General features: G+C 39.3%; 3 protein-coding genes and 1 long non-coding RNA gene across 4 annotated transcripts; 3 read left to right on the top strand and 1 right to left on the bottom strand.

Moving 5' to 3' along the window:
* The first annotated feature begins 26,809 nt into the window (after positions 1-26,809).
* Positions 26,810-27,241, top strand: LOC138890436 (uncharacterized). Its single transcript, XM_070173820.1, has one exon. The coding sequence runs from the start codon at positions 26,810-26,812 to the stop codon at positions 27,239-27,241; it is 432 nt and encodes a 143-aa protein (XP_070029921.1).
* A 9,848-nt stretch (positions 27,242-37,089) lies between these two features.
* On the top strand, positions 37,090-40,694 carry LOC138890435 (uncharacterized). The gene is made up of 3 exons (XM_070173819.1): positions 37,090-37,608; positions 40,293-40,484; positions 40,599-40,694. Exons 1-3 carry the CDS (start codon positions 37,090-37,092, stop codon positions 40,692-40,694), a joined length of 807 nt encoding a protein of 268 aa, XP_070029920.1.
* Positions 40,695-62,722: 22,028 nt separating this feature from the next.
* On the top strand, positions 62,723-63,763 carry LOC104240662 (uncharacterized). Its single transcript, XR_714507.2, has 2 exons — positions 62,723-62,810; positions 63,258-63,763. It is a non-coding gene; the product is annotated as an uncharacterized lncRNA (long non-coding RNA).
* Positions 63,764-65,161: 1,398 nt separating this feature from the next.
* On the bottom strand, positions 65,162-67,041 carry LOC104240663 (probable carboxylesterase 2). Its single transcript, XM_009795532.2, has 2 exons — positions 66,464-67,041; positions 65,162-65,791 (listed from the first exon to the last, which is right to left on the bottom strand). Exons 1-2 carry the CDS (start codon positions 66,957-66,959, stop codon positions 65,328-65,330), a joined length of 960 nt encoding a protein of 319 aa, XP_009793834.1. The 5' UTR covers positions 66,960-67,041; the 3' UTR covers positions 65,162-65,327.
* Positions 67,042-72,089: the final 5,048 nt, after the last annotated feature.

The raw sequence follows: 72,089 nt of genomic DNA, 5'->3' as shown, positions 1-72,089 counted from the left end.
TTTGGTGCCGTCTGTGGGGAGGTTTTAGTTGAAATTTTAGTTCCTTCTAGATCATAAAAAAGACAGCCTTCTCTTCTTCGTTTGTACAAACTAATGATGGCAGGAAAAGGAGAGGCAAGACAGAAAGCAATAGCAGGTGTCACCACTAATATTTTGAACACCATCAACGAGGATGACAGGGAAAATAACGAGAATGTGAAACAGGGCGCTACGCTCAGGCGGAGTGACACACCTCCTCCTCATGAAAGTGTAACCGCTTCACACGAGAGAAGAGCGTCAACGTCCATGGTTGAAGAAGCACCGCTAGCAGTGAGAAAATTATTGGAAGAATGGCTGACGAGTACTCTGAACAACATACTCTACAAACCCATTCAAAGGGAGAATAGAAACATTGCACAAGCAGACATCACAACGATCACTGGCGAACAGTCCATCCCCCAAACAGGTAATACGTACACCACTATTGATGCAAGTAATGACGCACTGACAACCAATTTGAAGAAAATGGAAGAAATGAAAAACAAAAACAAGGCGCTTCGCGAACATATGAGGGAGCATCAAGAAAGGGTTGACAAGATACCGGGTGCCCCAAAGTTGCTACCAAAACGAGACATTGATCAATTATATGGCAAGGAAGCGGCTCCACATGCCATTCCCAAGACCTTCAAAATGCCACCGTACTTGAAGATATACGATTGTACTACAGACTCGAAGATCACATCATCTATTACGTCACAGCCGTGAAGGGAAATGACCTTTCGAAGGAGCAAGTACCATCAGTGTTACTAAAAAATTTCGGCAAAACCCTAATGGGGGGAGCCTTAACCTGGTATTCACAACTGCCGACACGGTCAATAACAACGTTTGAGGAAATGGCCGACAAGTTCATTACCGCCCATGTTGGGGCTAAAAAGGTGGAGGCCAAAGTAAACAATATATTCGCCGTTAGGCAATCGCCTGGAGAGGGGCTCAGGGACTTCCTCGTTTAACATGATGAAAATAAGCCTACCCAATATATCAGAAGGGATGGAGGTAGCAGCTTTCAAGAACGGGTTGAACTGGCTCTGGTCGAGAGCAACCAAAAAGTTAGTAAGCAGGCTCATGAAATACCCTCCCTCCATTTGGGAAGAAATCCACAATGCCTATAGTGCCGAGATGAAAGCCGACAAGGATGACCTTAACAGTCTGACCCAACGGTTGACGTCAGTTCAAACGGAGTCAAGAAAAGATCGTCGTAACGACGGTCGAAGAGATCAGTCAGGCTCCCATCTCAACCGAGAAAAATACCAACCCTACGTCAGAGCAGCCATCCCATCGTCCCCTCGACATGCGGAAGGGTCGTCCAAGGCACATACAGGGACTCAGCACAACGAAAGAGATATGCCTCCACTCTTATCTGCTCACAATTTGTGTTTCCCCTTCAAAAATAGTGTACGCACTAGAGAAGCTTGGCACAAAGTTGAAGTGGCCGCAAAAGATAAATTCCGACCCCAGCACCCGAAAGTTAAACATCCTTTATGAATTTCATCAGGAGCGGGGTCATAAAACCGAGGACTGCATAGCTCTACGGCAAGAGCTAGTGAACATGCTAAACCAAAGACACCTCAGGGAGCTAATGAGCGACTATGGACAAGGTAACTTCGTTCGCGGACATGAACAACACCGGGGACCTCCAAAGCCACCATCCCCTGCCCGTACCATCCAAATGATCATCAGCGAAGGTGATGAAGCAGCGATCAACCATGTGAATTCTCCATCACACACAAATTGAATCGATCGATCACCCACGAACGGTACAATGACCTCGAAGACAGTATCATCTTCGATAAGTCAGATACCAAAGGTTTGGCTTTCCCTCATTTCAATGCTCTTGTTATTATTTTACGTATTTCAAATACTGATATGAAAAGAATAATGGTAGACGACGTAAGCGGCGTGTGTATTATCCACCCTCGAGTTCTCACACAAATGAGACTCGAAGAAAGATAGTATCACGCTGCATAACACTAACAGGTTTTAACAATGTAGTTGAGCGAACCTCTGGGGAGATAACGCTACCCGTTCTGGATGGGGGCATCACCCTAGAAACAACGTTCCATGTCATGAACCAAGACACGACTTACAATGCCATTATATGGCAGCCCTAGATACACGCCATAAGGGCCATCCCATCAAGTTTGTATCAAGTGATCAAGTTCCCTACTCCATGGGGAATATTCAACATCCGAGGTGAACAATGCACCGCCCAAGAATGCTATCGTATCGCCCAGGATTGCACATACACTCAATAGCTAAAGGGAACAGACTCAAAAGTATATCAATTACCAAAGTCGGGGACCGAACTCCATGCACAAATAGACGTTACCAGGGACCCCGACATCGTGGAAGTTGCTGAGTCGACGGTAGAAGACCTCAATCCAATCCAATTGGACAACAGTGACAGTAACAAAAAGTCTTACATCGGATATAAACTTTTAGAACCAGATATATTACATAAGCTTTTAATTGACAATGCTGATTTGTTCACCTTCTCCCATGCAGATATACCTACTAGTGCGGTAAATAAGAAGAAACTTCAATGCCGCAATCAACGAGGCCGTCAGTGATGAAGTAGTTAAGCTACTTGCTAACGGTTCCATCCGGGAATCAAAATACCCCCAATGGGTCGCCAATGTGGTCATGGTAAAAAGAAAAACGAGAAATGGCGGATGTGCGTGGATTTCACAGACCTAAACAAAGCCTGCCCAAAAGACTCCTTCCCATTGCCTCACATCGACCAGCTCATCAACGCAACCGCAGGACACGAATTGTTAAGCTTCTTGGATGCCTACTCAGGTTACAACCAAATCCTCGTGGAGGAGGAGGACCAAGAAAAAACTTCCTTCATCACCCATCAGGGGACATACTATTACAGAGTCATGCCATTCGGGTTGAAGAACGCAGGGGCAACATATCAGAGGTTGGTCACCAAGATGTTCAAGGATCAACTCAGAAAAACAAGGAAAGTTTACATCGACGACTCATTGGTCAAATAAAAAAGGAAAGAAGACCACATCGACCACTTGAAAGAAGCCTTTAGTATATTAAGGCAGTACGACATGAAACTGAACCCCAAAAAATGTGCCTTAGGCGTAACCTCGGGCAAATTCCTCGATTTCTTAGTGTCACAAAGAGACATCAAAGTCAATCCAGATCAAATCAGAGCCATGATGGGATACCTGAAGTGTTAACCAGCAGGAAACAGGTGCAAAAACTGATTGGCCATATAGCCATCTTATCGAGGTTCATCTCACAGTCATCCAACAGGTGCCACAAATTCTTCAACGTGTTGAAAAAAGATAATAGGCTCCAGTGGAATTCAGAATGCATAAAGGCCTTGAGGGAACTAAAATGGGCAACCGAGGTGAGAAAATAACGGTAGCATAGGTCCAAAGGTAGATGTAAAGAATATTCCTTTGGATATTCTTTATGTTGTACTTTTTAGGGTTTTTGGGCCTTATAAATAGGAAGAGACAGAAAAAAGGGGATCTTCTTCACTCTCTTTGATAAGAACACATTGTAAAGGCTGGCAAAAGAGAATATCCAAAAGTTGTCTTATTCGTTGATAATATTATTGAAGCACACGTTGTTCAACCTTTATCCATAGATCCAAAGATTTCACACCCCTCCTAACTTCTCACTTTTCCACGTCGCTGACAGAGAAAAGGAACATCTCAATCATATAATAATTGAATGGTGGATCTTTTCTTATTACATTCATTGTCATTATTTGTATTTATTACATATTCATGCTATCATATTTATTGTTAATCATAGAGTATAAATCCATTATTTATTGCTCTTGAGTACTACTCTTCTCACGAGTATTCCATTTTATTTCATTTTATTTGGTCTAGAATTTATTAAGTTCGGCTAAGATTCGCCCTTTAATTCATCGTTAATTGGTATAATAAAAAAGTGTCGCACTTTTTTGCTCAAACAAGGAGTATAATAGTTAAACAAAACATGAATTTAACCAAGTGAGAGGGATGATAACAACTTAGGTAATTGGTGTAATATAGCTTCAGACTATAAATAGCATTCCAACTCAATCATACGTGCTAGCTAAATGCAACTTCATAATTGAAGGATTTAAAATTTGTACATGCATACATAATTTTTTACACTATCAGATCACACAAACATATATATGAGTAATACTCCATATAGGTTAAATGGGTCTTAAGTTTTTGGATTCAAAAGTGTATAATATGACATGCTACTTAAGACGTGCAAAAATTTCAATCGAATATATACATTTCTATTGTGAGTGGATTTTTAAAAAAAAAAAACTAATCAAATTAAAGTTGAAACAAAATAATCATGGATTTGTGAATGATCTTACATTTAATTAAAATTTTAAAATGTGTATGGGTATGGGGATAGTTCGACTTAGAAAATGTAAATTTAAGCATGGAGTATTGAATAATTTTGGTAGTTTAACCTCTACATCATTAGTATCAAAATTAGCAGTTCATTTTTATTCTGCATAAAAATAATACATAAATTCTTTGAAAATTATGCAAATTAATATATGTTATTAAGAAAAGAAATATAATAAATAACAAGGTGAAAAACGACATAACCAACCAGATAATGTTGAATTAATAATTCAATTTTTTTTATGCGTGTAGTGCTCCTCTATATTTTGCATATTGGAGTAGTATTTCTTTTACTTCTCCATACAAAATTTGCCTCAACAGTTTTCTTCAAGAGTAAGATGGTGTATTCACATGTCTTGTCTTAAGCATCCTATGCGTATTGCTTGCTATTTAGACTCGTGCAACAAGCAAATTGATCTTTTGATTACCCCCAGTGTCCTACTTGTAGATGAGACGTTTTTGATATGCTGATATTTCTCATGAGATCATTTCAATCACCCACCAGCTTCAGTTGACAGTCACGCTGCGGTGTCTTCACACTGGCATGTGCATGCTATTAACCAGTTGTGGTCCAACTGTTGTGACTATTAGTTGCGTGACAGTGGTGAGGTTGATGTGGTTAGACTCCCCAACCACCTAATATGCGCAAGGTGCTATCTATAACTGAAATTGAAGGATTTTGAAGTTCTTTAAATTTGGTTTGGAGTAGGTTTTGGTGATATGCATAGAGTACTTTTTGCAACCATTTTAGCGCACTTCTTTTAGGAAAATGTTCGATAGGTTAGGGAATAATGTAAGGGTGACGATTTTTTATTTTTTTTTGAAGCATTGAGGCTTGTGGAGATTTTAATGTCAAAATGAATCTCAAGGTGTTTTTAAATCTCGTAATGAAAATTTCATCAATTACTTTTGTCATGCATCTTTTAGTGCTGAAACTCAGCTTTGAAAGGTAATCATTACTATTTGGTTGCTAATTTTTGTTTTTCTAATAATATGGGAATTTAATGAGATATAATATGTATAATGCAGTATAATCTTGATAAATTGAGATCCAGTTTTAATCATCATGAGAGTGCATATTTGGGACAAAATGCTTATACAGAGGAATAATTTGTGGAATTCAAATCAATGGTGCACCTATTATTAATGACGGCTAAATAAAATTAGTAGCTTAAAGTCACATTTAAATAAAATTTTTTTACTTGTTATGTATTTTTTATTTATACTGCCGTACTATTACAAGATATATGCCTTTAAAATCACAACAAACATATGATAGTAATATTAAATTTATATTGTGAAGGATTAATTCAAGTTAGTAAGATATTAACCATTTGTTTGCAATATGTTACCTTGGATCTTGTTATAATAAATATTACAAACTGAAATTGACGGAAAGGTTTTTTCCTTGTTATGTATTTTTTATTTATACTGCAGTAGTTTTACAAGATATAAGCCTTTGAAATCACAACAAACATATGATAGTAATATTAAATTTATATTGTGAAGGATTAATTCAAGTAAGTAAGATATTAGCCATTTGTTTGCAATATGTTACCTTGAACCTTGTTATAATAAATATTACCAATAAGAAGATTTTAGTAATTTAATTTAGAGTTCTAAAATATTTCTATTGTTACAAAGTAGATAGTCTTTCTATCTTTCTAAATAAAGATTTTAAACTGATATTTTTTACAAAATTCTAATAGCTAAGCCAAAACAACATTAAAAATGTATTAAATATTTTTGGGTCCTCAAAAGTTGGGTTGGGGTGGGGGGCTAAAATCCTCCCCTTTAGCCTCCCTGCATAGAGTACTTTTTGCAACCATTTTAGAGCACTTCGTTTGGAAAAATATTTGATAGGATAGTGAATAATGTAAGGGTGACAAATTTTTTTTTTTTTGAAGCATTGAGGTTAGTGGAGATTTTAATGTCAAAATGAATCTCAAGTTGTTTTCAAATTTCGTAATGAACACTTCATCAATTACTTTTGTCATGCATCTCTTAGTGCTGAAACTCTGGTTTGAAAGCTAATCATCACTATTTGTGTCACGATCTAATTTCATTATAGGTCATGATGGCGCCCAACACTGTTGTCAGGCAAGCCAACCCGAAGATATTAGTGAGTTCTCATTTATTTTACCAAAACAATTCTAGCATTTTCTTTTCCTTAACTTGAATTTAAAACAAGTGATAATTAGCAACTCATAATAATAGACAGAACCCAAAAGAATAGTCTACCATTGTGTGTGCCAGGAACTAGTGTCACAAGTATTAGGGCGACTAGTAGAATGTACAAAATATTACTATTGTACTGCCTGAAACAGGATACACAGTACATAAATATAACAAAAGAAGAGAGCTCCGGTGTGCTGCTGAACGGCTTAGAAGGGGGCAGCTCACCGTGAGATCTCGACCAGGAATCACGAACGCGTGCTGGAGGGGTAACTAGATGCACCTGCCTCAGGTCCTGTACAATTAAGTACAGAAGCGTAGTATGAGTACATAAATAATATGTACCCAGCAAGTATCCAGTCTAACCTTGAAGAAACAGTGACGAGGGGTCGACTTGATAATTACTAAGGTCAATATCAATAATAATTAAAGAATATACTAAGCATGGATGACATGGACATAATGGCAAGCTCAGAATTTAAAGATTACAGTATATCAGTTTCAGTCATGTCTTATAATAGTTGCACTCCAAGGAATTTAACAGAGTAAGTCATAGATAAGATTTCACATAAATATTATGTGCACATTATGCCGAGGTCGTACGACCCGGTCCAACATAAAAGAAAATATGCAATGCCAGAGGGTCGAAAGGCGCGAACCATAGATGCATCTATTTCTATCGAGGCGATCGGCCCAATCCACAAATATCAATTATTATCAAGAAGCCACATAAAGGCGCATTCATAGTCAAATAAATTCATACAAGTTCTCAAGTAAGTGCATACATTCGTTTATATTTATTTTCAATCCCTAACATGTCCAATGTGATCTCATTAGTATGTAAGAATATAAGCATTAGCAAGCATGGCATGATACATGTCCTAAACTATCCGGACAATTAGCATAATAGTAGCTACGCACAGACTCTCATCACCACGTACGTACGTAGACCTCCACAGACCATCATATACATTTATTAGATTCACTTAGGAGTTTATTTCCCTCTTACGAGGTTAGAAAGGAGACTCACCACGCTCCAAAGCTTACTTCCAATATCAAAAGCGTGCTCAAACTCTCAATTTAGAGCCGAACGATCCAAAACTAATTAAACAAGGTAAGAACTAGTCAATACAAGCTCAAGAGTTCATATTCTAACAGTTAAAGTAATTCCCCAACCCTAAGCACAAGTTTCCTAAAATCCATCCCTGGGCCCACGTGCCCAGATTCCGGATATTTTTGAAGGAAGTTGTTACCCATAACCTAAGGATCAAGAATATATGATTTCTACTTTATTTCATAACAAATTTCGTGGTTAAATCTTGTTTTAATCAAAACCCTAAGTTTTACTCTAATCCCATGATTTTTCACTAATCTTTATGTGTTAATCTACCCAAAACCCAAGTATTAAATTCACATTAAGTAGAAATAACTTACTTCACAATACTAGGTTGAAATCCCCTCTTTGGAAGCTCCCAAATCGCCCAAACAATGATGTAAATATGTCAAAAATGACACACTCCCGTAGTAAATGAAGGCACTGCCTTCAGCGATTTCCGCACCTGCGGTTAGGGGACCGCATCTGCAGTCTCGCTTCTGCGAGGGAAAGTCCACATTTGCGGAGTTGGGCTGGGCTGGCTAGGACCACTTCTGCAGTCTGGGAGCCGCTCCTGCGGGTCTGCTTCTGCGGAAAGGGAGCCGCATTTACGGTTCCTGGGCTCCTCCCCCTTGGCCGCACCTGCGAGGGCTCGACCGCTTTTGCGGTCTCGCACTTACGGCTACCACCTGCAGGTGCGGTTATGACATATACCTGGAGCTTCAGCTCCTTCTAAAATTTTCGAACTTCACTCGAGCCTCATCCAATTGACGCTCGGGGCTCCCGGCCCCTCCCCCCCCCCCCCCCGAATATACCGACAAGTTTGAAATCATAAAACGGACTCTCTTGAACCCTCAGAACGCCCGAAACACCGCTAAATCTAAGAATCACCCCTAAACCCAACTGAATCAAACTTATGAACTTCAAGTTCTTCAATTTACTTCCAATGCGACGAAACACGCTTACACTATTCAGATTGACACCAAATTTTGTGTTCAAGTCTTAAATGGAAATATGGAACTATTCTCGATCTTGGAACTCCATTCGGACCTTGATAACACAAAAACCCGCTCCAAACAAAATATTTAAGAACTTTAAAATTTTTATGGAATTAACTTTCACTATTAGACGCCAAAATGTTCCCAGGTTATCCAAAACCCGATCCGAATATACGCCCAAGTCCAAAATCATCATACAAACCTGTGGGAATCTTCAAATCCGGATTCTGAGGTCATTCACTCAAAATGTTGACCGAAGTCAAACTTGGCATTTTAAGCCGACCTTAAGGAACCAAGTATTCCGATTTCAACCGAAACTCTTCCAAGTCCCGAACCAACCATTCCTGCAAGTCATAAATAAGTAAAAGCAAGTACGGGAAGTCTTATATAGGGGAACATGGTTCTAAAAAGTAAAATGACCAGTCTGGTCGTTACATTCTCCACCTCTTAAACAAACATTCATCCTCGAACGAGTTTAGATTCATACCTAAAATGCTGAATAAGCATGGATATCTGCTCCGCATGTCCTCCTCGGAAACCCAGGTCGCCTCCTCGACTGGTTGGCCCCTTCACTGGACCTTCACCACAGAAATCCTCTTGGATCTCAACTGGTGATCCTGCCTGTCAATAATGCCAACTAGCTCCTCCTCATAACCCAAACTCTCATCTAGCTGAATAGTACTGAATTATAACACATGGGACAAGTCGGCGTGATACTTTCGCAGCATAGATAAGTGAAAAACTGGATGAACTCCCGATAAGCTGGGAGTAAAGCAAGCTCGTAAGCAACCTCCCCAACTCGCCTCAACACCTCAAATGTGCCAATAAACCTTGGGCTCAACTTGCCCTTCTTCTCGAATCTCATAACACCCTTCATTGGCGAGACTTTCAAGAGAACCTTCTCGTCGACCATGAATGATACATCACGCGCCTTCTGATCCGCGTAACTCTTCTGTCTGGACTAAGCTGTGCGGAGCCTTTCATGAATCAACTTTAACTTTTCTAAGGCATCTTTCACCAAATTTGTACCATACAACTTAGCTTCACCAGGCTCAAACCACTCGATAGGAGAACAATATCGCCGGCCGTATAAGGCCTCAAATGGAGCCATCTTGATGTTGGACTGATAACTGTTATTGTAAGCAAATTCGGCCAAAGGCAAGAACTGATCCCACTGTCCTCCAAAGTCAATAACACATGCTCTAAGCATATCATCCAAGATCTGAATTGTCCGCTCTGACTGTTCGTCGGTCTGAGGACGGAATGTTGTGCTAAGCTCCACACTGGTGCCCAACTCACTCTGAACAGCTCTCCAGAAATGAGAAGTGAACTGAGGGCCTCTATCTAATATGATGGAAACGGGCACAGTATGCAACCGAACTCTCTCCCGAATGTAGATCTGTGCCAGCCTCTCTGAAGAATAGGTAGTCACCACTAGAATAAAGTGGGCTGACTTGGTCAACCTGTCAACAATGACCCAAGTCGCATCAAACTTCCGCAATGTCCATGGCAACCCGACCACGAAGTCCATAGTATGCGCTCCTACTTCCACTCAGGTATAGGCATCTGATGCAATAGTCCACCTGACCTCTGGTGCTCATACTTAACCTGCTAACAATTCAAACACCGAGCCACATACTCAACTATGTCTTTCTTTATCCGTCGCCACCAATAATGTTATTTTAGGTCGCGATACATCTTCGTAGCACCTGGATGAATGGAATACCGTGAACTATGTGCCTCCTCTATAATCCTCTCCCTTAGGTTATCAATATTAGGAACACATAGACGACCCTGAGTCGCAGAACACCATCCTTGCCAATAGAAACCTCATTGGCACTACCCTGTAGCACCGTCTCTCTAAGAACTTCCAAATGCGGATCATCGAACTGCCGAGCCTTGATCTGCCCCAAAAGTGAAGACTAAGCAACAACACACGCAAGAACTCGGCTAGGCTCTGAGATGTCCAACCTCACAAGTCTGTTAGCCAAGGATTGAATGTCCAAAGCTAGTGGCCTCCCCTCCGCTAAAATGAATGCCAAGCTACACATACTCTCTGTTTTCATAATTAAGACATTTGCGACCACATTTGCCTTGCCCGGATGATAAAGAATGGTGATGTTATAATCCTTTAGTAACTCAAGCCATCTATGCTGCCTCAAATTAAGGTCCCTCTGCTTGAACAAATGCTGCATGTTGTGATGATCAGTGTAAACCTTACAGGACACTCCATACAAATAATGCCTCCATATCTTAAGAGTATGAACAATCACTGCTAGCTCCAAGTCGTGCACAGGGTAGTTTTTCTCATGAATCTTTAGCTGACACGAAGCATATGCAATAACTCACCCATTTTGCATCAACACACATCCCAAGCCGACGCGTGAAGCACCACAATATACCATATACATCCCCGAGCCGGAAGGCAATGCAAGAACTAGTGTTGTAGTCAAAGTCGTCTTGAGCTTCTAAAAGCTCGTATCACAATCATCGGACCAACGGAAAGGAGCACCATTCTAGGTCAATCTAGTTAGAGGTGATGCAATATATGAAAATCCCTGCACAAATCGACGGTAATAACCTGCTAACCCCAGGAAACTCCTGATCTCGGTCACTGAAGTAGGACGCGTCCAACTCTGAATTGTCTTAATCTTCTTGGGATCCACCTTAGTACCCTCTCCCGACACAATATGCTCCAAGAATTCCACTGACTCTAACCAAAACTCACACTTGGAGAACTTAGCGTATAGCTTCTGCTCTCGCAAGGTCTGAAGCACTACTCTCAAATGTTGCTCGTGCTCTCCCATGCTACGTGAGTCTATTAAGATGTCGTCAATAAAGGCGATGATAAAGGAATCAATATAAGGTCTAAACACCCTGTTCATCAAGTCCATAAACGTTGCTGGGGCATTTGTCAAGCCAAAGGACATTACCAGAAACTCATAATGACCGTATCTAGTACGAAAAGCAATATTTAGAACATCTGAGTCCCGAATCTTCAACTGATGGTACCCTGATCTCAAGTCGATCTTAGAGAAAACCCTAGCACCCTATAACTGGTGAAACAAATCATTAATGTGCGGCAACAGGTACTTGTTCTTGATGGCAGCCTTGTTCAACTGGCGGTAATCAATGCACATCCGCATGGTCCCATCCTTCTTCTTTACAAACAATACTGGTGCACCCCAAGGTGACACACTTGGTCTAACAAACCCATTTGCTAACAACTCCTCAAGCTGCTCCTTTAACTCTTTCAACTCTTTCGGGGCCATACAGTACGGTGGAATAGATATAGTCTAGGTACCTGGAGCCAAATCAATGCAGAAATCAATATCATGATCCGGTGGCATGCCAGGAATGTCAGAAGGAAACACATTGGTGAACTCTCGGACTACTAGAACTGAATCAATCGTTGGACACTCTGCGGTGGTGTCCCGAACATAGACTAGATAAGCCAAGTAGCCCTTCTCGACCATATGTCGAGCCTTCAGAAAATAGATGACCCGACTAGATGTATTAACTAAGGAACCCTTCCACTCCAACCTTGGCAACTCTGGCATTGCTAATGCAACAGTCTTGGCATGGCAATCTAGGACGGCGTGATATGGGGATAACCAATTCATGCCCATGATGACCTTAAAGTCGGTCATATCAAGTAACAAGAGATCTGCTCTAGTCTTGAAACCACAGAATGTGACCACACAAGACTGGTAGATCTAATCCACAACCACAGAATCGCCCACAGGAGTGGACACATGAACGGCAGTAACCAAGGGCTCATAAGGGATATCCAAGAAATGAGCAAACAGGCATGACACATATGAATAGGTGGACCCTAGACAAATAGCACTGAATCATCCCTACTGCAGATGGAAATAATACATGTGATAATGGCATCTGAGGCCAATGCATCTGGTCTGGCCGGAATGGCATAGAATCTGGCTAGAACGCCAGCTGGCTGGCCTCCACCTGTTTGAGCAGTAGCTGGCTGACCTTTCCCTGTCTAGCCTCCACCTCTAGGACAACCCCTGTCGGCTTGTCCCACTCCTCTAGGCGGCTGGGCAATCGATGTTGTAATCATGGGTTGCTAACCCTGCTGTATTGCCTTGCCCCGAAGCCTGGAGTAGTATCTCCTCATATGACCAAGGTCTCCGCACTCAAAATAACCCCGTGGTGCGGCGACCTGATGCCCTGATGGTTGATCCTGATGGCTGGCCCTGATGGCCTGTAGACCCACCAAAATAAGCCTGAATAGCCGGTGGATAGTATGAACTCTTCGGCATAGCACTGAAATAGGAACCAGAAGAATCTTCGGGACCTGAATACCTACTGGAGGAACCCTAAATAGTTGGCGGGCGGTAGGAACTCTCTGGTATGGCGCTGAAATAGGGGCGCGCTGGAGCACCTCGAGGGGGTGGTGGTACTAAATATAGGGGCCTACTAGACTGACCCCTACCAAACTGAGCTGTGCCCCTAACCGGGGCACCTCTGAACTCTCAGGAAAATCTAGCTCTCTTGTCCTGCTGCATTTGCTCCCTACCTCTCAGACGGTAGCCCTCAATCCTCCTTGCAATCTCCACCACTAGCTGATAAGGAGTCCCCATCTCCACCTCTCGGGCCATGTTAGCCCTAATGCCAGAATGCAGCCCTGCAACGAACCTCCGCACCCTCTCTGCGTTAGTAGGAAGTATCATCAGTGCATGGAGGGATAACTCAGAAAACTTCGCCTCATAGTCGGTCACTGACATCTGACCCTGATCAAGCTGCTCAAAATGATACCGTAGCTTTTCCCTCTCAGAGGGTGGGATATACCTGTCCAGGAATAACTGTGTGAACTGACCCCAAATGATGGGAGGAGAACTTGCTGGCCTGCCAAGAACATAAGACTACCACCATCTACGGGCCCTACCCTTCAGCTGGAAAGTAGTGAAGTCAACCCCATGTGACTCCAATATCCTCATGTTGTGCAGTCTGTCTCTATACCTATCAATGAAATCCTGGGAATTCTCATGACGCTCACCCCCAAAGACAGGAGGGTGTAGCCTAGTCCATCTGTCCAATAACTTATGCAGATCACCATCCACAACTGGTCTGGGCTCGGGCACCACTGTAGCAACTGGCTAAGCCCCATCCACGGGTAGTGCACCCGGAGTTTGATACACTGCAATTGCATGACCAGGAGCCTGAGAAGTAGGAGTCTGTGCTCCCCCTCCCTCCTGGGATGTAGTTGGATCCGCTGGAAAAAAAACAGCCTGAGTCATGGTGTCCATGAACCGCAACATACGGCCCATGACCTCCTAGAAACCTGGTGTTGTCATGAAGTCCGCTGTGGTAGGCTCAGCTACGGTCACCTCTCCCTGCTCCTCAATGGTAGGATCTCCCGCAAGATCCGCTAGTGGTGCTACTAGAACAACTCTGGGATGCCCTCGTCCCCTACCTCGGGCCTATCATGACCCGGCTTTTCCACCCTCGGGAGTCGTGATGGCGCCTACTAATACGAGCTAGGCAAGCCAATCAATTGCACAATATACATTTTTACCCATTTTATATTCATAAACAATTTCGAAATAATAACAGTTAAACAACAGAATTTAACATAAGCAGAAGAAAGAAACAATGAGCTATCTGAACATGAATATCCAATAAAACTGTTTGGGTCTCGACTACCCAGAACTGGTGTCACAGTTTCACAGACAGTCTAAGAATACCACAAATAAAGGGCCTGAAAGCAAGAAATAAATACAACACTATCTCTAGAAATGCATGAAAGAAACAGGAATAGTATATAGAAGGAGACACCAAGTCCTGCGGACGCCTGCAGGACTACCTCGGATCGTCTGATGATCAAGAATCTGCAATCTCACTGCGGTCCGAAGTCCACAACACTGGGGTTTGCACAAAAGAGTGCAGAGTGTAGTATCAGCACAACCGACCCCATGTGCTGGTGAGTGTCTAGCCAAACCTCGACGAAGTAGTGACGAGGCTAGGACCAGTTAAAAACTTAGGTTCTACCCAAAACACTCAATTTCCTCCATGAAAATAATTGATTTTGAGTTGAAATCATGTTAAAAGATGTTAATGAAAGAAGAAAACTAGTTAAAAATGACTTACAATTGATTTGGAGAAGAAGAAGCCTTTGAAAAATCGCCCTGGTGTGTTTATGTTTTGAGAGGATATGAAAAATGGGTTTAAAATTGTCTAAGTATAAAGTTGCAAGTCGTAGGTATGGGAAATGCGAACAGGGGTTCGCAATTGCAAACCCCGACCTCTGCTAAGCTAGGAAATGCGAAATAGGGCTCGCATTTGCGAACTCTTCATAAATGCTGAACTTTGGAATTGCGACTACAGCATCGCATTTGCGATCACTGGCCAAATGGGAAACTTCGCATTTGTGAGGATAACCTCGCATTTGCGAGAGGGAGCTGGCCTATTCTTTCGCAATTGCGACAAGCCACACGCATTTGCGACATCACATTTGTGAGCCAATGCAAAGCCTGCAGTCCTGTTGTGCACAGCTGAAAAACCTGCAATTATCTAAGTTCAAAATGCACCCCGTGGCCTATCCAAAACTCACCCGAGCCCTCGGGGCTCCAATCCAAATATATACACAACCTCAAAAATATCCTACGGACTTATTCGTGTAATAAAATCACCAAAATAACATCATGAACATCGAATTAAACCTCAAGATCAATGAAATTTCTCAAAACTTCTTTAAACATCAAATTTTGCATTTAAAGTCCGAATCACGTCAAACGGATTCGTTTCTTACCAAACTTCATAGAATTATCTTAAATCATATATAACACTTGTACGGGGCGCTGGAACCAAAATATGGGCCTGATACCAACACGTTCTAATCAAAATTTATTTCCAAACCTTATGAACAATTTCAGAAAACAATTTTCTTCAAAAATTCATTTGTCGGGCTTGGGGCCTCGGAATTCGATTCCGGGCATACGCCCAAGTCCCATATTTTCCTACAGACCCTTCGGGATCGTCCAATCAGGGGTCTGGGCCTGTTTACCTAAAACGTTGACTGAAGTCAAATTAATTTATTTTATAGTCAAAATTTATTATTTTTCACATATTTTCACATTTAGGCTTTCTGGCTATGCGCCCGAATGGCGCACGCAAATCGAGGTGATGCTAAAAGAGGTTTTTAAGGCCTCAAAATGTAGAATTTTATTTTAAAACACCTGATGACCCTTCTCCACTTCTAAAACAACCGTTCATCCTCGAACAGACAGAAGAAGGAAGTACCTAAGTTGGAGAAAAGATGGCGATAACGGCTCCGCATATCGGACTCGGACTCCCAGGTCGATGCCTCAGGAGGCTTACTTCTCCACTGAACACGAACCGAAGGAAAACTCTTCGATCTCAACTGATGAACCTGCCGGTCTAGAATAGCCACCGACTCCTCCTCATAAGGCAAGTCCTTGTCCAACTGGACAGTGCTGAAATCTACCACGTAAGATGGATCGTCATGATATTTCCGAAGCATGGACACATGAAACACTGGATGCACGGCTGATAAGCTCGGCGGCAATGCAAGTTTATAAGCCACCTCTCCCACTCGATCAAGAATCTCAAACGGGCCAATGAACCTAGGGCTAAGCTTGCCCTTCTTCCCAAATCTCATCACGCCCTTCATAGGCGACACTCGAAGCAATACCCGTTCACCGACCATGAATGTCAAATCACGAACCTTGCGGTCTGCATAACTCTTTTGCTTGGACTGAGTTATATGAAGCCTATCCTGAATAATCCTAACCTTGTCCAAGGCCTCCTAAACCAAATCCGTACCCAACAACCGAGCCTCTCCAGCTCAAACCATCCAACCAGAGACCGACATCGCCTACCATATAAAGCCTCATAAGGAACCATTTGGATAATCGACTGGTAACTGTTGTTGTAGGAAAACTCTGCTAAAGGCAAAAACTGATCCCACAAGCCTCCAAAGTTAATGACACAAGCTCGGAGCATATCCTCCAAAATTTGAATGGTCCGCTCAGACTGCCCGTCCGTCTAGGATGAAATGTTGTGCTCAACTCAACCTGCGTGCCCAACTCTCGCCGAACTGCTCTCCAGAAATGTGAGGTAAACTGCGTACCTCGGTCCAAAATGATAAACTCGAGCACACCATGAAGACGAATAATCTCCCGGATATAGATCTCAGCTAACCTCTCGGAAGAATAGGAGACTGCCACAAGAATGAAATGTGCTGACTTGGTCATCCTATCAATAATAACCCACACTGCATCGAACTTCTTCCGAGTCTGTGGGAGTCCAACAACAAAATCCATAGTGATCCACTCCCTCTTCCACTCGGGAGGCTCAATCCTCTAAAATGAACCATTGGGCCTCTGATGCTCGTACTTAACCTTCTGACAATTCAAACACCGAGCCACATATGCAACGATATCCTTCTTCATTCTTCACCACCAATAATGTTGCCGCAAATCCTGATACATCTTAGCGGTGCCCGAATGAATAGAGTATCGGGAACTATGGGCCTCCTCTAAAATCAACTCCCGAAGCCCATCCACATTAGGCACACAAACTTGACCCTGCAATCTCAAAACTCCATCATCACCTAAGGTCACCTGCTTGGCACCTCCATGCTGCACCATTTCTCTGAGGACGCATAAATAGGGATCATTATACTGCCGATCTCGGATATGCTCTAATAAAGAAGAATAGGCGACCGTGCAAGCTAACACACGACTGAGCTCAGAAACATCCAACCTCACGAACTGATTGGCCAAAGCCTGAATATCCAAAGCAAGCGGTCTCTCACCGACCAGAATATAAGCAAGACTGCCCATACTGGCTGACGTCCTACTCAAGGCATCGGCCACCACATTGGCCTTTCCCGGATGATATAAGATAGTGATATCATAATCTTTCAACAACTCCAACCACCTCATTTGCCTCAAATTCAACTCCTTTTGCTTGAAAAAATACTGAAGACTCTTGTGATCCGTGAACACCTCACATGTTACGCCATACAGATAATGCCTCCAAATCTTTAACGCGTGAACAATGGTTGCCAACTCCAAATCATGAACCAGATAGTTCTTCTCATGAACCTTTAACTGCCGCAAAGCATAGGCAATGACTTTGCCATACTACATCAACACTGCACCTAGTCCAATACGAGATGCATCACAATAAACTGTATAAGGCCCTGAACCTGTGGGCAAAACCAACACCGGTGTCGTAGTCAGAGCTGTCTTGAGCTTCTGAAAGATCGCCTCACACTCATCCGACCATCTGAACTGGGCACCCTTCTGGGTCAACCTGGTCATCGGGGTTGCGATAGATGAAAACCCCTCCACGAACCGACGATAGTAGCCTGCCAATCCCAAGAAACTCTGAATCTCTATAGCTGATGCTGGTCTAGGCCAATTCTTGACTGCCTTAATCTTCTTCGAATCTACCTGAATAATCTCTGCTGATACAACATGACCCAGGAATGCAACTAAACTCAACCAAAACTCACACTTCGAGAACTTAGCATATAACTGACTATCCCTCAAGGCCTGAAGAACCACTCTAAGATGTTTCTCGTGCTCCTCCCGACTGCGGGAATATATCAAAATATCATCAATGAAGACTATGAAGAACGAATCCAAGTAAGGCCTGAACACTCGGTTCATCAAATCCATAAAAGTTGTTGGGGCATTTGTCAACCCAAATGACATCACCAAGAACTCATAATGCTCGTACCGAGTGCAAAAAGCAGTCTTAGGGATATCAGATGCCCTAATCCTTAACTGAAGGTAGCCAGATCTCAAGTCAATCTTCGAAAATACCTTAACACCCTGAAGCTGATCAAACAAATCATCAATCCACGGCAATGGATGCTTATTCTTGATCGTAACCTTGTTCAACTGCGTAATCAATACACATCCTCATCGATCCGTTCTTCTTCTTAACAAACAACACTGGCGCACCCCAAGGCGAAACACTCGGCCTAATGAAACCCTTTTCAAGCAAGTCTTACAACTGCTCCTTCTACTCTTTCAACTCAGGCGGGGCTATACGATATGACGGGATAAAAATGGGCTAAGTGCTAGGAGCCAAATCAATACAAAAGTCACTATCCCTGTCGGGTGGCATACCCGGCAGGTCTGAAGGAAATACCTCAGGAAACTCATGAACAACGGGCATAGAATCAATAGAAGGAACCTCAGCACTAGAATCACGAACATATGCCAAATAGGCCAAACATCCCTTCTCGGCCATATGTCGAGCCTTCACATAACAGATAACACTACGGGTAGAATGACTAGGAGTCCCTCTCCACTTTAAACGAGGTAAACCCGGTAAGGCTAAGGTCACAGTCTTGGAATGACAGTCCAAGATAGCGTGGTAAGGTGATAACCGGTCCATTCCTAATATGACATCAAAATCAACTATGTCCAAAAGAAGCAAATCTACACGAGTCTCAAGACCTCCAATAACCACTATACATGAACGATGGACTCAATCTACCATAATAGAATTACCCACCGGCGTAGACACATAAACAGGATCACTCAAAGAATCACTAGGTATGACCAGATACGGTGCAAAATAAGAGGACACATACGAGTACGTAGACCCTGGGTCAAATAACACTGAAGCATCTCTATCATAAACCAGAACCGTGCCTATAATAACTGCATCAGAAGCCTCATCCTTGGGCCTGGCTGGAAGAGCATAACATCGGGGTTGAGCCCCACCACCCTGAACTACATCTTTGGGATGGCCTGCTGCTAGCTGGCCTCCACCTCTAGTGGCCAGAGCTCCAGCTCTAATACCTCTACCACCTCTACCCCCACCTCTAGCTGGCTGGGTAGGTTGTGGAACACCTGGTGCCTGAACCATGGCACGGGAACCCTGATGTTGAGAACTACTCAGTGCTCGAGGGCAATACCTAGCAATGTGCCTCGTGTTGCCACAAGTAAAACAAGCCCTCGGCTACTGGGGCTGACGACCCTGGAAACTTTGAAGCGGTGGTGCACTGATAGGAGTTGATGGTGCACTATAGGACTACTGATCAGAATACTGCATCTGAGAACCACGGCCACCTAAAGCACCGTGAGAAACCTGAAGTGCTGACTGAAAAGGCCTAGGAGGATGGCCTCTACCATATGAATCCCTACCTCCAGACGAGGTACCACTTAATAGGCCTGAATGACGGGGCCTCTTGTATGACCCATGACTACCTCCCTGCGACAGAACCATCTCCACTCTCCGGGCCACATTGGCTGCCTCTTGGAAAGATATCTCACTCCCAGTCTCCCTAGCCATCTGAAGACGAATCGGCTGAATAAGTCCATCAATGAACCTCTTCACCCTCTCTCTCTCTCTCGGTGGGGAGTATGATAAAAGCATGACGAGCCAAGTCGATGAATGTGGTCTCATAATGGGTAACAGTCATGGAACCCTGCTAAAGACGCTCGAACTGCCTTCGATAGGCCTCTCTCTGAGTGATGAGGAGAAACTTCTCCAGAAATAGCTGAGTGAACTGCTCCTAAGTCAAAGCTGGCGACCCGACTGGTCTAGCCAAACAAAAATCCCTCCACCAAGTCTTGGCGAATCTAGACAAGCGAAAAGTGGAACAATTGACCCCATTGGTCTCAACTATCCCCATGTTCCTAAGAACCTCGTGATAGCTGTCTAGATAATCCTAGGGATCCTCAGTAGATGCACCGCTAAAAGTAGTAGTGAAGAGCTGGGTAAACCTATCCAGCCTCCACAAAGCATCGGCAGACATAGCTGCTCCATCATCGGTCTGATCTACCACACCCGGCTGAACTACTCCAACTGGCTGAACCACTAGAGTCTAAATCTGGGGAGCTACCTTCTCCGGAGTGCGAGTAGCAGGAGTCTGGGCTATTCCTCCAGCCTGAGAGATGGTTGGTGCTGTAGGAAGCAAACCTGCCCGGGTGACACTCTCTGTAAGGCCCATTGAGGTGGACCAGAGCATCCTGAAGAACTAGGGTAGCAATAAACCCCTCTGGGACCTGAGCTGGGCCCACCGGAACTGCTGGGCCTGGAACCTCATCATCAAAATCAACCTGAGGCTTCGCTGCGGGTGATGTTGCTCTAGGCTGAGCTTTGCCCCTACCTCGGCCTCTAGCACAGTCTCGGCCTCGCCCTCTGCCCCTCGTGGGAGCTACTGCTAGGGGCTCGAGCTGCTAGTCAGTGGGTGAGGAAGCGCGTGTTCTCGCCATCCGCGAAAGAACATAGTAGAAATTCAATTAGCTTTGAGAAACCAAATCGCATGACAGGAAAGAATAAATGTGAGATTTTTCCTAACTCTGTATCCTCCGGGGGATAAATACATACGTCTCCGTACCGATCCCTCAGACTCTACTTAGCTTGTCTGTGAACTGTGAGACCCATGTAACCTAGAGCTCTGATACCAACTTGTCATGACCCGGATTTCCCATCCTCGGGAGTCGTGATGGCGCCTACTAATACGAGCTAGGAAAGCCAATCAATTGCACAATTTATCTTTTTACCCATCTTATATTCATTAACAATTTCAAAATAATAACAGTTAAATAGCAGAATTTAACATAAGCAGAAGAAAGAAACAATGAGCTATCTAAACATGAATATCCAATACAACTGTTTGAGTCTCGACTACCCAGAACTGGTGTCACAATTTCAAAGACGATCTGAGAATACTACAGATAAAGGGTCTGAAAGCAAGAAATAGATACAACACTGTCTCTAGAAATGCATGAAAGAAATATGAATAGTAGATAGAAGGAGACGCCAAGGCCTGTGGATGCCTGCAGGACTACCTCGGGTCGCCTGATGATCAAGAATCAGTAATCTCACTACGGTTTGAAGTCCACAACACTGGGGTCTGCACAAAAGAGTGCAGAGTGTAGTATCAACACAATCGACCCCATGTGTTGGTAAGTGTCTAGCCTAACCTCGACGAAGTAGTGACGAGGATAGAACCAGAATACCAAATTAACCTGTGCAGTTCAAATATATACAGCGGAAAAGAAATACAAAAATAAACAAATAAAGATAGGAGGGCGAGACATGCTTCGGGGAATAACAGGTAAAACAGAATATCAAGAGAATTATAAAGGAATCAAAATCAACCACTTATAAGAATAAGGAAAACAAAGACAGATTTCACTTTCTTTTCACATCTTGTTGCAGGCGTGCAACCCGATCCCATTTCCTGTATCTCGTGGTAGGCGTGCCACCCATTCCCATTTCATGTATCTCGTGGTAGGCGTACCACCAGCTCCCAGTTCATTTATCTTGTGGTAGGCGTACCACCCGCTCCTATTTTATTATATCTTGTGGTAGGCGTACCACCCGCTCCCATTTCATTATATCTTGTGGTAGGCGTACCACCCGCTCCCATTTTATTATATCTTGTGATAGGCGTACCACCCGCTCCCATTTCATTATATCTTGTGGTAGGCGTACCACCCGCTCCCAGTTAAAAGCCAACAATAATCACAAGGAATCCTGGCAAGGGAACAATAATATCAAACAAACATCCCGGCAAGGGAACAATAATGATAATAACATGTGAGGCACGATAAACCACAATGGAGTCAATAGCAATTTATAACACAAGACTCACGGGCATGCTTGAAACCGACGTATAGATACTCGTCACCATGCCTATATGTCGTACTCCACAATTAACACGTAGCAAATAGACACCACTCATAATCCCTCAAGCTAAGGTTAGACCAAACACTTACCTCGATGCCACAAACACAATTTACGTTTCAATTATAGCTTTACCCATTGATTCCACCACCAATTCACTCAAATCTAGCCATAAGTTACTTAATTGCATCAATAAATGCTAAATGAATCAACCCCAATGCATGAAAATGAGTTTTCCAAAGTTTTACCCAAAAAATCAAAAATCGCGCCCGGGCCCACATGGTCAAAACCCGACGTTCGAACCAAAACCCGATTACCCATTCCCCCACGAACCCAAATATATAATTTGTTTAGAAATCAGACCTCAAATCGAGGTCCAAATTCCCAATTTTTTGAAAAACCTAGTTCTACCCAAAACACCCAATTTCCCCCATGAAAATCATTGATTTAAGTTGAAATCATGTTAAAATATGTTAATGATTAAAGAAAACTAGTTAAAAATGACTTACAATTGATTTGGAGAAGAAGCCTTTGAAAAATTGCCCTGGTGAGTTTATGTTTTGAGAGGATATGAAAAATGGGTTTAAAATTGTCTAAGTATAAAGTTGCAGGTCGCATGTATGAGAAATGCGAACAGGGGTTCGCAATTGCAAACCCCGGCCTCTGCTAAGCTGGGAAATGTGAAATAGGGATCGCATTTGCGAACCCTTCATAAATGCTGGACTTTCGCATTTGCGACTTGGGAATTGCGACTACAGCATCGCATTTGCGATCACTGGCCAAATGGGAAACTTCGCATTTGCGAGGATAACCTCGCATTTGCGAGAGGGAGCTAGCCTAGGCTTCTTTCGCAATTGCGACAAGCCGCTCGCATTTGCGAGCCAGGATTCGTAAATGCGAAGCCTGTAGGCCTGCTCTGCACAGCTGAAAAACCTGCAATTTTCTAAGTACAAAATGCACCTTATGGCCTATCCAAAACTCCCCGAGCCCTCGGGACTCCAACCCAAATATACACACAACCTCAAAAATATCCTATGGACTTATTCGTGTAATAAAATCACCAAAATAATGTCATGAAAATTGAATTAAACCTCAAGATCAATGAAATTTCTCAAAACTTCTTTAAACATCAAATTTTGCATTTAAGGTCTGAATCACGTCAAACGAATTCTATTTCTTACCAAACTTCACAGAATTATCTTATATTATATATAAGACCTGTACCGGGCGTTGGAACCAAAATACGGGCCCGATACCAACACATTCTAATCAAAATTCATTTCCAAACCTTATGAACAATTTCAAAAAACAATTTTCTTCACAAATTCATTTCTCGGGCTTGGGACCTCAAAATTCGATCCTGGCATATGCCCAAGTCCCATATTTTCCTAAGGACCCTTCGGGACCATCCAATCACTGGTTCGGGTCCGTTACCAAAACGTTGATCGAAGTCAAATTAATTCATTTTATAGCCAAAATTTATCATTTTTCATAGATTTTCACATATATGCTTTCCGGCTACGCGCCCGGACTACGCACGCAAATTGAGGTGATGCTAAAAGAGGTTTTTAAGGCCTCGAAACATAGAATTTCATTTTAAAACAGTTGTTTCTCTAATTCTATGCATAGTTGCTTAATTGTGTGGCCAGTAGTTGAGTTCTATTTACTAATGTATGCTATGCTTGGGAATGTCATGTTTAGATTATAGCAGAATTAGAGAGAGCTTGTTTCTGAACTTGTGGCTCGATGAAAGATTTCTCGGTTAGGAAAGGAATATACCTAACAGTCTTGCTTAGTTTAATACTATATTACATTCGTTCATGACAGATTCAAAACCATAGAAATATATGATTGATATATTATGGATAGACGGATAGTATTGTGGGAACATGCTATTTATATAAATTATCCGGTCAACTAGAAATCATAGATAATTTGGATTAACAGGTGTAATTATGAACTCAATAGGATTAAAAAACCGACCACAACCCTGGAATATATATCTCCCTTGGCTACGTGTTTAAATTTTACAATAGTAGTTTTAATAGAAAAGTTGACTTTTGATCATCTTGGACATTATATTGATTTTAGTTTTCTTAGTTAATGGTTAATATAAGTCTCTGTGGGTTTGACATGCGACTTTCGAGTCACTTTTTTACTTGAAGGCCACGTATTCTTGTGTGTACTTGGGTAAACAACATTAGCCAACCCATAGCTCTAGAATATTGTCTCTTATTGAATTCGTCTCTAATATTTGCCAACTTGTTTCCTTTAATCTCTTAATTTGTTACTCTAGATTAATTTTAGTTAAATATTCATACTTTACGATTCGCGTGAATATTAATTGTTTGGATTAATTTAGTTTATAATTAATCACAAGTCCCTGTGGGTACGATATCTGGACTTACAATCCTATATTACTTGTCGACCACGTATACTTGCGTGTACATTTGGGAGCAATCAATAATCTTAGTTTTTATATTTAGTTTGGTAGCAACTTAAATCAAAGGTTTATTTTCCTGTCGCCTGAAGCTGAAGATTTATTAGAGCATTATTTAAATTAATTCTTGTGAAGACAATTTAATACTATACTATCTTTGACTAGCGAGCCTAAGTTTTATACACCGGTTTTGTGCTCGTCAGTGGTAGAAGAGGAACCAAAGGATGATAAGGTGGAAGAGAATAATAAAGCATACAATGTTCCTCCAGATACTATTAGGCATATTGTTGATAAGACTGCACCGTACGTGGCGAGGTATGGGGAACTTTTTGAGAAGCCGCTTATGCTAAAATACACTGGTGATGCTAAATTTGGTTTCCCGAATGCTTCGGATCCTTACCATGCCTATTATCTGAAGCTTTGCGCACCGAATCAACATCCTACTCAGCCAGCAGTTTCAGCCTCTGCTCTTACCGCTTATTAGATGAAAATCTTAGTTTGACTGCCAATTTAGACCGATCGTTTTGCTGAATAGGAAATTTGCTTTGTGTGAATATTATTGACTTTAACATTATATGCTTACATGTTCTTATTTTCAAGTCTCGAACATGATGTGTTTTCATTAGGTTTCAAGATATCCTGGTGCTTATTAGAGAAAAAAATGCTAAAAACCGATCATTTTGTTGAATATAAAATTTTCTTCGTGTGTTAAATATTATTTACTTAACATATTATGCTTACACCTTCTTATTTGCAAGTCTCGAACATGATGTGTTTTCATTAGGTTGTAAGATATCCTGGTGTTTGTTGAATTTAAGATGATTGAATCCTGTGAGATAAGTACTGAAGCTACCAACTTGGTATAGTTGGTAAAACATATAAATTTTGAGGAAATGAGGCATTATACGAGTTGACTCAATGCCTTTGGAACTATACTTTGGAAATACCGAATTGTTCACAGAGCGTCTTGCACAAATAATTTTGCTGAAATTTTGAATTTATTATGAATCTCTTTTCTTCATAGTAGATAACGTGGAAATAGCTTCTTGCAGAAATACAGGGTAAGACTGCGTACAATAGACCCTTGTGATCCAGCCTTCCTCGGGCCCTGCGCATAGCGAGAGCTTAGTGTACAGGGTGGCCCTTTTTTTCTTCATAGTAGATAATTTTCAAATTTAGTATCTATTGCATAGTAGATAACTTCTTTTGCATTAAACAAACATATTAGGGACCTGGTATGGGTATTCTAGAAGAATAAGGCCCACGGGTTGTCTTGTTAAAGTAGCCGAGAGGAGCATGAGCAACATCTTCGGATTGTACTTCAGGACCTGAGAGATAGTCAGTTATATGCCAAGTTTTGAAAGTGCGAGTTTTGGTTGGACTCGATCGCTTTCTTGGGGCACGTAGTATCGGCAGAGGGCATTTAGGTAGATCCTAAGAAGATTGAGGCAATTCAGAATTGGCCTAGAACCACTTCAGCTATGGAGATCCGGGTTTCTTAGGTTTGGTGGGATATTAGCGTCCCTTTGTGGAGGGGGTCTCATCTATAGCAGCCCTATTGACTAGGTTGACCCAGAAGGGTGCCTCGTTCATATGGTCAAACGAGTCTAAGGTGAGCTTTTAGAATCTCAAGACTGTTTTTGACTACGGTGCCCACAGGTTCAGGATCTTACATGGTGTATTGTGATGCATCTCGCATGGGGATCGGTGTATTATTGATGTAGGATAATAGGGTGATTTCATACACATCGCGACAGTTGAAGGTTCATGAGAAGAATTAACATGTTCATGACTTAGAGTTGGCAGCCATTGTTCATACACTGAATATTTGAAGGCACTATCTTTACGGCGTGTCATGTGAGATATTCACGGATCATCGGAGCTTGCAGTATTTGTTCAAACAGAAGGATCTCAATTTGAGGCAGAGGAGGTGGTTGGAACTATTGAAAGACTATGATATCACTATCTTATATCATCCCGGGAAGGCCAAGGTGGTGGGCTGGTGGCTGATGCCATGAGTAGAAAGGCAGTGAGTATGGGTAGCCTTGCGTACATTCCAATCGGTGAGAGACCGCTTGCATCAGATGTTCAGGCTTTGGCTAATCCGTTCGTAAGGTTGGATATTTCAAAGCCCAGTCGTGTTCTAGCTTGTACAATCGCTCAGTTTTCCATGTTTGAGCGCATTAGGGAACGACAGTATGATGACCCTCATTTGCTTGTCCTTAGGGACATATTGTGGCACGGTGGTGCCAAGAAGGTTATTGTTGGAGATGACATAGTTTTGAGGATGCAGGGTCATATTTGTGTACCCAATGTAGATGAACTTCGTGAGTTGATTCTTGAGGAGGACCACAGTTTCCAGTATTCTATTCATTCGGGTGCCGCGAAGATTTATCAGGACTTACGGATGCGCTATTGGTGGATGAGGATGAAGAAGGATATATTTGCATATATAGCTCGTGTCTAAATTGTCAGCAAGTAAAGTATGAGTATCACAGACCTGGTGGTTTGCTTCAGAAGTTAGAGATTCCTGAGTGAAAGTGGGAGTGAATCACTATGGATTTTGTTGTTGGACTCTCGCTGACTCAGAAGAAGTTCGATGTCATTTGGCTTATTGTAGACAGGATGACCAAGTTAGCGCATTTCATTCATGTGGCAGTTACCTATTCTTCAAAGCGGTTGGCTGAGATTTACATCCGCGAGATCGTTCGTCTTCACAGTGTGCCAGTGTCTATCATTTTGATCGAGCTGCATAGTTCACCTCACACTTTTGGAGGGAAGTACAACATGAGTTGGGCACGCAGGTGAGTTGAGCACATCATTTCATCCTTAGACGGACATACAGTCAGAGTGCACTATTCAGATATTTGAGGATATGCTTCGCATTTGTGTTATAGATTTTGGGGATTCGTGGGATCAATTATTTCCACTTGCATAGTTTGCCTACAACAACAGCTACCAGTCAAGCATTCAGATGGCTCCCTATGAGGTATTATACGGGAGGTGGTGCCGATCTCCAGTTGGATGGTTTGATCTGGGGGAAGCTCGGTTGTTGGGTACGGATTTGGTACGGAATGCCTTGGATAAGGTCAAGATTATTCAGGATCGTCTTCGCACAGCTCGGTCTAGGAAAAATAGTTATGCTGACTGTAGAGTTTGTGATGTTGCATTCATGATCGGAGATTTTGTATTGCTCCGGGTTTCAACCATAAAGGGTGTGATGAGGTTCGAAAAGAAGGGCAAGTTGAGCCCTAAGTCTATTGGACCTTTTGAGATTCTTCAGAGAGTGGGTGAGGTGTGTTAGTGGGTGGGAGTCCGAGTCGGACATGAGAAGTAGATATCCATACCTTTTCACCCGTTTAGGTACTTTTCCATGTCCGTTCGAGGACGAACGGTTGTTTTAGAGGTGGAGAATGTGATGATCTGATAGGTCATCTAGAGTTTTAAACCCTAATTTTGTGTTTCAAAACTTCAAATATCTTATTTTAGCCTTCCTCGATTTGCGTGCACAGTCCGAGTATTTTTTCGGAAGACTTTTATGTTAAAAATTAATAAAATATGAATTTTTTGCTTAAAAATTCATTTGAGTTGATTTCAGTCAATGTTTTAAGCAAACAGACTCGGATCCATATTATTACAGTCCTAGTGGATCCGTATCGTGATTTGGGACTTGGGCGTATGTCCGGAATCGCATTCGGAGGTCCCTAACTCGAGTTATCGTACTTTGTTGAAACATTGAAGTTTAAAGGCTTAATGAACCTAAAGGTTTGACCAATTTTTAACTTTATTGATATCAGGTCCATATATTAGTTTCGGAACCTGGTATAATTTCATTACTATATTTATGACTTGCTTGTTAAATTTGGTGAGAAACAGAATTAGTTGATGCATTTAGTTTTTGGTGTCTGTTGCAGATCTCGCATTTGCGAAGAATCATTCGCATTTGGAAGACTGGGCATGGTTGGGGGGTCCTCGCATTTGCAAGGTAAAGTTCGCAATTGCGAACTTGACAATTCCGCTTTTGTGAAGGCAGAGTCGCAATTGCGACTCAGCACTGTTTTGAGGATCTTCGCATTTGCGAGGGCTTCAGGGTTCACATTTGCGACCATTTTATCGCAATTGCGATCACTGGGATTCTGAGAGGAGTTCGCTACATGTTGAGATCGCAACATTTCGAAGATCACCCGTAGGCTGATCCCGCCATCTCGATGCCATGAGTGCTTTGAGTGGCTGATCTAATATCCCCACGGATGCTGCCCTCGGGATCGGCGGCCAAATTTTATTAATGGCTATATTTGAGCTGGCATCGACTGGATCTTCAGCCGGAACTCCATCTTGGCCAACCGGGGGTACGTCGTTCCCTGGTGTTATGTTATCACTTTCGTCGTTGTGGCCAAAAACATTATCACGTGTAGGGGTGTTGACTGAGAGTTCGACAATAGTCCTGGAATCAAAGATACTTCAAAGAACAAGTGCAAAATAGCATGCATTATGAAAGTTTGTACTAGGTAATCACTATTATCCTTAGCCCCACGATGGGCGCAAAACTGTTTACCCTTAAAATTGGATAACAATTGAATTTGTACGCGGTTTTAAGGATACATGATATACTTAATACAAATTAAGAAGATAGATTAATATTGAAATTAATGATAAGAAAATAAATGCAAACCACAAAATTGAATAGTCTTAGCATCTGAATTTGATCACCCTCGAGCCAAGAAATGTCTTAACTAGTGTTAGAACTAATCAACAAGATGATAAGAACAAGAAATGATCAGTATATTTCTTTTTTATGCGTGTTACAATGTGTTCTACAAATGATCAGAACCTCACTTTATATAGTAGGGGTGTTCTAATATTGGTACAATTCTATACAATGTAAAAAATATCATAATTTGCTAATTAATCGGCCTCTTCTTGATACGTGCCGAGATTTTTGCCGTGATCTTCGACCGATTGCGGATATTTAGGCTTTCCATTATTTAGCTCGGCAAGTTTTCCTCGATCTTGTTCGGTCTCGATCTTGCTCGGTCTCTAGGTCACAAGCTCGACGATCTAATTTTGCGCCTTGGTTCGATATAATCCGAGCTCGAGCATTGACCTGCCATATTTCAGCCTCGATTGGTCAAACAATGGACAAACCCAGTTTCGACCGTCTATAAGGAACAAATAGGATTATTTAATAATAAGAAAGAAAAAGTGAGAAAAAATAAGGTAACGCAACCATACCAAGTCGGTCGTTACATAAGTGGTACTTTTCGTCTTTACGAGAGACGAATTTAATAATGTGATACAAACAATTTAGAGGTAACACCCTAATATCACCCCAAAACTGTCATATTTTTGTTAATTACCTACTTAAACTATTCGGTGTCCCAAATCCTCCTGAACTATGTTGCCCTTCATATTAAAAACCCCTCATTGCATTCTTAGAGGTACGTCTAGTACACTCTGTGAGCACGTGATTTTTGCCCTACAAGAACTACTCCCAAAAATTCAAAATAAAATAGTTTTGTGTTGCTTGTACTTGTCTGTGCATGTTTATTTTTACTTTAATTAAGAAAAATACAAAAATATGTGTTGCATGTGCATTTAGGATTTAATTTTACAATTAGGAATTAATTAAAAAATATTTGCGAGGATGAAAATCACAAAAAATATGTACTTGGCATTTTTTAGCATTTAATCTCCAATTGTGTGATTTTATTTTAGTTGGTATTTAATGGTGTGATAATTGTTATTAGGAATTAATTAGTATTTTTTAATTTGGTTTATAATTTAATTTAGAATTTTTATTAATTAGGAAATAAAAGAAAAGAAGGAAAGGGAACAAATGGAAACCGGACTGGGCCAAATTGGCCATAGCCCAGTTCTTACAAATAAATTAGCCCAATACCCGCCCCAATCCAGTCCGTCTCCAGATATATCCAAACGATGTCGTATCTGGCCAATAGATCCAAGCCATTGATTTGTTTTGATCGAATGGTCCAGATCACCCCTTCCATAACCCATTTTTGACCCATTCCCTATACCCGGTCTAACCCGATCCCCTCACAAAACCAAGCGACATCGTCTCTTTAAGTGAGTTGATCCAAGCCGTCGATCTCAATTGATCTAACGGCTAGGATCAAATCAATTTCCCCCATATATAAGCCCAAACCATACCCCCCCCCCCCAAACATACCCCCCCCCATTCGCCTTCGTCTCTAACCTAGAGACATGCCCAACACCCTTCGCTTTCAACCACCACCCTCCGCCCACCGGAAATCGCCTCACGGCGGTTCCGGTGGTCCAAACAGCCCCAAAATTACACCACAGCCTCCCCACGACGTCCTCTTTCCAAATCCCGAATCGGTTTTCCTCGAATCAGTACCAGACGCTTTGAATCTTAGATCGAAGAATCGAACCAAACCCTAATCCGTCCAATGGTCACCAAGTTCACACCCCAGCTTCCCATCGACCTCCCCAACCTAACCCTTCTAACCATCACCCTCGAATCATGGCCGACTGCTTCGAATCTTAGATCGAAGGCAAGACCTCAAACCTCAAACCTACCCAATCAGTCCCAAATTAACACCATACCACCACCTGACTTCCCTCGTCCCTAATCTAGCACCACTATCATTCGAATCAAGCTGGATGCTTTCGAATTTGAAGTCGACTCGACGAACCCCAAAAGAACCAAGCTAGGGGATCGATACACAGTAGAAAACGGAGGTAAGAATCGACCTTAGTCGTGTGTTCTCAGTCGAGAACACTCGATTAAGGTCCATTTCGGCTTCAGAATCAAGTTGAAGCTTCGAGTAGGACGAATTCGTTTGGTCTGAAATTCTAAGGTACTTATTTTTCTTTACTTTTTCTTTTGTTGTTTCATGGCTTGTCTGATTAAGTTTCGTTATAGTTATATCTTTTTCAATTACTTTCCTTTCTATTTTCTCCATCAGACTTTTTCTTGGTCCATCTTCTTCTATCAGTCAACATATGGTTAAATAGCTTCGTCGATTAATTCGGTTTAATTGTAGTTCAGTAGTTCTGGTCAAATCGTCTGCTGTTACGCCAAATTATTTCATTTTTATGCGATGTTTGGTCCCCTACTCTGTGATGTGACTTGGCATATGAATTTAGTTGTTCATTCAAATGTGTTTACAGTTTCATCTGCTCGTATTTAGGTTTAGTGTAGAATTGTGTTAGTCTATTCCCAGAATCCTTAAACCCTTCATCTTGGTTGCGATATTGTTCGTTCTGATGTGAGTTCAATTGTTGTGTGAGTATAGTGGTTTGAATCTGACTGTGGTTCTGTTCGAGTTTGGAGTCCGATGGAATTGAACTTGTGGTTAAATTTAGCTTTAGTTAATCAGTGATTAGGTTCTTCTGTAAGAATTGGTTATAGCTGAAAGATGTAGCACAGATTAAAGGGGTTAAGTTAGGATAGTAATCACAGGGGTTCCAAGGGGTAATTTGGGAATTGAAAATTTGAAGAAATGGGTAGTTTGAGTGTTCTATCCACTAAGTACTAGTGTACCATTAAAATAATGCATTTGTTTAATAATTAGTGGGGAACAAAACATAATGATATGGGGAGGTTTAAAAGGCATTGATTAAAATATGTTGCACATACCTGCTTGAACTTTAAATAAAGAAAAGACAAGGGTTAATGGGGAACAAAACATATTCTAGTAGAGTTCTATAGGTATCATAGGCAAAATTAGTTTCTTAATTCTACCTAGTGTTCTTACGAGCTGGCAGGGTCAGTGTTTGGGTATAAAAATGGAGGGACTTAGGACAGAGAGGGGGGTCTTTTTTTGGGGGGTTCAGTCTTAGAGAGAGTCTTCCTTCTTGAATCAATTTCTGAGAACTAGAACTCATATAGAGGGTTTGAGAATCAGTTTTCTTGAGAGCTTTTAAAGTTGAATTCTTCTACACTTTGAAACCTTAAGAGTTTGAGAGAGTGCTTTAGACAACCAGCTCACACTGTTACATTGATCTCAAGAGCATAAATAGTTCAAATCTTTCTGTTCTTGTTCTGTGCTTAGATGTTCAGGGAATTTGAAAATATTTGGTGATTTACTCGAGGGGGCTGGGTATTATCTGATTGCTGAAAGGTGTCCTATGACTGCCTAGTCTAATTTCTAGTAGATTCAGTGTTTTGGTTAAGCTTCTTTCTTCCTGGGCTTTGTGACTGTGGTTTGGTCTTGAGCTTGGCCCTGTTTGTTGCTGTTGATTGTCAACCTGCTGGTGTTATTGTTTGTTGCTTCTACTGTTGCATTGATGTGGCTGACCTCTTCTTCTTCCATTGTAACTGATTTCCAAGTACACAGCTTGATCTTGGGTAATTGTGAACTGAAATGCGAAAAATGAACCTGTAATTGAAGCATGAGATCATTTGATTTAGTTTTCTAGTTTATGTATCAGAATGTTTGACTTCTTAACGTTATTAAGACCTTTGCTTGAAGTTGTACTAGTTGGATCGAAATTGTTTATGTCGTAATAAACTAAAAACTGTTTGTATTAGCATGGAATGTTAATCGTTTTGTCTCAAATGTATATGAGCTTTCTTCTACAGTTTAAGTGTTAGTTGTAATTAGGTTCATTTAAATTGGTAGAATAAGTTGGGTTAGCTTCAGCTAGTTGCCTATTATCTTGTGTTGTAAATATGTTTGAAAAAGTAAGCCAACAATAATATAAACCTTTACTAGTTACTTTTCTTTTCAATTCGCCCTAAAAAGGGATGTTGAGTACCACATTTCATATCTGCTCTAATAACAGTAAGCTGAAGGAAGAAAGTATAAATTCTAAAGCAAAACGAATCCACTGTTTAAATATGTCTGATTAAATGATGAGCACATTTGTGAGCCATTTCATGGCTTGCCCGGCTGCAAAGGTTCGCCCCATTAGCCCCGCCTATGCAGTTGATTTCGCCCCATCTAGCTTGGGGCCGTCCTAGGCCCAATACCACGCATTTAATAAGAACCCTTGTCCATCGCCAGGATTGAGTTCCTTTGGGCCCAAAAGTTGAAATGGCATTTGGTCTACTAATTTTCAATTGATAAACTATAGGATTTTCTAATATTAACTAATTGGGCCCCCCTTTTATTTCTTTAAAGACAAATAAATAGAAGAAGAATAGTCATTTTAGGATTAGCCTTTAAATAATAAATGAGACGAGCCTTGCCAAATAAAACGCAGAAGTTGCGGGGCCCTCAGTAAATATTGCGTTAAAGTACTTTATATTTCGGGACGGACCGTCTAATGAATTTCACGGCTTTCCTCAAAATAATAACGCGCTAGACACTTTAGGCGCGCTTTTAACAAATTACTTTCTTAAACTCTGGTGCACATTTATGTGACCCAAATCCAAATCTCAACGGAGTCGAAATGTGTCAATAACCACGGGTGCGTTGATGTGACGTGGTTCGAGATATGTTTTCACGACGTTGCAATTCTCATAAAAAATAATAATAATAATAATAAAAGCGTTAAAAAGTTAAAATTTGCACATAGGTTCAACATGTATTAAAATCAGATAAATAAGCCGAATATGACATTTGAGCGACCGTGCTAGAACCACGGAACTCGGGAATGCCTAACACCTTCTCCCCGGTTAATAGAATTCCTTATCCGGATTTCTGGTTCGCAGACTGTAATACAGATTCAATCTTTTCCTCGATTCGGGATTCAACCGGTGACTTGGGACACCATAAATATCTCAAGTGGCAACTCTGAATTAAATAATAAATCCCATTTCGATTGTCCTTTAATTGGAAAAACTCCTTTACGCCCTGCGAGTGCAGGTAAAAAGGAGGTGTGACAGCTCTGGCGACTCGGTTGGGGACCGAACCCAGAATTTCTTGTTCAGGGTTCAAGAATTCGAGCTTAGAATAATTGTTATAATTGGCTTTGTTTATTCTCTGAATTTTACATGTTTGGGCCTAATGTGCTAAATGTTGCTTTTGTCGCTTTGATATTATCTGAACTGTATATAAACTGCTACAAAACCCTTCTCTTCTCACCTTCGGGGATGTGCTCGCTGGTCGAGACTCCCTATTCTTTTAGTGTCATACCTTGAAATAAGAAAGAGGCTCGGACAAGTTACTAAGCCGGATGGCTTTTTGGTTCCCAGTATGTAGCCCCCTCCTCGGCTCGAGTTGTCCGCTCGGGTACACAGTCTAGAACAAATACCCAGGTTATAAACCTAGAATAACTCAACTTCATGCTGGATCCCTAGTAGGAACGTTTGTTTGCATCACGTGCATTTGACTTTGGAGGCTCAACACAGGGGTTGGGTCTGTCTAAGACAGGTGTACCAAAAATGACAAAAGACCATCCTGATGCATCTTACTTGCTACTTGTGCATTTGTTTGCTTCGGACTTGCATGCTGACCGGCTTTTGAATATTTTGAGGAAAAAGAGATAGAGGTACGAGGGTTAAAAGAGAGTTAATCGCTTATTTTGAAAAAAAATGTCCAAATAGTGTCGAAACTCTGCCGAATTTTTGAGAAAAATGAAGAAAAAAAAGAAGAAAAGGAAAAGAAGGAAAAAAATATATATAGTATTATTTGCCAATGAAAAGAGTCTGGTTTTCAAAAAAAGTTTGTTTTATTGGCCCGAACTACGCCAGTTTGATTCCCACAGGGTGTGAGATATGTAGGCAACCCCCATCGGGTCCAACTTCACTTTTTGCGAAATTAGCCAAAAGAACAAAAATTTTATTTGAAAATAATTAGGGTGATGCCATTCTTTCTAGAAATAGCTGAATGTCCCTAAAAAGGCGCCGGAAGGCTATTTTTTGCAAGAACAGCCGCCTGTGGTCATTTTTTTATGCTTTCACCGGTTAGCCGACACAGCCTTAAAATCTTCGACCCCGAGGTGCTGAAAGGTCGTATTGGCAAAACCGGGTCTTACTTTAAAAGAAAAAAAGAAAGAGATAAAAGTGTCCATGTTATCTTTGAGTCAATTGAATCGTGATTTTTGCTTAACACCCTAATAAATGTGCAGAATGAGCACAAGTCAGAATTAGTACGTAACAATTGTGAACAAGATCCCTTTGGATTTGCACATGTGGTGGGATGACTTAGGCGAATCAGGGAGCGACACAGTCAATCTATACCTGGGAGGCCTCACTGGGTTGCTCAAGATTAATCCTAGGGGGGATATCATAAAGGCCTTGGTCGCATTCTGGGACCCGACTCACAACGTATTTCACTTCTCGGATTTTGAACTTACCCCAACATTGGAAGAAATAGTCGGATACATCGGGGGTCCCAAGGTTCCTCTGAGACACCAGTACCTGATTGCTCCTAGGGCCGTAGCCGTACATAGGTTCCTAGACTCTTTGAAATTAAGCAGGGGGTCCATAATCCAGACTTGGCAGCTGGTTTTTGTACTTTGTGGTTTATATACAACAAATATGGCCACATAGGGGGGTTCAACAAGCCGGAAAACAAAATCTATAGCAAAGGAAACCGCCTTAAGTGGGAAGAACATAGGTGTTTTGCATTCATGGTAGCCTTTTTGGGACTCCTGGTGTTTCCTAGAAAAGACGGGAACATTGACATACGAGTATCTGGGGTTGTCAGCACTTTACTTACTCAGGCCAATAGCACCCTCGCACCCATGATAATAGCTGAAATCTTCCGCGCTCTCACAGCCTTCAAAGCCGGGGGAGGCTTTTTTGAGGGGTGTAATGCGCTGCTGCAGATGTGGATGATCGAACACCTATATTGTCGTCCTCAATTTATGAGTTATGGGTCGACGGAGAAAACGTGCATAGAGGAATTTCCTACGAGGGTTGACGGAATCAGCTTACCAGAAGGGGTCACAGAGTGGACAACGCGCCTCCGTTCTGTCACTGCGAGCCAAATAGAATGGTCATTTGGATGGTTGCCTGTGGATGAAATCATAAATATGCCAGCCACTGGATCTCATTTCCTTTTGATGGGGCTCAGGAGTATTCAGCCCTATACCCCTTATCGAGTTTTGAGGCAGTTGGGGAGATGCCAAATAGTTCCGAAAGATGAAGATCTTAGTGGCCAAATAGTCGAGATCGAGCCCAACGGACAATTTCATGAAGCAGCAGTCCGCCAAATTTGGAGCGAGTGTCAATACTTAACGGCAAATATGTGTGTACGTGATCGGTCCAAAGGTGAAGTTTCGCCGGGATACCTTGCTTGGTATAGGAGAGAAATCGAGTTTGGGAGGCCAGCCAAAAGACCCCATCTCCAGGAGTTCGTCGAGGCGTCGCAAGGACAATGGGATTGGTTGACTAAAGAACATGAGTATAGAGCCGCAATAGGCAGATTGGAGAAGCAAGTCATGGAGCTTCATTTTGAAAATGGTGTTCAAGCCTCTGTAAACAAGGGAGAAGAGAAAAAACTAGCTCAGGAAAATGAAGTCCTCAAAGCTCAAATCCAGAAAATGAAAAGAAACCCGGAGAGAAGCCGAGCTGATAAAAGGCTCATAAACGGTTTGAACAAGAAAGCCCTCGAGTATCAAGAAAACCTGGAAAAATCTGAAGCTGGTCTAGCGAGAATCCAGGCGAAATGGATAAAGAAGGCAGAAAAGCAAGCACGGTTTTATGAAGGGACCATCACTATCCTAAGAAGAAGGATATCCACTCTCAAGAATGAGGCGGTCAAGCAGGCTCAAGATTTCAAAGCTAATAGGGAATGTTGTTATGATCTGGTGGCTCGGATAGAGGAAGAAATGCTGCAGTTGCAAAATCAACACTTGCAGGACTCTCGAGTGTTAGAAGCCCGTAATCAGCAAATAGGGCGGTTGCTTCAGGAGAAAGGCGTCATAAGAGAGAGAATTAGAAACATCTCTGACTACATCGTTATGAAGTGCCACATATGTGAGGATATGACTCGCACTACATTCTTTGCAGCAGTGATGACCTTTGTTAAACAAATAATAAACAACTTGGACCGACTTCAAAGGGATCTTGCATATAGGCCCGTGGCGAGACCGAATGATGTCCCACAGACACCAGGAGCATTGATGTACTCATGATTTTCCGTTTGAATTTGTATCTCCTTTTCTCTCAGAGTCTGTGAGTCATGTTAGGTTTTTATTTTCTTTCTGTTTTGAGTCTGTATTTCTTGAGAGTATGATAGCTTAATTTCGGAGTCTGTTTGTCATCTTTGCGTCAGAATCTGTTAGTCTTTTGAAATTTGTTGATATTGAGTCTTTGTAATTGAAACATCTGTTTTTGTAAAAGCTAAAAGAACCAAAAATGTTTTGTTTACTTGCACGCTTATCTGACAGAACTACGCACGGTCTGATTCATGCGGGGACGTGATACGTAGGCAATCTCTATAGGATTCGACCACCACTAAAAACGAAAAGGGGGAAAATGAAAAATAAATAAAGAAGGATAGGATAAAAGAAGGGGCACAATTATGAGAGGCCGGAATGACGCACGCAACTGAAGCAAATGCATGATAGAAAATGGTTAATTGCCTAGGTGCATTGCATCCCAACATGTAACTGCATATGTGTTAAACTCTAAAACTAACAAAGTTGTTGTTGTCCAGAGAATTCAAGCAGTTAGTTTACTTAAAGGATACTGGCACATTATCATTACCAGACCAAATCAAAGGGACCAATACCGTAAATCACGTCTATCCTAGATGTCGACACTAGTGTTGAGGTAGAGGAGTTGGACGTCAATAAAATGAAAGAGAAGATGCTCAAGCTTAAGCAACAGATGACCGAAATGTACCAAGCTTGGTCCAAAGGGCAATCACCGCCATCTTACCCAGCCAACCCGGCTTTTACCCCACCATTAGCTCAGTCTCAGGATCATCCCGCCACCGATCTAGGTTTTCCCATTTATCAACACTACCATGGCACTACTTCTCATACGCCACAAGCTCCACCACCAAAATCAATTCCATACCCTCCTCCGCCAATCACCCCTGTCTTTGTGGCGTCTCCACCAGCTACACTCCATAAATCCCCGAGTGAACCTGTGTTCCAAGCGCAGGACAACCAGTATTATCCCCCGGAGCTTACCTTCAAAGCACCCGAAGCCTATCCACATGATCCACATTCTGACCTACTGGGAAAAGCAGAAAAACCGGCCAGAAATCCTGAACAGGAAGAGATGTTTAGAAAAATAAAAGCATAGAACAATCCTTCAGGGATATGAGAGGGTTAGGATGTCAGGTGAGTGTAGCTTACAAAGACCTGTGTTTGTTCCCAAATGTACAACTACCGGCAGGGTTCAAAATGCCCAAATTCGACTTGTACAACGGACACGGTGATCCGGTGGCTCATCTGAGAGGTTTTTGTAGCAAGATGAGGGGAGCAGGCGGAAGAGATGAATTACTGATGGCGTATTTCAGCCAAAGTTTAAGTGGATCGGCGTTAGAATGGTACACCAGACAAGATCATAGCAGGTGGTACACATGGGACGATTTGACCCAAGCATTCGCTTGTCACTTTCAATATAATCTTGAGATCATTCCGGACCGACTGTCCCTGACTAAACTAGAGAAGAAGCACAGTGAAAGCTTTAGAGAATATGGTTTCCGGTGGAGGGAGCAAGCAACAAGGGTAGATCCCCCAATGAAAGAGAGCGGGATGGTCGAGTACTTTTTGCAGGCTCTGCAGCCAACTTACTTTGGTCATTTGGTGTCCGCAATTGGCAAGTCTTTTAATGAGGTTGTAAAAATGGGAGGCATGGTCAAGGAGGGGCTTAAGTCCAACAAGATCATGAGTTATTCAGCGATCAAGGCAACCACCCAGGCCATTCAAAGCGGCACTGGGGGTGTGCTTGGGAAAAAGAAGAAAGAAGATGTCACGACTGTTGAGTCAGGAGCCTGGTTCGGATCTAGAGGCCCGTCACCCTACTATAGCCAATCACGACCCTACCACCAAAATTACCCCCCACATTTCATATAGCCCTCCACAGCACTACTACTCACCGTCAGATCCCCATTTTTCCGTCCATCATGCACAAGCCTATACCCAAACCCCGGCACACGTACAGTGGCGTATGACGGCTCCACAAAATCCATATCCAGCTCCACAAAACACATATCCACCCCTAAGGGCCTACAGAAATCCCCCCGGGACAGGTTTTCGACCAAACCAAGCCCTCAAGAATGAGAGGTCACAGAAGCAAAAGACTTTCACTCCACTGGGGGAATCATATACCAGTCTTTTCCACAGATTGAGGCAGTTGGGCATGTTGAATCCAATTGAGCCTAAAATGCCAAATCCTCCCCCTAGAAATCTTGACCACTCGGTGAGTTGTGAGTACTGTTCAGGGGTCCCTGAGCATGATATAGAGAAATGTTGGAAACTGAAAACAGTTGTGCAAGAGCTTATTGATACTCATCAGATCGAGGTTCAGGCCCCAGAATCCACTGCCAGCTCACCATGAGACCCATATGATTAAGTTAATACACAAAGGAGGGGATCCCAAGAAGCCCTCGCAGAAGGTAATGATGGTCCGTTCCAATGAAATCAGCTCAAAGGAATAGGTAACTAATGGGAAATCAATGGTCCAGTTGAAAGGGGTAGACAATAAGCCAGCTGTGGTAGCCGAGAAAGGGTCATCAAGCATTGTTGCAGTGAAACTCGAGAAAGCTAAAGTGGTAGTACCAGGGGTTGCAAGTGAACCTGTTGTGCTTGTGAAGGGTGCTCGCACAGAGCATGTTATTATAAAACCAGTAACTCAGCTTCCAGTAATCAACAGCAAGGTTGTTCCTTGGAATTATGAACGGGTGACGGTGATTTACATGGGGAAAGAAGTCAAATAAGAAGTTTGTGAAGCGCAAGGTTTGACTCGCTCAGGAAGGTGTTTTACTCCCGAGGAGTTAAGAATAATTAAAAATGATCCAACGCCGGTGAAGAAAGCTGTAACTAAAGAAGAGGCAGAGGAATTTTTTGAGGAAAATGAAAGTGCATGACTATTCTGTTGTAGAGCAGTTGAGGAAAATACCCGCTCAAATCTCATTACTCTCGTTGCTAATCCATTTAGATGAGCATCGCCAATCCCTGATGAAAATCTTGAATGAGGCCCATGTTCCCGACAAGATCTCGGTGAACCATCTGAAAAAGATAGCCAACAAGATTTTTGAAGTAAACAGAGTCACTTTTTCCGATGATGAATTGCCGGTAGAGGGTACTGAGCATAACAATGCCATTTACCTAACAGTGAAATAAGAGGATGCTGTGGTTACCCGGGTATTGGTTGACAATGGATCAAGTGCAAATATCTGTCCTCTCTCCACTCTAATCAAGCTGAAAATAGAAGATGAGAAGATCCATAAGAACAGTATCTGTGTGCGGGTATTTGATGGCAGAGGCAAAGACTCAGTCGGGGACATAATATTGGAGCTGACCATAGGTCTAGTAGAATTCAAAATGGAATTCCAAGTGCTGGATATAGCTGTTTCCTACAATTTTCTATTAGGGCGACCGTGGATTCACGCCGCTAAAGCAGTGCCATCAACACTCCATCAGATGGTCAAGTTTGAATGGGACAGACAGGAAATAGTGGTGCACGGTGAAGATAATTTGTATGCTCACAACAACACCATTGTGCCATTCATTGAAGTGGAAGATGACAAGGGACCATGGGAAGTTTCTGACGCAATGTCAGTCAAGAAAGTTCCAGAAGGGAAGTGTATCCCGAATCCGAAGATAAACGCCGCATCAGTCATGGTAGCGTATGAAATGTTGAAAAATGGTTTTGTACCAGGAAAGGGTTTGGGATCAGCGTTTCAAGGCATCATACAACCCTTGTCTCTTCCTGAAAACTTGGGAACATTTGGTCTGGGATTCAAGCCCACAACCGCAGACATAAAAAGAGCCAGGAAATTGAAACAGAGGAAATGGGTCCTTCCAAAGCCGGTCCCACGTCTTTCCAGATTATTTGTCAAGTCCAGTACAAGGAGTCCCCCAGTGACAACAATTCCCAGTTTTGTGATTAATCCTGACAAGGAGTTGATTGAAAGATTTGAGAAGTCGTTCGACAGTGTGAACATGGTGGAGATTGGAGAAGGTTCTAGCAACGTAGAAGTGCAATTTGTTGGGCCAAAAACAAATCTTAATAATTGGAAGGCTACTCCTTTTCCTACTCGGAAGGAGTCTTGGTAGTTCGCTCTGATTTTCCTTTAAGTTTGTACGGATTATTCCAGGGTTATAATCCAGATTTCATTTTTTTCAATCTGTTCGAGTGTGCAAGCCTTGTTATCTTTTATCATTCAATGAAATACAATTTCCCTTTCTTCATCATTTCTGATGGTTTTCCTTTTTGTTTTCTTTTCTTTTTATACAGTTCTTTTTACGCTGGTGCTAATGACATGTCATGCATGAGGAATCCTCAGCCCAGTCTTAAAAATCAATTTGATTTCGAAATGTTAGTTCAAGGAGTAGATTGTGATTACGAATCAGAATACAATGATGAGAATGGAGCCTTCGAAGAGATTAGTAAGGAGTTAATTCACTTCGAAGAAAAACCCAAACCCAATTTGAATAACATAGAAGCCGTAAATTTAGGGGATATAGACAATGTTCGAGAGACTAAAATAAGTGTCCACCTCGAGCCAGAAATCCGGGAAGAGTTAATCAAAGCACTCAGCGAGTACAAAGATGTTTTTGCATGGTCATATGATGACATGCCGGGTTTGAGCACTGATTTAGTGGTCCACAAATTGCCTACTAATCCAGCATTCCCTCCCGTCAAGCAAAAGTTGAGGAAGTTCAAAACTGATATAAGCGTGAAGATTAAAGAAGAAATTACCAAATAGTTGGATGCAAAGGTTATCCGGGTCACCCGATATCCTGTTTGGTTGGCTAATGTCGTGCTTGTGCCAAAGAAGGATGGCAAGATCAGAGTATGCGTTGATTACCTCAATCTCAACAAAGCAAGTCCGAAGGATTACTTCCCTTTACCCAATATCCACATTCTGATTAACAATTGTGCCAAGCGCGAGATTGGATCTTTTGTGGATTGCTATGCTGGGTATCATCAGATTTTAATGGACGAAGAAGATGCGGAAAAGACAGCCTTCATCACGCCATGGGGAACTTATTGCTATCGAGTAATGCCATTTGGTTTGAAGAATGCTGGGGCAACTTATATGAGAGCGATGACTACTATGTTTCATGATATGATACACAAGGAGACTGAGGTATATGTAGATGATGTAATCATAAAATCAAAGCATCAGGCTAACCACGTCGAGGATTTGAGGAAATTCTTCCAGAGGCTTCGCAGGTGCAACCTCAAGCTTAACCCCGCCAAGTGTGCATTTGGTGTTCCATCCGAAAAGCTGTTAGGATTCATAGTCAGTCGGCGAGGTATCGAGTTGGACCCATCAAAGATCAAAGCCATACAAGATTTGCTCCCTCCGAGGAATAAGACTGAAGTGATGAGTCTGTTAGGAAGACTGAACTACATCAGTAGGTTTATTGTTCAGCTCACGACAACTTGTGAGCCTATTTTCAAGTTGTTGAGGAAGGACGCTGCGGTTAAGTGGACTGATGAGTGTCAAGAAGCGTTTGATAAGATAAAAGGTTACTTGACAAACCCACATGTGTTGGTTCCGCCAGAACCAGGGAGACCTTTGATTCTTTACTTGACAGTCTTGGAAAACTCATTTGGTTGTGTACTTGGGCAGCATGACGTCACCGGGAGGAAAGAACAAGCCATCTATTATCTTAGCAAAAAGTTCACAACTTATGAGGTTAAGTACACTCACCTGGAAAGGACATGTTGCGCCCTAACTTGGGTGGCACAGAAATTGAAACATTATTTGTCATCCTACACTACCTACCTCATTTCGCGTTTGGATCCGTTGAAGTATATCTTTCAAAAGCCTATGCCGACAGGAAGACTTGAAAAATGGCAGATTTTGCTCATAGAGAACCCGGTCGATGAAGAGTATGAGCCATTGAGGACTTATTTTCCTGATGAAGAGGTGATGCATATTGATGAACTAGAACAGGCCGAAAACCCAGGTTGGAAACTTTTCTTTGATGGGGCTGCTAACATGAAAGGAGTAGGAATAGGAGCCGTGCTTATTTTTGAAACAAGATATCACTATCCTGTTATAGCTCAACTTTGTTTTTATTGTACCAACAATATGGCTGAATACGAAGCATACATTTTGGGTTTAAGGCTAGTTGCAGACATGGATGTCCAGGAAGTCTTGGTCTTGGGAGACTCGGACCTTCTGGTACATCAAATTCAAGGAGAATAGGAAATGCGAGATCTGAAGCTCATACCATACCGACAATGCTTGCATGATCTTTGTCAACGGTTTAGATCAGTGGAGTTCAGCCATATTCCAAGGGTCCATAATGAGGTCGTCGATGCTTTGGCTACCCTAGCATCAATGCTGCACCATCCGGACAAAGCCTATGTCGATCCTTTGCATATTCAAGTACGAGATCAGCATGTTTACTGCAACATGATTGAAGAAGAATTTGATGGCGAACCATGGTTCCATGATATCAAGGAATACATCAGAATAGGGATATACCAGGTGCAAGCCACGGGGGATCAAAAGAGAACAATTCGACGGTTGGCAAGAGGATTTTTCTTGAGTGGGGGAGTTTTATATAAAAGAACACCAGACCTGGGATTGTTAAGATACATAGATGCTAGACAAGCTACGTCTGTCATGTTCGAAGTACATTCAGGAGTCTGTGGACCACATATGAGCGGATATGTGCTAGCAAAGAAAATTCTCTGAGCAAGTTATTGTTGGCTCACCATGGAGTGAGATTGTATTAATTTTGTGCGCAAATGTCATCAGTGCCAGATACACGGAGATTTGATTCATTCTCCGCCATCGGAATTACACACAATGTCAGTGCCATGGCCCTTCGTCGCTTGGGGCATGGATATCATCGGACCAATTGAGCCAGCAGCATCCAACGGGCATAGGTTCATTCTGGTAGCCATTGATTATTTCACCAAATGGGTTGAGGCCGAAACTTTCAAGTCTGTGACCAAGAAAGCAGTGGTCGATTTTGTTCACTCAAATATCATCTGTCGATTTGGAATCCCGAAGGTGATCATCACGGATAATGGTGCTAGTCTTAGCAGTAAATTGATGGAAGAGGTATGCCAACAGTTTAAGATTACACATCGCAATTCTACCCCATATCGTCCCAAGGCGAATGGAGCAGTTGAGGCCGCCAACAAAAACATAAAGAAGATACTTCGGAAAATGGTAGAAAGTTCCAGGCAATGGCATGAAAAATTACCGTTTGCGTTGTTGGGCTATCGCACTACTGTACTTCAGTAGGTGCAACTCCTTATTTGTTGGTATATGGAACTGAAGCAGTAATACCTGCGGAAGTTGAAATCTCGTCCCTTCGGATTGTCGCTAAGGCTGAAATCGATGATAATGAGTGGGTCAAGACCCGTTTGGAGCAGTTGAATTTGATTAATGAAAAAAGATTAGCAGTAGTGTGTCATGGCCAGTTGTATCAAAAGAGAATGGCAAGAGCATACAACAAAAAGGTACATCCTCGGAAGTTTGAAGTGGGCCAGCAAGTGCTGAAATGCATCCTTCCGCATCAGGCTGAGGCAAAAGGCAAGTTCACCCCTAATTGGCAAGGGCCATTCAGTGTAACCAGAGTAATAGTCCAATGGTGCTTTATGTTTAACAGATATCGAAGGAAAATACATAGACATGGCTATCAATTCTGATGCAGTAAAAAGATATTATGTATGATTTCTTTGGTATAATTGTTGATTGTTTGTATTTGGCATTATTTCAAAGATTGAAATGACGAAGGCAATTTGTTCTACTATCTAAACATTTTACCGTTTGTTCCCCTTTTTGAGCCTTATTTATTTCTTGCATACCCCTCTTTTGGAATCAATAACGAAAAGAGAGAAAAAGAGAAAAGAAAAGAAGTGAAAAATATAGCAAGGAAATTCATATGTGAACTACGTTTGACCTGATCCCTGTTAAGGGTACATAGGCAGCTTTACGGTTCGGTCATAGTGAAATAAAAGTCAGAAGATCCCTAAGCAAGAAACTGGGGCAGAGGTTGTTTTGTAATAAGAAATGTGATTCCAAAAGTTGTAATTTTAAACCCATGTCAAATTATTTTGAGCCTTTGATACCCTTTCTTTCTAATTCCATCCAAAATCTCACATTACAGTCCAAAGAAAGACCTTCTGATCAGTTTCGAGAGATGCCAAGTCGAGCGAATGAAGTGATTCATATCAGGGTAATACTCCAGTCCAAGCAGGGAAATTAATGAAAATGAGAGAGTCTTATTGATGAAAACCTTCACAGGCACCATAAGGCAACGAAAGTTGAGAGAAATAAAATGAGAGAGTCTTATCGGTGAAAACCTTCACATGCACCATAAGGCGACGGGAGTTGAGAGAAATGAGAGAGTCTTATTAGTGAAAACCCTTCGAAGGACACTATAAGACGACAAGGAATTAAAAGGAGCAGACGAGATAAGTTTGATGGAAAGGATCCGTCGAGACATCAAGCAGAATAAAGATGTTGTTTTGGCAAAAAGAAGATGGGTTGCGGGACCTTTGAAATGCAAAGTAGGGACGTCAGAAAGGTTGATTGATGTAAATAGACTGGGTTGGTTAATCCAAAAATGCACGACATGACCATTGGGATCGGTTATACCATTCAGATAAGTTATTTTTTCTTCAAACAATTGTTCAGAAAGATTTTTCTTGTTCTATCTTTCGGAGTCATCATTTTCCATTTCTTTTTGATCAATAGTAGTTTGTTTTTTAAGAAGGATTTTCATAGCTAACTACCAGTTGCCAACATGGTGCAAGGTAAATGGGGATAAGACGGGTGAGGATAATGTGATGGGATGGGAAAGACGTCGTTGTAAGACCAAATGATGGATTGGTCTAAGATTTCAGGACAGTATGGAGCAAAGGTGGAAAACAACGGTGTAGAAGTTGGTGAATACAGCATCATCAAGAAGGTCGAAAGTTATCAGCCAAGTTGCAAGATGGTCGAACAACGCAGAACATGGAAAAGAGCTAAAGGGAAAACTGCCCCCAATAGGAGCATCCCCACGTTTTAAACTAACAAATTTTCTTTGATCTTAAGCAGGGACAGGAAATGTTGTTGACAGAAAGACATGCCACAAGAAAGATTGTCAAACTGGGGCAGAAAATTTTCTTTCATTTTTGAAAATTTTCTGGAAATCGGTACCCACTTGGGGAAGAAGGAGGATAACACAAGTTTGGAGAAAAGTTGTATCCCCAGCAGTCAGAAGAAGACAAAACAAGTTTTAAAGAAAGCAATTTCGGGAGGAAGATAACACAAGTCTTAAGAGAAGTAGTTCCAGAGGAAGGAAAATACCAACTTTAAGGGAAGTAGTCTTTGAAGGAGTAAAATAACATCTTTTTGAATGAAACACCGGTGTTATCCCCAGCAGTTCTCAGAGGAATGAAATACCAGTTTTGAGGGAAGCAGTTCTGTAAGAAGATAATTCAAGTTAGAAGGAAAATGATTCAAAAGGCAGGGAGGAACAACGGCAATAGAACACATTTTTAAGTTGCAGTTGAAGTCAGGAGCCCGCCTGGAGAATGGAGGTGTTATATTTTTAAGAAGTAGTTGAAGTCAGGAGCCCGCCTGGAGAATGGAGGTGTTATATTTTTAAGAAGATTGTTGAAGTCAGGAGCCCGCCTGGAGAATGGAGGTGTTATATTTTAAGGTTTATTGAAGTCAGGAGCCCGCCTGGAGAATGGAGGTGTTATATTTTAACAAAAAGTTGTTGAAGTCAGGAGCCCGCCTGGAGAATGGAGGTATTATATTTTAAGAAGTAGTCGAAGTCAGGAGCCCGCCTGGAGAATGGAGGTGTTATATTTAAAAAAAAGTAGTTGAAGTCAGGAGCCCGCCTGGAGAATGGAGGCTGTTATATTTTTCAAGTTGTAGTCGAAGTTAGGAGCCCGCCTAGAGAATGGAGGTATTATATTTTAAGAAGTAGTTGAAATTAGGAGTCCGCCTGGAGAATGGAGGTGTTATATTTTTAAGGTGTAGTCGAAGTCAGGAGCCCGCCCGGATAGCAGAGGGTTACAACAAAAATCCCCACCATAAACTCAAGTGCAGAAGTCAAAGGAGAGGCGACGATGGTCAAAGGAAGATAATTCGCGTGTCGGAGGAGAAACAATTCGAATTTCACAAGAAAGAAAGAAACATCAGAGGAAACACAAGACAACAAGAAAGCAAGGCAACAAGATCAAGTTTGAAGACCTAGATAAGATTTTGTAATTCCTAGTTTAGTCTAGCTTCTTGTTTTCTTTTACCATGGTGTAATAAGGAGGTCAGTAAGTGGAAGCAGCAGCAGCAACAGTAGTAACAGTAAAACCACAGCTTCGTGGCAGTCCCAGCTACCAAAACTTCCCGAACTACATTGACCTAATTCCCTTTTAGCCAGGGATATGTAGGAAACCTTTGAAGCAGAGGTTCGGTCAAATCTTTCAAAGATGCTTCAAACGGAGTAACCGAATGGGAAAAAATCGCTCATATCCGCTCACTTTATCTTTGCACGAAAACTCTTCGTGTTTCCGGACAAAGAGGGGCAGCTGTGAGCACGTGATTTTTGCCCTACAAGAACTACTCCCAAAAATTCAAAATAAAATAGTTTTGTGTTGCTTGTACTTGTCTGTGCATGTTTATTTTTACTTTAATTAAGAAAAATAAAAAAATATTTGTTGCATGTGCATTTAGGATTTAATTTTACAATTAGGAATTAATTAAACAATATTTGCGAGGATGAAAATCACAAAAAATATGTACTTGGCATTTTTTAGCATTTAATCTCCAATTGTGTGATTTTATTTTAGTTGGTATTTAATGGTGTGATAATTGTTATTAGGAATTAATTAGTATTTTTTAATTTGGTTTATAATTTAATTTAGAATTTTTATTAATTAGGAAATAAAAGAAAAGAAGGAAAGGGAACAAATGGAACCGGACTGGGCCAAATTGGCCACAGCCCAGTTCTTACAAAAACATTAGCCCAATACTCACCCCAATCCAGTCCGTCTCCAGATATATCCAAACGACGTCATATCTGGCCAATAGATCCAAGCCATTGATTTATTTTAATCGAACGGTCCAGATCACCCCTCCCATAACCCGTTTTTGACCCATTCTCTGTACCCGGTCTAACCCGATCCCCTCACAAAACCAAACGACATTGTCTCTTTAAGTGAGTTGATCCAAGCCGTCGATCTCAATTTATCTAACGGCTAGGATCAAATCACTTTCCCCCATATATAAGCCCAAACCATACCCCACCCCCCCAAAGCCATACCCCCCTTCGCCTTCGTCTCTAACCTAGAGACATGCCCAACACCCTCCGCTTTCAACCACCGCCTTCCGCCCACCGGAAATCGCCTCACGGCGGTTTCGGTGGTCCAAACAGCCCCAAAATTACACCATAGCCTCCCCACGACGTCCTCTTTCCAAATACCGAATCAGTTTTCCTCGAATCAGTACCAGACACTTCGAATCTTAGATCGAAGAATCGAACCAAACCCTAATCCGTCCAATGGTCACCAAGTTCACACCCCAGCTTCTCATCGACCTCCCCAACCTAACCCCTCTAACCATCACCCTCGAATCATGACCGACTGCTTCGAATCTTAGATCGAAGGCAAGACCTCAAACCTCAAACCTACCCAATCAGTCCCAAATTAACACCATACCACCACCTGACTTCCCTCGTCCCTAATCTAGCATCACCATCATTCGAATCAAGCTGGATGCTTTAGAATTTGAAGTCGACTCGACGAACCCTAAAAGAACCAAGCTAGGGGATTTATACACAGTAGAAAACGGAGGTCGGAATCGACCTTATTCGTGTGTTCTTAGTTGAGAACACTCGATTAAGGTCCATTTCGGCTTCAGAATCAAGTTGAAGCTTCGAGTAGGACGAATTCGTTTGGTCTGAAATTCTAAGGTACTTATTTTTTCTTTACTTTTTCTTTTGTTGTTTCATGGCTTGTCTGATTAAGTTTCGTTATAGTTCTATCTTTTTCAATTACTTTCCTTTCTTTCTTCTCCATCAGACTTTTTCTTGGTCCAGTCTTCTTCTATCAGTCAACATATGGTTAAATAGCTTCGTCGATTAATTCGGTTTAATTGTAGTTCAGTAGTTCTGGTCAAATCGTCTATTGTTACGCCAAATTGTTTCATTTTTATGTGATGTTTGGTCCCCTACTCTGTGACGTGACTTGGCATATGAATCTAGTTGTTCATTCTAATGTGTTTACAGTTTCATCTGCTCGTATTTAGGTTTAGTGTACAATTGTGTTAGTCTATTCCCTGAATCCTTAAACCCTTCATCTTGGTTGCGATACTGTTCGTTCTGATGTGAGTTCAATTGTTGTGTGAGTTTAGCGGTTTGAATCTGACTGTGGTTCTATTTGAGTATGAAGTCCGATGGAATTGAACTTGTGGTTAAATTTAGCTTTAGTTAATCAGTGATTAGGTTCTTCTGTAAGAATTGGTTATAGCTGAAAGATGTAGCACAGATTAAAGAGGGGTTAAGTTAGGATAGTAATCACAGGGGTTCCAAGGGGTAATTTGGGAATTAAAAACTTGAAGAAATGGGTAGTTTGAGTGTTCTGTCCACTAAGTACTAGTGTACCATTAAAATAATGTATTTGTTTAATAATTAGTGGGGAACAAAACATAATGGTATGGGGAGGTTTAAAACGCATTGATTAAAATATGTTGCTCATACCTGCTTGAACTTTAAATAAAGAAAAGACAAGGGTTAATGGAGAACAAAACATATTCTAGTGGAGTTCTAAAGGTATCATGGGCAGAATTAGTTTCTTAATTCTGCCTAGTGTTCTTACGAGCTGGTAGGGTCAGTGTTTGGGTATAAAAATGGAGGGACTTAGGACAGAGAGGGGGGTCTTTTTTGGGGGGGGTTCAGGCTTTGAGAGGGTCTTCCTTCTTGAATCAGTTTCTGAGAACTAGAACTCATAGAGAGGGTTTGAGAATCAGTTTTCTTGAGAGCTTTCAAAACTGAATTCTTCTACACTTTGAAACCTTAAGAGTTTGAGAGAGTGCTTTAGACAACCATCTCACACTGTTACATTGATCTCAAGAGCAGAAATAGTTCAAATCTTTCTGTACCAGTTCTGTGCTTGGATGTTCAGGGCATTTGAAAATATTTGGTGATTTACTCGAGGGGGCTGGGTATTATCTAATTGCTGAAAGGTGTCCTATGACTGCCTAGTCTAATTTCTAGTAGATTCAGTGTTTTGGTTAAGCTTTTTCTTCCTGGGCTTTGTGACTGTGGTTTGGTCTTGAGCTTGGCCCTGTTTGTTGTTGTTGATTGTCAACCTGCTGGTGTTATTGCTTGTTGCTGCTATTGTTGCATTGCTGTGGCTGACCTCTTCTTCTTCCATTGTAACTGATTTCCAGGTACACAGCTTGATCTTGGGTAATTGTGAACTGAAATGCGAAAAATGAACCTGTAATTGAAGCATGAGATCATTTGATTTAGTTTTCTGGTTTATATATCAGAATGTTTGACTTCTTAACGTTATTAAGACCTTTGCTTGAAGTTTTACTAGTTGGATCGAAATTGTTTATGTCGTAATAAACTAAAACTGTTTGTATTAGCATGGAATGTCAATCGTTTTGTCTCAAATGTATATGAGCTTTCTTCTGCAGTTTAAGTGTTAGTTGCAATTAGGTTCATTTAAATTGGTAGAATAAGTTGGGTTAGCTTCGGCTATTTGCCTATTATCTTGTGTTGTAAATATGTTTGAAAAAGTAAGCCAACAATAATATAAACCTTTAGTAGTTACCTTTCTTTTCAATTCGCCCTAAAAAGGGATGTTGAGTACCACATTTCATATTTGCTCTAATAACAGGAAGCTGAAGGAAGAAAGTATAAATTACAAAGCAAAACGAATCCACTGTTTAAATATGTCTGATTAAATGATGAGTACATTTGTGAGCCGTTTCATGGCTTGCCCTCCTGCAAAGGTTCGCCCCCTTAGCCCCGCTTGTACGGTTGATTTCGCCCCATTTAGCTTGGGCCCGTCCTAGGCCCAATACCACGCATTTAATAAGAACCCTTGTCCACCGCCTGGATTGGGTTCCTTTGGGCCCAAAAGTTGAAATGGCATTTGGTCTACTAATTTTCAATTGATAGACTATAGGATTTTCTAATATTAACTAATACAGATTCAATCTTTTCCTCGATTCGGGATTCAACCGGTGACTTGGGACACCATAAATATCTCAAGTGGCGACTCTGAATTAAATAATAAATCCTGTTTCGATTGTCCTTTAATTGGAAAAACTCCTTTACGCCCTGCGGGCGCAGGTAAAAAGGAGGTGTGACACACGCTCCCAATTATCTAAAAAAATATGACGTGTAGCATTACACGTAGCTATTTAACTGAGCCTAAAACTTGCTTAAACTATCATTTTTTTGTTAGTTACCTACTTAAATTATCTTGTGTCCCCAAAATCCCCTTAACTATATTCTCCTATATATTAAAACTTTATGTTGGTCTTTTAAATGTGCGTCTGGCTAATTATATTACCTTATGGTTTGTGATAAGTTTTTTATATAGTTTACTCATCATGTACTATTCTCGAATGCTTGATTAGTCTAGGAGTTTGGGTCAAAGTAATATCTAATGTACTGTGTTAATTTTAGGTTTAATTGTGTGTGCTTTATGCTAGACTCCAATTGAATAAGTCCTTAATTATTTTCACTTTGTAGCATAATAAAAATATAATGCATATAGTGTTGCATCTTTTAAAAATCATCTTATATTACATAAAAAATATTACACAAAATAAAATTTCGCAAATAAAAAATTAATTGTCCAGCAATTCCTCTAATTCTAGATGGCCACATAAAGAAGGTTCGAGAGATTCAACTTTATTCTCTACAATGTGTTGAGTTTAATAATAAGATTTAGTATTCTTTCAACAATATGTCTAAGACATGAAAGAAGACTAAAACAAGAAAGAGAATAAATTATTTCAGAGGAAACAAGAGAAGAAAAAGTCTTTCAGAGGAAACTCACATGGAGAATTGAAAAAAAAGGTTAAAAAAGAAAGAAAAAGGTGAATAATAAAGAAAAAAGGTGAAAAAATAAGGAAGAATGGTGAAAACATGAGGAAGAAAGATGGATATAACTGAAATAAGGAGAATATTTCTTAAAAAAAAATGAAAGAGGATTAGACTAACAAGCCATTATATTCTGTCAGGTGAGCCATTTTGAGGGCTTTTTTCAGCTGTCATATGCTCCCAAGCGAGTATTTACACCAGGTCAACAATGAAGGGTTTTTAATATGAAGGGCAATATAGTTTTGAGGGGTTCTGGTTACACTAACAAAAATGTGATAGTTTAAGGGGGATTAAAGTACTAACTCTAAAATTTAAATAATAATCAAAATAAATATTATATTTAAAGTACCAAAACGATAGAATAACAACCATCCAAACAAACTATTAGCTGAACACGGCTCCTATAATTGAAAGATTTAAATTTGTGCCACATGAGTGTACACAATTTGTTACACCATCAAGTTATGCAAAAATATTTACAAGTAATCCTCCGTGAAAAAAATAAATTTCTAATTTTGAAAAGGAAAAAGGAGAGATTTCCTATTACAAGTGATCTAATAGTATAACAATATTTTGGACTTTGTATGTACTACTTGTTATAAAATAAAAGATATTTAGTAAAACATGAACAAGAAATAAAAGCAATTTAGTAAAACATTAACAAAAATAAAGATAGAGAAAAGGAAGAGATTTTCTTCTTCAATTGTATGTATTTTCCTATCTATTGCAAGGCCTTTATATAGGCATAAAAAGTGAAGAAAATATGTCATTGAACATACAAAATATGTCATTGAATATGTCATTAAGCATTTGAGATAAAAATCATGGAAGAAGAGTAGACATCCACCATAATGTGATATTTATCATAACACTCCCCTTGGATGTCCATAGATAATGTGCCTCGTTAAAACATTACTAAGAAAAAAACCCTGTAGGGAAAAAATCTTAGTGAAGGAAAAAGAGTACACATATCTGTAATACGCTTTATTTGTTGCCTCGTTAAAAACTTTACCAGTAAAATCAGTGGGGCAAAACCTAGGCTAAGGGAAAAAGAGTACAACGCGTATCTTGCTCCCCCTCATGAAAACATCACTTTATTTCCCAAAGACGACGCATTCAAATCTTCTGTCTCAACTTCTCAAATGTTGAGGTTGGTAATACCTTAGTGAACAGATCAGTCAAATTTTCACATGAACGAATCTGTTGAACATTAGTTTCACCATTTTGTTGAAGATCATGCGTAAAAAAGAACTTTGGTGAAATGTGCTTTGTTCTGTCTCCTTTGATGTATCCTCCTTTCAGTTGAGCAATGCATGCAGCATTGTCTTCATATAGTGTAGTTGGATTATTTGTTTTCATAAGAAAACCACACATTTCCTGAATATGCTGAGTCATTGATCTCAACCAAACACATTCCCGACTAGCCTCATGAATGGCTATTATCTCAGCATGATTTGAAGATGTGGCAACTATTGTTTGTTTCATTGAATGCCATGATATAGCAGTACCTCCATATGTAAACAAATAGCATGTTTGTGATCGGGCTTTATGTGGATCAGACAAATAACCTGCATCGGCATAGCCAATCATTTCTAACTTGAATTCATTAGAATAAAACAATCCCATATCTATGGTTTTCCGAAGATATCTAAATATATGCTTAACACCATTCCAATGTCTTCTTGTTGGAGAGGAGCTGAATCTTGCTAATAAGCTCACTGCAAAAGTAATATCTGGTCGAGTATTGTTGGCAAGATACATCAGTGCCCCAATTGCACTAAGATATGGAGTTTCATCACCAATGAGCTCTTCATCATTTTCTTGAGGCCGAAATGGATCTTTATTTATGTCAAGCGATCTCACAACCAATGCGGTACTCAATGGATGTGCATTATCCATGTAAAATCGCTTTAAAACCTTTTCAGTGTATGTTGATTGATGGACAAAAATTCCATTTGGTACATGCTCAATTTGGAGGCCAAGACAAAATTTTGTCTTACCAAGATCTTTCATTTCAAATTCTTTCTTCAAACACTCTACAGCCTTTGGAAGCTCTTTCGAAGTGCCAATGATATTCAAGTCATCAACATACACAACTATGATGACAAATTCAGATCCAGACCTCTTAATAAAGACATAAGGGCAAATAGGGTCATTTTTGTACCCTTATTTTAGCAAATACTCGCTAAGGTGATTGTACCACATCCTCCCTGATTGCTTCAATCTGTATAAGGATTTCTGAAGCTTTATTGAACAAGTTTCTCTTGAACTTTTATGTGCTTCAGGAACTTTAAATCATTCAGGGATTTTCATAAAAATTTCATTATCTAGTGAACCATATAAGTAGGTTGTGACAACATCCATCAAATGCATATCAAGTTTTTCATGGACTGCCAGATTTATTAGATACCTGAAGGTAATTGCATCTACCACAAGAGAATATGTCTCCATATAATCAATGTCAGGCCTTTGCGAAAATCCTTGTGCTACAAGTCGTGCTTTATATCTTACGACTTCACCATTCTCATTTCGTTTTCGCACAAAAACCCATTTGTAACCCACTGGCTTGACACCTTCAGGCGTTTGGATTATTGGTCCGAAAACTTCACGTTTTTTCGAGTGAAGACAATTCAGTTTGAATTGTGTTTTTCCATTTTGGCCAATCATTTCTCTGTCTACATTCATCGACAGATTTTGGCTCCAGATCCTCATCTTGTTGTATTATTTCAACTGCAACATTATATGCAAAATTGTTGTTAACAACAACGTTATTTCGGTTCCACCTTTTTCCCGTAGAGACATAACTTGTTGATATCTCTTCATTTTCATCATTTCCAGGTACTAGAACCTCCTGTGAGGTCTTATCAATTGCTATGTTATGATCAACTTGATCATTTGCTCCTTTCCTTTTTCGGGGATTCTTATCCTTGGAACCAATTGGTTTACCACGTTTAAGGTGTGGCCTAGGCTCATTTGCATCATCATACTGTCCAGTTGGGACATCAACTCGAATTGGAGCATTTACAGCTGGAATATGTGATTTAGTAACCCGTGGAAGGTTAGTAAATGCATCTGGCAATTGATTTGCAATGTTTTGCATATAAATGATCTTTTGAACTTCTTGTTCACATTGATTTGTGTGAGGATCTAAATGAGATAGAGATAATACGTTCCAATCTATCTCTTTTTCTAGCTATTTATTTTCTTCCCCTAATGTTGGAAAAACCGATTCATTAAAATGACAATCAACAAATCTGGCTGTAAATAAATCTCCTGTCATAGGCTCCAAATATTTAATAATAGAAGGAGATTCATAACCAACATGTGCTCTCAACCTTCTTTGGGGACCCATCTTTGTGCGTTTTGGTGGAGCAATTGAAACATATACTGCACATCCAAAAATTCTTAGATGGGAAATATTTGGCTCTTGACCAAAAGCCAATTGTAATTGGGAGACTTTATGATAACTGGTTGGCCTTATGCGCACAAGTGCTGCTGCATGCAAAACAGCATGTCCCCACACTAAAAGGGGAAGTTTTGTCCTCATTAGCAATGGTCTAGCTATTAGTTGTAGGTGCTTAATCAATGATTCTGCTAGACCATTTTGAGTATGAACATGAGCAACCGGATGCTCAACTTTTATTCCAGTGGCCATATAATAGTCAATAAAGGCCTGAGATGTAATTCACCAGCATTATCAAGACGAATTGTCTTAATTGCATAATCTGGAAATTGTGCTCTTAACCTTATTATTTGGGCCAACAATCTCGCAAATGCCATATTACGAGTTGACAATAAGCACACATGTGACCATCTTGTAGATGTGTCTATCAAGACCATAAAATACTTGAATGGTCCATATGGAGGATGTATAGGCCCACATATATCACCTTGTATACGTTCCAGAAATATGGGGGATTCAATCCCAACTTTAGCTGATGTTGGTTTAATGACTAATTTTCCTTGAGAACAAGCAGCACATGAGAATTCCTTAAATTGAAGAATCTTCTTATTCTTCAATGTGTGCCCATTTGAATTCTCTATTATTCTGTGCATCATGTTAGAACCAGGATGGCCCAACCGGTCATTCCAAGTGATAAAATCATTAGAAGTAGTAAACCTTTTGTTTACTATGGCATGTGATTCAACCACAACAACGTTTGTGTGGTACAATCTAGAAGAAAATGCAGGCAATTTTTCGTGCACATATATTTTACCCACTTTTATTGTAGTAACATAGAGGTATTCAACCTTTCCTTCGTTTGATGTCTCAACATGGTAGCCATTTTGGCAAATAGCTTTGAAACTCAACAAGTTTCTTTGAGACTTACTACAATATAATGCATTATCAATAGTTAATATCGTTCCTCCGGGTAATAATAAGGCCGCTCTTCCAGAGCCCTCAATCAACTTTGTACTACCGGATATTGTATTAACATAGGCCTTTTCATAACCAAATAAGAAAAAAATGTCTTTTCTCTTAATATTGTGTGAGTTGTAGCACTATCCAAAAGACATAAATCTTCATTACTCATCTTGGATCTAATTGAAGACTGGGGAATTTTAATTTCTTCATAAAAAAAAATACATCATGAGAAAAACGGAAACAACTAACATCACCAACGACAACATAAGACAACTTAAGTATTACTTGAAAATAAAAACAACTTCAGACGAGACAAAAACACCGGAAAAAAAATAACAACATAATTGCATTCCCCAGTAAAATGATCAAACATTAGTTTTGATCTCCAAAGAAGTCTTCAACTTCCAAATGAGTAATATCATCGAGGCCTTGAAAATCATCATCATTCAATGCAAGATTTGTCTCGGCATTGTCATCATTTTTGTTTGAAGGCCCTGCCTCAAAATCATTTTTAAAGGTCAAATGTGACTCCACTGGAGCACTAACAGAAGATGCTCCAACATTATTTGCCTTTCTTTTAAAGGAGTTTTGATAAATCCTGACAAAATGCTTAGGTGCACAGCATTCAATTTTACAATGACCTTTCATGCCACAGCGGTGGCAGTTACCGCTTTTGCCTCGTGAAGGATTATTTTTGAGAACTCATATTATTTTCTCGTTTGCCATGACCACCACGATGACGACTATTATATCATCTCTTACCATTGTCATGCCCACGTACATTCATATGGCATGATTATTATTCTGTCTTTTTCCAGACTTATCACGTCTAGCTGTCATATTCGCTTCAGGAAGCGGAGTTGACCCTGTGGGACGGGCTTCATGATTTTTCAGCAAAAGGGTATTATGTTGCTCAGCCACTAGAAGGCATGAGATCAATTCAAAATACATTTTAAAACTCCTTTTACGGTATTGTTGCTGTAATACCATATTTGAGGTATGAAAAGTCGTAAGAGTCTTTTCCAGTAAATCCTCATCATTCATAACTTCCCCCACATAATTTTAATTGGGAAGTTATTCGAAATATAGCAGAGTTATACTCACTTACGGTCTTAAAATCTTGCAACCGTAAGTGCATCCACTCATATCGAGCCCTTGGCAATACCGTAGCCTTAAGGTGATCATACCTTTCCTTCAGGCCAGTCCACAATTCAAGTGGATCTTTCACTGTTAAATATTCAACCTTCAAACCTTCATCCAAATGATGACGAAGGAAAATCATGGTCTTCGCTTTGTCCTGGCTTGATGCCTCATTACCATGAGTAATGGTGTTACCAAGGCCTTTAGCAGCTAAGTGAATCTTAGCATCGAGAACCCATGATAGATAGTTCTTTCCAGAAATATCAAGTGCCACAAACTCAAGCTTTGACAAGTTCGACATAGTGAAGACTATCAAAGAAGATAAATAATTAGAAATTATTAAGATAATAGCGTAAAGAAACGATTACACTAAACTCTTCTGATTATGTATGATATTTAGGTGAAAAATACCAATCCAAAATGAATGATAATGGTATATTCGTCTATACGTCTATTGTTCCCAATGTACTGGATAATGAAATTTTATTAGCTCCTCTTAGCTATGAGATTATTACTAGGAATATTTACTATAACGTCATGAGATTCATGATTATTTCTGTTTTCCATTGTGTTAGAAGGATTATTTCTATTTTCTAAAAGATTTACACTTTTGTTCATCGATCTTTGTCAGTATTATATTCATGAATAAAAAAAATAATGTTCAAGTTTATATTATGATGAAACATCACAAGAAAAAAAAAAAAGGAACCAGTATTCATTTGGCGGAATATACTCATATGTATATCTGGAAAAAAAAATTAAAGAATTATTAGGCTTGATAATTTTGACAGTATATCATAGAGATATACCTCGTAAGAAGTGGAGTTCAACCTTGGGGTTAGAGACTTCGTGCTGATAACGTGTTATAAAATAAAAACAATTTAGTAAAACATGAACAAGGAATAAAAGTAATTTAGTAAAACATGAACAAAAATAAAGATAGAGAAAAGTAAGAGATTTTCTTCTTCAATTATATGTATTTTTCTATCTATTACAAGGCCTTTATATAGGCATAAAAAGTGAAGAAAATATGTCATAAAATATGTCATTAAACATACAAAATATGTCATTGAATATGTCATTAAGCATTTGAGATGAAAATCATGAAAGAAGAATAGACATCCATCATAATATGATATTTATCATTAACACTACTCTCTTTTTTCCAATTGTCTGTATTATTTAATCCTACTAGTAAAACATGGCTCGTGATGTGCCTGGCCCAAGTGTTGGGTTCATATTGTAGACTTTTAACATGGGTGTAAATGAAATTTAATATGTTAATATCAAATTTTGTCTTACTAACTGTTAACTTTAATATTTAGTTAAGACCTCTCAAAAAGATGCATGTTATTTGACTAACATTAGTAAATTGTTATGTTACCAATTTAATAGTTATCGTTTAAAGTTTTGATCACTCTGTTATATGTTGCTGGTAACTTATCTAATCTTAAAAACGTTCTTATTTTTTTTGCTCTACATAAAGTTGCTATTTGATTTTTGCATTTTTCTTCGGGTAAGGTTGTTGGATTTACAATATTTTTACATTAGTTTTTCCTTTTGTTACGCTAAGAATATTTTTTATTTTTTACAATCAAACTTTCGTGGATCCTCCTATTCTTGAAATACAATAGGTTTATGTTATCTCTACATATTCGTTGTTAACCCTATATATTTTTTAGATCTTTCAGACTCAGTAAAGTCGATGCTATTTGTTATCATCTTGATTTAAGAAAATCATAGATTTAATTGAAGTTTTATAGAAGTAAATACTTTCTCATATAATAAAGTTAAAAGTTTGTGATTAATTTAACCAGGTTATCCTTCACTAAATATAATCTTTAATAACCTATTCAAAATTAATCACAAACTTATAGAAAATCAAAATTTTATATTCAAAACTTTACTCATTAACAATACTCCTATATTCGTGTTTAAGATTCGAAAATTATTTAATGAAAAATCTTATAGGGAATCTCTCATAAACTTTGAAAAACCATATTTTCTTTGATACTCAGTATCATTAGTGTAGACTATTCTCACTTCTCGTGCGCACTCTATCATTATAACACTTCAATAGAAAAGTACATTTTACATGAAAATAGTTTATGCCATATTAACAAACTTTTTTGTTTAATGAATATTTATGTACATTCATTATTGGAGTATTGTCATACAGGTACACTTCTCTATAACAACTATCCTCTATAATAATACTTTTTTTATAATGGTCAAGTTTTCTTGGAAATCAACTTTTTATTTTATATTATAATATATATCTTACATAACAACACTTTACTATAGCTGCCAAAATATATCAGAACAACTGAGGCTGATATAAAAAAGTTTTACTCTAGTATAAACATAATTTTTTGCTCAAATAAAAATGAAAATAGGAAGTTTGTGTAAAATAGAAAATTTACTATGTTGTTATAAAAACATAATTTGGATTCGATTTCGTTTGAATAATGATCACGCCCAACTCTAGTCCTAAAAAGGATAAGCGGTCGCTGCAAATATAATCCGGTCTAAAAGTCCGGAGTCGAATCTCACAGAGAACTAAGGCTTAGCTATATCTGTTTAATATCACTAAAAAGACAAGTTTGAACAATTTTCTAAATTATAAAGATTGAGATTTATATTTCTAACTAATTAACTAGCAAATACTAGAAAACGGTAAAATTATCAACTACGAGACAAAGGGTTGGAGACTAAATTAAGGAGGTTTAGATTTATGATTTCCCCAATTGTCGGAATCTTTCTAGCTATGTTCCCTACAATTTTTCCAATGTATTCTCTATTGATCGTGAGTACTTTCGGTGTCGTAATTCTCTCTCGAGCAACTACAATAATTTACTAGACATATTCTCTCGAACTACGCTAGTTGGTTTTATCTAACCGCTCATTATGACCACGTCAAGGCTTTGTTATTTCTAAACCTGCCTTTAAACCCACTGTATTGATTTCTCACGTACGTTAGGAGTGACGTTGTTCCACAACTACCTAAATATGTACTCTCTCTCGAGCACTACACACTAAATAGGCACAGTCAATTGATGGTCATTCAATCAACAACAACAAACACGTAGTTGAACAAGTAGAGAAATCCAACGGCTCAATTATATAAAAACATAACAAGAATTTATCCTACAAAAGGTTCTATCAAAACCCTAGATAACACATTAGCTATTCATAATAGTATGTAAAACTACAATACTAAAAGCCATAATCACAATGAAAAAATAGGAAGAGGAAGAAAAAACTCGTAGAAGAATTCTCCGCCTTGCTCCTATTGTCTTTCTGCCTCCTTAGGTCGAATCTGTGTCAAAAATTGGTTTCATCCCCTCAAAAGATCGTTTTTCCATGTATATATACCAAGTAGGGTCGGGCCCAAACTATTATACCTTCTCTTATGCGAAAACGGACAAGTTTCCAGGCCTGGACGTCCACGGCCGCGGCCCGGCCGCGGTACTTTCCTAGTGTACTGCCTCAGCCCGCCTCAGGTCCACGGTTGCGGTTTCGACCGCGTTTTTCACCCTGTTCCGTTTGGAATTTGGAAAAACGTAAAACATGAAAGTGCGCAATATGCCTACTCGTTTCTTCGTTTTGTTGCTCTATCATCCGTTGATCCCGAATACGATCCCGACTTAATTCCTTGGGCTTTTACTCAGACTTCAAAGCTCTAAATCACTTGAATTCATTCCATAACATCTACATAGCTCGGAATCACTCCTACAAGGCATAAAACACACAATTAGTGCAAAACACTAACGATTAAAACGCAAACTCAACTAAAATGCAGTAAATTTGAGTGTAATAAGCGACTAAAATACGTAATTATAGCCTATCATCAAATAATCTATTTGATATTAGTAATGTAAACTGTTTTATTTTGTTTTATTACTTAAATAAAAATTGTAAAGAAATAAGAATAAGGCTACTAATGAAATATGAAATTTATAAAATTTTATCAGTTAATATATTCTCTATGAAATAAATATATAAGGCTTTTTTAAAGGTTCCATACATGAAACCTGTCATATTAGCCACGTTTCCACAAGCTTCAATAGTCCAATGCCAATGTTTTAAAAGTAAAAGGCAGCGTTGTATCCAGTGGGCCCCACGTTTTCTATTAGTAAAAGCTTATACAACACTTGGGGCAATTTAGTCAAAGGCAATTAGAAGCTTATGACCTGCTGCCTACATATTCCCTCGTAATAGTAAAAGTAAAATGGAGTCAACATTTATTTAATATGAAAAGAGCTGTTTCATGGGCCACAGATCTTTAAGTTTGGGTCTTCTTTAAGGTTCGGGTCGGCTCCGTAACGTATATATAGATAGAAGGTTGCTGATGTTTGTAACTTCTCTTTTTCTTCAGAGAAACCCTAGTCGCAGCGGTAACTCCACATTTTGATACTTTTTCAATATCAGTTTCTCTAATCAGGTAAATTTATTTCAATTTGTTTCCTTCTGCTATTTTTCGCATTATTATAGTCTTTATTTTCTTTCTACTTTTTTGGTGCTTAATCTATTATGATGTCTTAAACTGTTCCTGTTTCGAGCAAAAAAAAAAACCTGCATTCGTTTTGCAATTGCTGTTCGAATGTTTTCTTTGTTGCTTTTACTGTAGAGAAGTGGGGAAAAAAATACAAAAATAAAGATGTGGGAATAGCTTTTTAAATTTTTTGATTGTGTTACCACTTACCTTATTATTGGAGTTTTCTTGCTTGATAAGTTGAGGAAAAAGGGTTTCTACCACTTGAATGAAAATTGAAACGGGGAGAATGTTTATGGGTTATACCTGAGGCAAACAGAATGATGGTAGAAGCATATTTTGGAGTTTTCTTCATTATTGGCCATAAATGCTTAGATCGTTTCTTTTTTCTTGCAGGAAGAGAAATGTCGATGGATGGGAATGTTGGACAAACACCTCCAGATAATGAAGCATACAACGTTCCTCCAGATACTAAGTTTATTATCGACAAGGTTGTGCCGTTCGTGGCGAAGAATGGGGAACGTGTTGAGAGGGGGCTTAAGATAAACCACGCTGGTGATGCTAAATTTAGTTTCCTGAATGCTTCTGATCCTTACCATGCCTATTATCAGTACCGTGTGGCTGAAGCTTACGTACCTGCTCAGAAGCCTACTCAGCCAGCAGTTTCAGCCTCTGCTCCTATCACTTATTAGGTGATAATCGCAGTTTGTCTGCCAATCTAGACCTATAATTATGCTGAATATAAAATTTGCTTGTGTTAGATATTATTGACTTTAACATTAGATGCTTACTCCTTATTTGCAAGTCTCGATTATGAAGTGTTATCATTAGGTTGTAAGATATCCTGGCGCTTATTAGCTAAAAATTGCAGTTTGTTTACCAAATTAGACCTATGATTTTGCTTTTGATGATTATTATTAACTTTAACATTATATATATGCTTACACCTTCTTATTTGAAAGTCTCGAATATGATGTGTTTTCATTAGATTTATCCTGGTGCGTGTTGAGTTACAAAGGACTGAATCATGTGAGGGAAGTACAGAAGCTACCAGCTTCGTATTGTTGGCAAATCATTTAAGATGTGGAGAGAATGAGGCACTATACGAGTTGACTCAACTGCCTTTGGAACTATGCTTTTGAGATACTGGATCGATCACAGTGTCTTGAACAAATAATCTCTTTTCTTCATAGTTGATAAGTTCCAAATTTGTTATTTGTGGCATATATTAACTTCTTTTGCATTAAACAATTTAGGAACACCTTACTACTTTGCAACTCTCGAATATGATGTGTCCTGGCACTTGCTAATGTAAAAAGATTGAGGAAAGTACAGAGCTACCAGCTTGGTATAAGATTTGGAGAGAATGAGGCATTTTACGAGTTGACTCAACTACCTTTGGAACATGCTTTGGAAATACTGTATTGATCACAGAATGTCTTGCACAAATAATCTCTTCTCTTCATGGTAGATAAGTTCCAAAATTTGGATCTGTAGCATAGATATAATCTATTAGGAGTACTTCTTTTGCATTAAACAAGCACATTAGAAACTTGGTCTCACTACTCTTGAAAAATAAGGCACACAGTTTGTTTTGTTAAACTAGCATCGAGAGTTGTTGTTGCCTCTTTATGTAGCTCTACTTAAGTATAATAGAACTATGGTGTTCTATATTTAGAGATACTCTAAGGTCGTGTATGATCTTAAACTAATGCTCATTCCAGTTGTATCAGAAGGCGTGAAGGGACTGAAATATGGTGTAAAATTATGTTGTCTGACAGATTCCTGCCACTATGCTCTAACTTTGTGACAATGTTGGTCACTTTTCTTATGCTGGAGATAGTTTCTTTTTGACTGATATATGTTGCAATAGCAATTGATGAGAGCGATTTGTTTAGCTTAGACATTAGAGCATAAACTTTATCCCAGTAGTATAAATTTGGGAGTGGATTATAGTCTGAGGACACAGTGGATGAGATGGTAAATTTTTTGTAGCAAAGTTGTGGATTTCCCTTAAGATTTCAGGTTGCCAAGCATTGAATTTCGAACACATAATTGTTGTTTGCAATACTTGACTATATTTGATGTCTGCATATTGTGAATCAGATACATTTTTGTTGGGCCTTTGTCTATCTTGAGCAACATGCTTATCTCTTGAGGTTGCACTTTTTTGTATTTGCAGAAAAAAAAAAAAAACATGACTCGTGCCAGATTTATCTATGAAATGTCCTAAAATTTAAATAGTGATCTAAAACTGTCTATGATCTTGAAAGAGACAAATGGGGCTTAAAAAACTTAAAGACAAATAGAAAAGTCTACATTAGAATGAAAAAAAAGTTTACATTGGAATGAAACAGGTGGAGTTTATAATTATACAAATTTTGACATGACAAGTTGACAACTACATTTTCTCCTATTAGCAACCCAAGAATTTGCCTAAAGCAACATATCACCATCACAGGGCGGTTACTTTTCATTAATAAAAACAGCCCAACATTTGACCAAATCAAGTGCTTTCTCAGTGGTAGGATTAAAGATGTGGAAAACATGATCTTCCCCTTTAGTTTCAATAATTTCTGCTTTTCCTTTCCACTGACTCTTCACCAATGATTCATAGTACAATATCCCTCTGTCTCTGAGAATATCCATCTCTGCAACACAAACAAGAATCCTATCACAAGCCACTTCTTCAAGCTTTGGTGCTTCATCAACAAAAGGATTGATCAAAGGGTCATCATTTCCTTTATTTGATGGACAAACAAATTCCCACCATTTATCCACCATTGCTTTTCTTGGATCTTTAACCTCTATACCAATAGGTTTTTCTCCCCAGAAATATGGACTAATCATGAGCATCCCAGAAACCTTCATTCCTAAAGCTTCATCTGATTTTCCAGCTCTGATTGCCAGGAAGTGTGAAATATTAGCACCTGCACGAGTTAATTTCACTAAAGTTACTAAATTATATCTACTAATATCGATTCATACAGAAGAAAATGTTCCTTATTATTTCAAATATTGTACCTAACCTAACAGTAAAGTCAAAAGATTAATTTTTAAGTGCATGAAAATAAGTGAATTTACCCACTATAACAATAAGGGTTCAATTGACTCCTCTTGAAAAATTGTACTGTACGAATAAGGGTAAAACAATTTTTTGTTTGTTATATATGAACAGTTGAATTTCCTCGAAATAAGAAAAGATTCTTATGTAGTAGCAATTTGGTTAAAAATTTGCTTTATCTCACAGCTTCAAATAGCAGGTGTGACATTTTAATTTTTTTTAATCCCCTTACATAAATACTTGACTCGCTACAACCAGGGACGAAACAACATGTCTTAAAGGATGGTCAATCCACATTTCATCGAAAAATTACACTATGTATCTAGGTAAAATATTAGATTTTAGAGGTGTATAACATATACCGAATACCCTTTGTCGGAATTCTTTTTTTAACTTCTTTCAAATTTGAACACCTTGAGAAAATTTCTGACTTCGCCACTGACTATAACCCAATATAGCATATGTGATCATTGAAGTAAATAAACTTTACCCACTAAAATAGTAAAGTAAACGTCAAATTATTGTAATTAACGAGTACCTGCACTATCTCCAGCCAAGAACACACTATCAAAGTTAACAAGCTCATTCAACCAAACTTCAGACCCATGTTTTGAGTTATGTGCAGCAACCCATTTAAGAACATCCCAAGAATCATTATAAGCTGTTGGAAGAGGATGTTCTGGGACTAATCTATAATCAACCGAGACAAGAACAACATTAGCTTTGGACACAAACACATTGAGAGAATCATGGTACTTAGGATCACCAACAGATGATATACAAAATGCTCCACCATGAAAGTAAACGACTAAAGGAAGTTTCTGTGATATTGTTGCTGAATTTGTTCTGTAAATCCGGGCTGAAACGCCAGTTTTAGGATTAACTAAAACATCTTTGGAATAAACACCAGTTTGAGGATCATAGGTTGCTGGTGCAAATTCAGTACCTACAAGTCTTTTGACAGTTCCATTTTTGTACACTTGTAAATAAGGAAAAACATCATGGATAATTTCAAGATTGTTGGTTGTGTCCATTTTTTGTTTTGATGGGAAAAGATAAAAGAGAAGTGATTATTGTAAACAATGGAAAGGAAAGAAAGATTGATGGTATACAAAAGTTAAAGACACCATTTAAAATGGGGTCTTATATTGCGGCCTATGGCCATTTAAGTGGGGCCGCCGCTGCTTTTTCTTTTTTCATTCTTTGAATCATTAACTTAATTTATTTATTTAACTTTTTTAAATTGTGGTTCAAGATAATTTACGAACCTTGACTATTTAACCTTCAGTACTTACTATCAGGGGCGGAACTAGGTGGACGATAGAGGGTTCAGTCGAATCTCATTTGCCGAAAATTACACGGTAGACATAAAGTTAATATTTTTTCGTGTATATATATTAAGTGTTAAATCCTCTTAATGTCTTTGCGTTTGCGTGTTTATGTTTTTTTATTTTTTGTACCCTCTTGATGAAAGTACTGCTTCCGTCACTACTTACTATCTTTGATCATTTAAATTCACCCAAACATTCTTATTTCTTTGCATATTTTAAAACCGACTTTCATAATTTCTACCCTTCTTCATTCACCTCTTGGCTACACACTTTGGTGTAATCATCAACTTATTTATTTTAACATTTTTTTTAAAAAATGATGATGCTCGTTTCAATTTGCTTATTCCACATCAAAACTTAGGTAGATATATATCACCTAACATTTGTTGCGTAAATCCGATTTTTTTTATAGTTTTCATATTATTTCATTAATCACTAAATTACATATTTAGGCGTAATCATCGACTTGTTTATTCATAAAGATGAGTGAAAAAACTAGACATGCCTACTATAAAGTCAACAACTTTAGGAGGAAAAAAAAAAGTCACCCCAAAGCATTTTATTTGTTTTTATTACCTTTCAATTATGATATCATCCCACGAGAGAACATTCTCCAACCTTAGGAGCTGGAGCCTGGAGATAATGATATCTCGGAATAAATATTTGAATAATATTTACTTTAATATCCTGACTTTACGGGGATAATAATTTTATAAACTAAACGACAAATTTATCGGTGTGTATAAATTAAACGAGTGCACGCTTAATTATAAACTTTTTTTTAATGAAAAATTATTTGTACGATAGTGATGAATGAGTCAACTGTGAAATCGCTTGAATGTAGATCAGGTGTTGTACAACCAGGGCAGATCCAGAATTTTAAGTTTATGAGTTCCTATAACAATCTCAAGTTAATCTACATGATAACTGGACCAACGAATTGAATTCCAAGCTAAATATTCTTATATTTTTAATGAATTTTTTAGTACAAATACAGGGTATATGCAAAAGTTACTAGGTTCACCGGAACCCGTAACTTTTGCTCTAGATCCGCCCTTGTGTACAACTGGAGTAAAAATTACAGGCTATGATTAGTGACTGAATAATACTATTTTAGTTCACTTTTATTTGTCCATTATAGACTTTGCCCACCCCTTAATAAATACATAAATGAAATACATAATTTACCATGATATTTGTATTAACTAATACATATTTTTAATAGATTTGAGAAAATCCTTTTAAAAGAGTAATTAATACTGTGAGTATAACATGAAAAAGAAATTGTCTTCTCTCTTGATATGCTAAATGTGACAAGTAAAAGTGAAAATCTATTTTTAGAATATTAGACATGTAAAAGTGAACGAAGAGAGTACTCCCTCTGTTCACTTTTACTTGTCCAGTATTGAAAACATAGATTTTCACTTTTACTTGTTACGTTTAACATATCAAGAGAGAAGACAATTTCTTTTTTCCTATTATACCTACAATATTAATTACTCATTTCAAATCATTTTCTCATATCCATTAAAAATATGCATCAATTAATATAAATATCATGGTAAAGTTTGCACCTCATTTATTATTTCTTAAGGAGTGCGCAAAAAAGTGAAGGGAGGGAGTATAAAATAGAGTTAGTTATTCAACTAATTAAGAAACACCTCCCTTTCATTAGTGGGCTGCTTGCCATTAAATAGATAGAAATTCATTAATGCTTTGCAAAAATGGTGCTATTTGTACAGCATGTTTCTTTACAATTTTGAATTTAAGAAAATGACATTTTTAGATCTCCTATGTGTAACAGATAGATCTCTTACATGTAAAACTAAATCTCTCATGTGTAAAAAAAAAAGTAGGGTCATAAAGCTAAAAGCAAGTTTGTAAAGAGCCAAAAAATTAATTGACCCGCAAAAATGGGCTCACCGTTTGTATTCAACGAAAAGTTGTAGAAACTACCGCAGAAAGAAAGATCTATAATATGGGTGAAATTCAATAATAGCCAGATTTACAACTGGTTGTTCAAAAATAGTTCAGTTTCTAAAGTAATCGAAATTTAGCCACTTTTCATATAAAGATAAATCTGAGCGAAAACACTGTTCAAAACTCAGAAAATACGCCAGTATATTATGCTGGAGTTCCAGCATAAGTATACTTGAACCCCAGCATATTATGCTTGAGTTCCAGCATACTTATCCTCGAACTCCAGTATAATATGATGGAGTTCCAACATAAGTACACTAGAACTCTAGCATAATATATTGGAGTTCCAGCAAGTATACCGGTCTAGCATAATATACTGGAGTTTGGAGCGCCGGTGCTCCAGTCTCCACTATATTATACTGGAGCTAGCAAAGTATACCGGACCAGCATAATATGTTGGAGTTCATACACATGTGCACCGAATTCCAGTATATTATACTGGACCGGTCACTGTTGCAGCAAAATGGTGGCTATTTTTCATTGACTTGGTAAACGCTCGCCATTTTTGAATGACCAGTCCGAAAAATGGCTATACTGTGCTATTTTTACATTATGCCCTCGTGGATGGCCCGGTTGATTTGGAGGGCAGTTATCCATTCAGATGACTTGAGATCGATTTCCTTCAATGCCTTCTGGGTCGAGCTTGTCGTACAAGGTCTGCCTAGTGCAATTTACATCTTTTGTGTGATTTGTAAGTTATTACACAGTAGAAATTTACCCAGTACACATAAAATGTTCACTCAAAGGACACAGAGAAACTATAGCGACAACAGGTTTTCCCGAGGTTCCAAACAAAGAAAGATCGATAATGAATATCACCCCTTTTTCTAGGGGCTTTGCCCTGGAATGTTGAAAATGTAAGATTGTCCCTTCAATTATTTTTTAATCAAAATTTCTTTACCTATTTTATTTATTCTATAAAGTAAATATAGAAGTGTTACGACTTAAAACGGAGAAACAGAAAATGGAAATTACCCAATTAGAAGTTGATATAGAATAGTGGATTGCTACTTCCCTTGCAACCTTAAATTTTAAAGAGAATATGATTAATTAAGTGACCTTAATTGGTGCATGAACTTAATTAATGAGACCTCTTAATAATCATGCTACTCCATTAGCATCGTAACTTTAAAGTGGACTTGATGCACACTCCACTCTCTACAATAGCAACAATTAACAATAAAAAAAATAAGGTCATACGGTTTAGCAAATTTGAATACAACTCGAGAACATAAAGTTAGAATCGTTTGTATCTTGAATTAACATGCATTATAATCCAAACCTTAACATATTGCGTTTCACACAATAAAAATGGCTCAAACCAAAATATCGAAGCAACTAAGGTATTATATTTCTGCACCAAAAAGAAAAAAGAAAAAAAAGGTATTATATTTCTTCACAGACCGTGCTTGCATTCTAAAACAGGAAGGAGTTACTTCTTTTAAAGTAAAACTTTCACATCAATCCAATACCTTGTGTTAAAATTTTGCTGACTTTAAAGTGTATGATCTTTTACGTGTAGTTTGATTCGTGGATAAGTTAATGCCGAGATTTTAAAACAAAGATTGTACGTAATACATGAATTAATAATTCATGTAGTGTTTAGTGTGTATATATATTTCATTTAATATGGATATTCGAGTTTGTGGATGCTATTATTGTTTTTTGAAAATGTTTAGACACTTCTTTAACAAATAATTGAGTAATTATGCTGTTATTAGTACTCTTCTATGTAACATTTTACTACAATAGGTATAGTATTGCTGTTTAAGGAAAGATAAAGTATTTTAGAATTTAGTGATCAAAGTAATTTAGGAATGACACGTATTTGTTTAACCAGAAAATAGGAACTTCGGTCAAAGCGTAATTTTAAAAGAACTCAGATTACTGATAATCGAATAAAGAAATGACGGTGCATCAAAAAAAGAAAATTTGGATTGAAAGAATGACAGAGTAAGCAAGTTTAATGCAATGTAAATAAGTATATTCCAGTAATCATCAGTGTGTCCCATACAAATGTTATTTCTCTCTTTTTATAGTTATTTCTAAGTACTATGTTTCTTTCCTCTCATAATAGAGCCATTATGAGTAATTAATGACATTAATGTAATGTTATAATTGACAAATCGTAACTGTTTCGTGAAGATTGTATAACATTTCCTCTCATTGATGCTCATTAATTGCAGATAATACGTATCTGTATTTTTTACTAACTAGGTTCATTCCTCCGATGTTTCTTCAAATTTTCAAGAGATACGAGTAACTGTCCCTTCTTATTAACAGGTACTTTTGCTCGTACCTGTTAAGGCTCACAACTCTTTTAATACTCTTTGCCAGTTGTCACTCTTTTATTAATCCACTTGTCTTGATATGGCAGCACATAATTAAAATCAAATGTTAACTTGATTTTCCCCAATACAGATAGTCCCCCCACTTGCCATTTATTCAGCAATTGAATATTTGGGAAGTGGATCCCATTAAAGCGAGAATTTTTGCCGTCATTCTACATATCATTATACTTTCTCCAGAACTGACGCTTCGCATGTCACTTCCATTTAATGCCTGTGACACATGGCAGTTTTTGATTGGTTCTGCAACACTTCAGCGTCTTTTAGGGTTTTTTTACGGCTACATCAATCACGAAGTGACAGTTTTCATTATGACGTTCCAATCATTACCTTTTTTGTTTGACGGTTGTTTCTGAGTATAAATATATCTTTGTACTTCCCGTGACTGTTTAACTTTTCTTATTTCAGCAACCATGGGAATTGTTGAAGAAATTTCCAATTTCCGTGGTTGGGTAGAAAAGTTATTGACCATTGCTCCAATGGAAGTTTGATCTTGGAAGTACCT

This window comes from Nicotiana sylvestris, chromosome 4, assembly GCF_000393655.2.
Source record: "Nicotiana sylvestris chromosome 4, ASM39365v2, whole genome shotgun sequence".
Taxonomy (NCBI): Eukaryota; Viridiplantae; Streptophyta; class Magnoliopsida; order Solanales; family Solanaceae; genus Nicotiana; species Nicotiana sylvestris.
This window is presented reverse-complemented; position numbering and strand designations above follow the sequence as displayed.

Bases quoted from the DNA above. Each gene is read 5' to 3' on its own strand.
- LOC138890436 (XM_070173820.1), top strand. From the start codon at position 26,810: ATGGGTAGCCTTGCGTACATTCCAATCGGTGAGAGACCGCTTGCATCA.
- LOC138890435 (XM_070173819.1), top strand. From the start codon at position 37,090: ATGGAGCTTCATTTTGAAAATGGTGTTCAAGCCTCTGTAAACAAGGGA. The intron at 37,609-40,292 runs GTTATGAAGTGC...TCAATGGTCCAG, and splicing joins GAAACATCTCTGACTACATC to TTGAAAGGGGTAGACAATAA. The intron at 40,485-40,598 runs GTTGTTCCTTGG...TTTACTCCCGAG, and splicing joins TTCCAGTAATCAACAGCAAG to GAGTTAAGAATAATTAAAAA.
- LOC104240663 (XM_009795532.2), bottom strand. From the start codon at position 66,959: ATGGACACAACCAACAATCTTGAAATTATCCATGATGTTTTTCCTTAT. The intron at 65,792-66,463 runs GTACTCGTTAAT...TAACTCGTGCAG, and splicing joins CTTGGCTGGAGATAGTGCAG to GTGCTAATATTTCACACTTC.